The sequence below is a fragment of the Aplidium turbinatum genome, chromosome 15 (assembly GCF_918807975.1).
Source record: "Aplidium turbinatum chromosome 15, kaAplTurb1.1, whole genome shotgun sequence".
In the NCBI taxonomy this organism is placed as follows: domain Eukaryota; kingdom Metazoa; phylum Chordata; class Ascidiacea; order Aplousobranchia; family Polyclinidae; genus Aplidium; species Aplidium turbinatum.
Window position 1 is genome coordinate 3439251 of NC_137486.1, and position 72089 is coordinate 3511339.

General features: G+C 37.8%; 1 protein-coding gene and 2 long non-coding RNA genes across 4 annotated transcripts; all 3 read left to right on the forward strand.

Moving 5' to 3' along the window:
* Positions 1–5937: 5937 nt before the first annotated feature.
* On the forward strand, positions 5938–36556 carry LOC145783877 (histone acetyltransferase KAT5-like). Of its 2 annotated transcripts, none has more exons than XM_082595633.1 (12): positions 5938–6071; positions 19243–19312; positions 20765–20833; positions 21085–21224; positions 21759–21848; positions 23157–23259; positions 23749–23882; positions 24231–24320; positions 25859–25999; positions 26179–26272; positions 31441–31603; positions 35037–36556. In XM_082595633.1, exons 1-12 carry the CDS (start codon positions 6054–6056, stop codon positions 35251–35253), a joined length of 1329 nt encoding a protein of 442 aa, XP_082451759.1. In that variant the 5' UTR covers positions 5938–6053; the 3' UTR covers positions 35254–36556. The 2 variants fall into 2 exon arrangements, with proteins under 2 accessions (XP_082451759.1, XP_082451758.1); XM_082595632.1 differs by lacking the exon at positions 5938–6071 and adding an exon at positions 16897–17040.
* Positions 36557–50085: 13529 nt separating this feature from the next.
* Positions 50086–51722, forward strand: LOC145784897 (uncharacterized). The gene is made up of 4 exons (XR_014291069.1): positions 50086–50358; positions 50608–50669; positions 50814–50980; positions 51426–51722. It is a non-coding gene; the product is annotated as an uncharacterized LOC145784897 (long non-coding RNA).
* Positions 51723–62811: 11089 nt separating this feature from the next.
* Positions 62812–64005, forward strand: LOC145784631 (uncharacterized). The gene is made up of 2 exons (XR_014291024.1): positions 62812–63235; positions 63493–64005. It is a non-coding gene; the product is annotated as an uncharacterized LOC145784631 (long non-coding RNA).
* Positions 64006–72089: the final 8084 nt, after the last annotated feature.

The following is a 72089-nucleotide window of genomic DNA, read 5'->3' on the forward strand; positions in this document are numbered from 1 at the left end:
GCCTACTTTAGATTGGCAATTAATCCATTCGAGTAGATGAAGCATAATGCCATCCAACGATAGTAAAATTGTTAGAATCCGAGCAGAAATGAGAAAGCTACAACATATTTGGTGGAGGCAGTATTCATCGATCACAGCAAACTGTGGGCGGCTTATACTGAACCACGATCGAATCACCTTGAAAAATGCATTGGAAAAAAGCTTCGTCGAGCGGTTACGTTTGAACAACGATTTCTCGTTTTGTAGATAACATATAAACGTGAAAGTTGTTAGGTTAATAAAACAAGACATACTCTTTTAATTTGTGTTGGTTTGGTATTTTTATTGTAAAAATTGAATTGCTGAGAGTTGGTACAAAATAGTAAAGTTTAAGTTAACGCTACATAATTATAGTGCCTACTTTAGATGGGCAATTAATCCATTCGGGTAGATGAAGCATAATGCCATGCAACGATAGTAAAATTGTTAAAATCCGAGCAGAAATGAGAAAGCTACAGGATATTTGGTGGAGGCACTATTCACCGATCGCGTCAAACTGTGGGCGGCTTGTAATGAACACTCGAAACTGATCGCTTTGTGTTTGCATTGTTTTGGTAAAAAGCTTCGTCGAGCGGTTACTTTTATTGTAAAAAATGAATTGCTAAGAATTGGTACAAAATAGTAAAGTTTAAGTTAACGCTACATAAATGTAATGCCTACTTTAGACTGGCAATTAATCCATTCGGGTAGATGAAGCATAATGCCATCCAACGATAGTAAAATTATTAAAATCCGAGCAGAAATAAGAAAGCTACAGCATATTTGGTGGAGGCAGTATTCATCGATCACAGCAAACTGTGGGCGGCTTATATTGAACCACAATCGAATCGCCTTGAAAAATGAATTGGAAAAAAGCTTCGTCGAGCGGTTACGTTTGAACGACGATTGCTCGTTTTGTTGATTAGATATAAATGTGAAAGTTAACATATGAATAAACCAAGACATACTCTTTTAATTTGTGTTGGTTTGGTACTTTTATTGTAAAAAATGAATTGCTAAGAATTGGTACAAAATAGTAAAGTTTAAGTTAACGCTACATAAATGTAATGCCTACTTTAGACTGGCAATTAATCCATTCGGGTAGATGAAGCATAATGCCATCCAACGATAGTAAAATTATTAAAATCCGAGCAGAAATAAGAAAGCTACAGCATATTTGGTGGAGGCAGTATTCATCGATCACAGCAAACTGTGGGCGGCTCATACTGAACCACGATCGAATCGATTTGAAAAATGCATTGGAAAAAAGCTTCGTCGAGCGGTTACGTTTGAAAAACGATTGCTCGTTTTGTGGATTAGGTATAAATGTGAAAGTTAACATATGAATAAACCAAGACATACTCTTTTAATTTGTGTTGGTTTGGTACTTTTATTGTAAAAAATGAATTGCTAAGAATTGGTACAAAATAGTAAAGTTTAAGTTAACGCTACATAAATGTAATGCCTACTTTAGACTGGCAATTAATCCATTCGGGTAGATGAAGCATAATGCCATCCAACGATAGTAAAATTATTAAAATCCGAGCAGAAATAAGAAAGCTACAGCATATTTGGTGGAGGCAGTATTCATCGATCACAGCAAACTGTGGGCGGCTTATATTGAACCACAATCGAATCGCCTTGAAAAATGAATTGGAAAGAAGCTTCGTCGAGCGGTTACGTTTGAACAACGATTGCTCGTTTTGTTGATTAGATATAAATGTGAAAGTTAACATATGAATAAACCAAGACATACTCTTTTAATTTGTGTTGGTTTGGTATTTTTATTGTAAAAAATTGAATTGCTTAGAATTGGTACAAAATAGTAAAGTTTAAGTTAGCGCTAGATCAATATAATGCCTACTTTAAACTTGCAACCAATTAATTCGGATAGATGCAGTATCGTGCTTTCCAACGATGGTAAAATTGTTAGAATCCGAGCAGAAATGAGAAAGCTACAGCATATTTGGTGGAGGCAGTATTCATCGATCACAGCAAACTGTGGGCGGCTCATACTGAACCACGATCGAATCGATTTGAAAAATGCATTGGAAAAAAGCTTCGTCGAGCGGTTACGTTTGAAAAACGATTGCTCGTTTTGTGGATTAGGTATAAATGTGAAAGTTAACATATGAATAAACCAAGACATACTCTTTTAATTTGTGTTGGTTTGGTACTTTTATTGTAAAAAATGAATTGCTAAGAATTGGTACAAAATAGTAAAGTTTAAGTTAACGCTACATAAATGTAATGCCTACTTTAGACTGGCAATTAATCCATTCGGGTAGATGAAGCATAATGCCATCCAACGATAGTAAAATTATTAAAATCCGAGCAGAAATAAGAAAGCTACAGCATATTTGGTGGAGGCAGTATTCATCGATCACAGCAAACTGTGGGCGGCTTATATTGAACCACAATCGAATCGCCTTGAAAAATGAATTGGAAAGAAGCTTCGTCGAGCGGTTACGTTTGAACAACGATTGCTCGTTTTGTTGATTAGATATAAATGTGAAAGTTAACATATGAATAAACCAAGACATACTCTTTTAATTTGTGTTGGTTTGGTATTTTTATTGTAAAAAATTGAATTGCTTAGAATTGGTACAAAATAGTAAAGTTTAAGTTAGCGCTAGATCAATATAATGCCTACTTTAAACTTGCAACCAATTAATTCGGATAGATGCAGTATCGTGCTTTCCAACGATAGTAAAATTGTTAAAATCCGAGAATGAGAAAGCTACAGGATATTTGGTGGAGGCACTATTCACCGATCGCGTCAAACTGTGGGCGGCTTGTAATGAACACTCGAAACTGATCGCTTTGTGTTTGCATTGTTTTGGTAAAAAGCTTCGTCGAGCGGTTACGTTTGAACAACGATTGCTCGTTTTGTGGATTAGATATAAATGTGAAAGTTAACATATGAATAAACCAAGACATACTCTTTTAATTTGTGTTGGTTTGGTATTTTTATTGTAAAAAATGAATTGCTGAGAATTGGTACAAAATAGTAAAGTTTAAGTTAGCGCTACATAAATGTAATGCCTACTTTAGACTGGCAATTAATCCATTCGAGTAGATGAATCATAATGCCATCCAACGATAGTAAAATTGTTAGAATCCAAGCAGAAATGAGAAAGCTACAGCATATTTGGTGGAGGCAGTATTCATCGATCACAGCAAACTGTGGGCGGCTTATACTGAACCACGATGAAAGTTGTTACGTTAATAAAGCAAGTATTTTTATTGTAAAAATTCAATTGCTGAGAATTGGTACAAAATAGTAACAGTTTAAGTTAGCGCTAGATCAATAATAATGCCTACAAATATTTAAAAATCAATAGGCTTTCCGCTTTTACTTCTATTCCGCGTTTTTGCACCCTTCCTACAAGTAGTTGCGTTTTTTTGCATGACGTCACAGATTTTTGTGACGTCACTAACCAAGGCGGCCGATCCTAAACCAGCACCAAAATTTTACGCATTTAAGTTAAAAATTGTTTTGTGCCATGATACGTAGCCTAGATTAAAAATAAATGATGGAATGATGATGGGAAGGAAGACCTTCTTCCATCCCATCATCCAAATCTTCCATTCCATCCTTGGATCTTCCATCCCAAAATATGCCTCCCATCCCATGCCTTGCTCCTATAGCACGTTTGTTTTTGTTTGTTTTATTATCTTTATCCTGCATTGCGGGAAAGCGGACTTGAGCGCTATGCATCGATGTACGCCTTCCGACGTACACCTGACCCACGCTGCAGCCGACGCCAATGTCTGTTTCCGGTTGTCTACTCTCCTTATGACTTAAATTTGGTACTACCCATTACTCGAAATCGATCACTGGGTAGAGGCAATTATCGTAAAGTTTCTTGCCCAGAGAAACAACAGCAAGTGCGGGTGGCTGGAGTCGAACATGCAGGCTCTCGACTGCGAGCCCAACGCGCTAACCACTCGGCCACGTTAAATCAAGTCACAGCTTAAGTTATACTAGTAGTTCTCAAACTGGGGTCCGCGGTCCTTTTGGGGTCCGCGAGACAATTTTCTAGGACCGCGAAGTACCTTCCAAAAAAATAACACAATCCCGAAGAAAAAATTTTTGTGGAAAGTAAAAATTTTCAGGCAACTTGTTTTCCAAACCAAACTTAAAAGATATATTTTAGTAGCCTAAGCTGGCTGGGCATCCCTCACACAGTTTTTTAAGCCTGGCCTTTTGTTTGCTTGTGATAGCCTTTGTTTCGTTTCTATTCATCGCCTTTGTGACATCAAGGAGTGCAAAGTAGTGACGTGCTCCTACAACACTCGTGTTTACCAGATCAAGAACAGAATTACGAAATACGCTTGACTAAAAGGAAGTACGGTAGGCGAAGTTGATTAAGGCTGGTTATTTTTATTGATTTAAGGTTTGAATTGAATGCTTTTCCGAACTTTTAGCTTTATTCAGATATCAAAAAATGTCGTAGTAACCTATGAGAAAACCAAAAAATGCACCTACACAACAAGTTGTCACAGTAGCCTCCGCACAAATCAGTGATGTCACGCATGATAGCACTACCAACATTAGTGATGTCATATGTCACGCATGATTGCGTCGACCAGTGGATTATGTTAAAGCAGGGTTAACCCTTTGAAGGTTGGGGGGGGGCTGTCAATTCAACTTTTTTGTATCAACAGTTGTATCTGTAAAACCACTGAGGCTGCGACTACAAGATTTCTTGACTTTTCCTAACTTTTATTCACCTCTATTGAGCTGAAATTTTGAGCGAATAAAGGTTATAAATTGAGAGATATAAGGCATTTCTCACCACATCCTCTGAAATATTTCGTATTCTATTGTTCAAAATTTTCCCACCAGCTGGATGAAAGCAATTAATTTGGCCCATGTCTCGTTAATCAAATGATTTAAATTGAGATTATATAAAAAAAATTTAATCACAACATTGCAATGCATGTTTTTCATTACTCTATCAAAAAATACCAAATAATCCAAACGTCATAAGTCACATCAACATTTCAACGTATATAAACAGTTCTAAAATTTACATAGTTTTAATTTTCGGATATACTCTGCGTGAATAGTTTTACAAAGTGAATCCCAAATTTTGAAACCGTGCCTTAAAAAATAACAGAGATATCACTCCTAAAGCATAAGAAGAATCGACAGCCCTCCCCCAAACTGAGCAAGACTCCAGGAGCCCAACCGCCTAAGGGTTAAAGTGCCTACCGTGGTCCGTGGGATCATAGATACTGTGGTCAAGATTAGCGCAGTTATTGAGCTGTTATGCTATTTCCAAAAGAAGCTCAGCATTGCAATTGCAAAGTTAAGGTTTCAGTAAGCGTTTTCCTTACGTTTTTATGAATAATTTTTAAACGCGCAATTTCCAGCGTTTGATATTGACAACCGCGCAATTTCCAGCCTTTGATGTTGACAGCCGCGCAAATGCAGCAGCTGAAACTCTTCTCCCCCGCGCAATGTTCAAACTTTCCAATCTGGCTGGTACATTATATTTACCATTTTCGAAAATCAGTAAAAAGTAAAGTTATCAAGAAATGAAATATGATACCGTATCTTCTGACAGGTGTCAAACCGACAATAATGCTTCGATTGTGTCCATCACAATGTCAAATAGGCTACACAAATTGTCAGCAGTCAGCTTATCAATTGCATTTTTTTGCTTCGCACAGGAATCAAACTTTGATGTCTGGACAAACGTTAATCTCTTCTTGATCAGATTCAGAATTGTGACATAACAGACCAGACTGTCCACTCTTCAACCTCATACCCCAGTCAGACATTGTTCTGCAATAAACAGATTGTCTATAATGATGTGATAACAATAAGCAGCAATTTTGTAGGAAGGAAACTTAGGGAAATTCTATCTTGTTTTTTCTTATAACATTCAGGCCAAAGTCTTGTGGGTGATTTATCAAATGGACTGGAAGCCAATCTTTGTGTCCACTTTGGAAGTCTTAAACAAGCATGAAATGTTGCTCTGAAAGTCACAATTGTGAGCTATATAGCCTAGCCATCCATTTGAATGCTACAGGGTTTCCAGGTGAGGTTGGGATTACACAGCTCTTAGAAACACATGTGGCATCATAAAAATGAAAAATTAAGTCTCAAAACATCCAGTAGAGCAAGAACAGCTACCACCGTGTGTCTGTTGTTTTGACCACCGAGTAAACACCTTGTGAGTAATTTTTTGGTTTGCTTCAATATCAGTAGTTATGTGCACTGAAACTGGGCTGCTGGGCTATGCTGACAACGGCTAAATGTTCTCTTAATTTAGTTTCTGTCCAGAATCGTGCTCACAGCATGTAGCACTCCATCTGCTGCACCGGCCTCCAGTTTGCAAACACGACTTTGAAGCGAGACACAATTGAAAGAAACACTGAACCTATCAGGATTATCTACATGACTTAAAAGAAAGCTTTCAATGAACTGTGTATGTTTCTATGCTGTTTTAATCAGAGATGTACGTATACGCCGCAAATTCTATGCCACATACTTGCGGCGTAGACTTTTTGTTTGCGCTAACGCTTACAGCCACATTTTTTTGGATAGTTCAGTTCATTTATTTGTCACAAACACAAACATGAAAAGAATACAAAGTATACAATAATAATCGGTTGTGTGTCATATGACGAGGAGACTGCGAAAAGACCAAACGGTCATCTAGTCAGCAGCCACCTCAAGCTTGGTGATGTAGGCCTAAATAACATATATACAGTAAATACACAAACACACATACAAAAAAAGAAAATCAAGCATTTGGTGATACAGATACACATGTTTTCATTATGCAAAAGAGAAAAAAAAAAAGCAAACAAACTAAGCAGGTTTACCGTGCTACTGAATGAATTAATTGTGAGTGGAGTTTAAGAGATATCTATCGACAATTTTAATCAGTAAAAAAGATAAAAGCAACGTATACCAAAGAGATGAGCAAATAGAATAATGTAATTATATAGACAAAACAGTTATTATTCAACAGTGGCGTTTAAATCAAGAAGGTAGTGTTTAAAGTTTCTTTTAAAAGAAGTTGGAGAAAGACCTTTGAGATCACCTGGGACCTCATGCCACACTTTAGGACCCCTTATTAACATCTGCCTTTTACCTAATTCAGTACGCACCCTTGAAACAAAATAGTTACTGCTGGATGATTGGCGCGTATTGTGTGAGTGGCATTCAGATATTCTGTGGAAGATATTACATTCCGTTTCTGGTAATAGATTTAAATGGACTCTGTGCATGTATTTTGCTATCTCTAGTTTATAAATTTCTTGTATATGTAACAGCTGTAGTTTTTGAAAGAGTTGCAATGTGTGAGCTGTATAGTTGCTGAATGTCATGGTTCTAACAACTCTTTTATGCAGCTTAAATAAATGATCCAGCGCATTGTCACAAGCTCCACCCCAGCTGGATATGCAGTATTGAAGATGAGAATATATAAGACTGTAATACACAGTCTTCAGTGTGTTAGTATCCACATAATTTCTAAGTTGAAGAATGGCCCAGGAGCCTCTAGCAAGTTTTTTACAAACATTTTGAATGTGACATTTCCAGTTGAGAGAGTCATCAATTAATACACCAAGATATTTAATACACGTTTTTTTTTGCAATGTAATTCCGTTTATCGTAACGTGCATCCTTACATCGAGCTTTTGTTTAGTTAGTATCATGTACTCAGTTTTGTTGTAGTTAATGGAGAGCTTGTTCATTTTCATCCAGTTGTCAATTTTGATTAATTCTGTATTGACGTTTTGTTCTAGAGAAGAAAGATTTTTGTTGGACATAGTTAAATTGGTGTCATCAGCAAAAAGGCTCACCTGGAAAGAAGAAATGGAAGGAAGATCGTTTATGTAAATAATGAATAACAACGGTCCAAGAGTGGAACCCTGTGGAACACCACATGTTACACTGCGCAGACCCGATGCCATACCATTAAAAGTAGTTTGCGCTTGAGGCTACGCCGTAAAGTATTTGTGGTTTTTTAGCGCATAGCCTCAACACATACTTTTTAATGTATTTTTTTCTCTACAACACGCCAATACCTTCCAGCGCTGCAGTTGAAAGAATGTTTTCAATGGGCAAAGACATATTGAAACTAAAACACAGCAAAATGTCAGATGAACACTTTCAGATGCTTGTGTTTCTTCGTGGAAATTCAAAATAAAACTTGTTTGTTTCGAGTGGTTTATACCGTATGAATGTTTGGCACCTAGCAAACAAAATTAGTTTACGCTAGTGTATGCGCTGACGTTGACGCCGCCAACTTTTTTTACAAGTTGCGTTGACGCATACGGCGTATGTTTTTTCGAACGTTAGTGTTTACGCTGACGGCGTCAATATTTTTTGTATGCACGTACATCACTGGTTTTAATAATATCCGCCGTACTCTATCGTTTTTGTTAGTCTTGCAAGGTTTCAAATCTTTAGAATTTAAGTTAGCTAAAAGTAATGTCAACCAGGTCTGTGAAGTCGCGCAAAAGATATGCGATTCCAACTTAGTTTATTACTGGCCTATTGTAGCAGGCCTCGAAATTCACGGCGGACACGGCGATCATGTCCGCCGTCACAGCATGTGATGTCCGCGGGAAGTACCATCTAGATCGGCCCTATTTGTCCGACGAGAAATAGCGGTAGAAATCGTCATTGCATAGCACAAACAATTGTTGCAAATATATAATTTCCCGCGCATCTAGAAAATGTTAATAACTGTATCCTTTAGCTTCCATTCAAGCAGGAAAACTTTCAATTTTTACGTTGCTTCAACGATTGGTGACATTGAATCAGCGTAACAAAGGTGAATTATTCGCTAAGAACCGATGGGAGTACCGGTACTTTTACACTAATCACTCGCAACTTAGTTCAAGTCTTACGTCACAATGTCTGGCCTTGATCTCTGAGTAATATTGATAAGGCAAGGTTGGTTACAAAATTAGGTCATACGAGTAGGCTATTACAGCAAGATGCAGCAAAATTTGTTTAGTTTTGGTATTACAGTAAGAAAGAAAAGGCCCAGGGAAAATTCACTTTCGTTCATATGACTCGCAAAAATAAACCTAAAGAAAAAAGCCTAGTGAAACTTTGCACAACAGAAAATAGTAGCGTTAGTGTATATGTTTTTCAACTCGTGTCCAGAGCATTGTGACGCAAGAAGCCACACGACCTCGTTCGGTGGAAGTTAATTAGTTATGCGGCGTATTAAGCAGCTACGCGGCGCTTTGACTCTTCAAGCGCACGTCGTTGGTCTGATGAAAGCCTTTCAGAGTGACTTCGCTGAAATTTTAAAAAGACTTCTCAACCGTAGCTATAGTTCTCAAATGGCGAAGAATTATCAAGATAAAGTGATTAAGCGTGACAATCGACGCTAAAACTGGTGTGTCCGCCGTGTTACTTAATTTGTCTGCCGAGATAGCTGCTCAGACCGGACACGTTTGTCCGCCGTCAACAAAAACGAATTTCGAGGCCTGTGTAGACATGCCAAAATTCCTCCGATTCTATGGCCATTGAAGTTGGAGGGATTCTATTGCAGCCAATCATCTTTATGCTGATTTTCCACTAAGATTTAAAGTGTAGCTGTTGCCATACTAATTACTATGCAACTTGTCGTTGTGAAGAAAGGCGTTCTTCCCGGCTATCAGCACAAGGCTGATTACTAGGGTGGATCAAAAAAAATGAATTTTTGAGTTCAGCTTAGTGCATCTGCTAAAAGTTGCAGTTTGGGCTATCTTTTGCATTGGTACTTGAAAAAACATTTTTTGACCCCGTTTGACCCCTATCCAAGAGCTCTCTAGTGGCCGCCGAACCAAAATTCCTTAAATTGGCTATAATTTTTTTTCTAGTTGGTGCAGGCTAGTGGTTTTGGTGTCTATCCCCACTAAATCAAGTCTTGGGAAGTCATTTCTGCAATCTAAAATCATCTATGGGCTAGCAAAATGACATCAGAGCCCTTTTTCAGCAAAAATGCTTAAAAAAGTTGGAAATTTATTGGGTTTTTTTAGAAAAAGGGCAAAGAAAAACAAATTCATAATGCTGCTAAAGGCATTTCTGTTAGTACACTGAAGCAAACATATAAAAGCAAACAATTACCATGTGAAGTTTTGCAAAAATGCTGCCTTTTTAATTTGTACATCCAATTATCCATAGCATTACAGCAATTATCCATAGCACAAAATGCATGACAACGGGTTCAGGCAAAATCAGTCTGTTGCTATTTTGTTGCTCAGTTCACCAACTTATGGCATGCATAACTTTTTCTGTACATTTATCTTGTGCAGAACTTCCAGCCAGCATGGTTTGTTACTTGTGTAGATCTTGTACAACTCTACATGTGGCCTTTTTTTTCTTCAGACTTGGTTACTTTACCGGAGTGATAATTTGTTATCATTCCCAACGCTCGCTTATCTGCATCGTTTGTGACACGGAAGAAGCTGAGTTTCTGCTTGATAGAAGTAAAATTTTTATTTTGTTCCAATAGCCTTGGAGAAAAGTGCAAAAAGTCTGGAGAGACCTCCATGAGGGAAAATAAAGTAACTGAATCTGGACCAAACAAATCTATTAAACTTTGCGTCTGTGGCTGTATAATAGGCTTAAGTAACTCTTTGGATTGGAAAGTTGTTCGTGTTCATTGATGCTGACTCCACTGATACTTAACCATGATTTGCTCAGCAGATTTCTTTTCAGTTATGGAAACTTCTTGGCTAAACAAGCTAAAGACTCCAAGTCTCTCTGCCAGGTACCAAAGATGGTTGTCAAGCTTAGCCTGGAACAACTGTGCCAATGGTTTAAACAATTTAGGATACTTGCCTGTGTTATGATCCATCATCAACATTAAATCATTGCTGGGTGACTTAACGTCAAAGGAACAGTGAACCATGACTTAAAGTAGAAAATGCAAAGAAATACTGCTAACTCTGTAATTCTTTGCAGCTGCTCATCACTACAGGTTGCAGAAGCTTGGATTGGCACAGTTATTTGCTCTTTTCTTTTTCTGCTTGACTTTAATGCTGATTTCGACTTCGAACCAGTACTAGTTAATACATTTCCAGTTTATTTTTAGTACAGTTATCACTTGTCAGTTGTTAAATAACCTTCATTTAAATAGCCTCTAATATTAATTTCGATACAGCAGTCAGATGCTTCAGATAAAGGGGTTACATGACAAATCTGAGACTTGTTTTTAATTGCAGAGGGGGGTGTTGCTAGTTGGAAAATACTTCAAAATGAAAGCTCCAGGTACCTATCGCTACCATCATGCTCGATGGATGACAAAAATAATATACACACTGAAGATAGCCTTGTTGAGAAATCAAAAGTCGAAGTCAGCACTAAAGTTAAGCAGAAAAAGAAAAGAGCAGAGAAAAAAGCAGATATCTGTGCCAATCCAAGCTTCTGTAATCTGTAGTGATGAGCAGCTGCAAAGAATAACAGAGTTAACAGTCTTTCTTTGCATTTTCTACTTTAAGCCATGGTTCACTGTTCCTTTGACCGTTGAGTCACCCAGCAATGATTTAATGTTGATGATGGATCGTAACACAGGCAAGTATTCTAAATTGTTTAACCCTTTGATTTTCAACGTTTTTTTGGAAGTTAACTGCTCAAGGGGGGGCCGTTTTTGGATCAAATTCAATCAGCTGTTACGTGTGATCCGCTGGTGCTATTTCAACAAAAGTTGCACTGGTGTGAAAAAAAATCATTTGTCTATAAGTTTGAAAAGTCATTATTCTAAAATTTTATATGTTAAACTTGATATTTCAACTTTTGCAAAGGTACCCAAAAACGACAATTTTGATTTAACTTGCCGCCTTTAATTAACCGTGCTAATCCGATTTCATGCAAAATTCTAAAGGACAAAGAGCTCGATCAACCGCACGAAGTGTGTGTGCGGTGTGCCGACTCATTGCGTCGATAAAGATTTACGACATGCGAGCAAATCTTATTGTAGGCTACTCATTAATTATAAAATAGTTACAGAGTAACATTGTTACATGAATTTGAAAAAGCAAAACTGCGTTGTTTTATATTTTTGTCCTGAACTAATGCTTTGCGAAACCCATGGCCAGCTTCTTGTTTTATGGAACCAAACTTCTCATAAGTAACACCTTAGCCTACTTGAATAGCTGTTTACATGTTCGTTTGTGTATTTTAGGTCTACAATTGAGTTTGTAGTATGAATATTTTTAGTAGAGAGAAGACAATTGAACAAGCTGTTGAAATTATCTGAAATTTCTAAGTTCAAATTAGGCGCTTTTGGAATTGTGGATTTGTGTCAAGTCGCATCACAAATATCATGCAGGCTACATCAGAAGTCATTTAGCTCACGGGTGTTTATAAACATAACTCATGAATTACATCCACTAAAAATACAGAATTGACATCTACAAAGCTAAGTTCGAAGTTCACTTTTTATTGAAGATTGTGTCAATCAATTTGAAAATGCATTTTAGTCCGCTACCGTCGAAACAATTCAACAGCGCAGTGAGGAACATGCGTAAACAAAGGAAATGTGAAATAAACCCACAGTCAGCAGATCTACATTAATTTAACGTTTACAAATGTTGAATCAATGTAAATGGACTGAATTGCTGACTTGGTCGTTATTGTTTGGAACACAAAAAATACGCGTAAACGCGACGAAGCGATACAAGAGCAAAGCAGCGATTATGTTTCTGGCCAAAAAAATGGACTTATGACTTGAAAGATAAAAATGATTATAACGAAGCTTCAAAATTTGTCATAAAAAATATTGCAGAGATACAATGAACACAATCATTTTGTGCTAGATTGTGAGAAGACTTCCTAGATTCTTTTCAAACATTTGCAGTATTGCAAATTATTTTGTATAACTTCATATGGCCAAAAAATGGCTTCTTGGTTGATAAAACGTGGCTACAATTCTATAAAAAATTCTTAGGCCTACTACATTGAAGTAATGAAATGTTTTTTTTGTGAGTTTTTCTGATGACGTTTTACAACATCCGAAAAGTAAAAATAATAATGATGAATAATTTCACATAACCAATAACCATGTTTTGTAAACGCTTCACAAAATTTTTGCGGAGACTTTACTGTTAGACGTAAAACGCTTGTAAAAGAAAACTGTCGGGTTACGTATTTATAATGTTTATTACGCTGTTATCTAGTTATAAACTGCCTTTGTTGTCTACTTTTGTGGTTACCGGCCAGCTTAGAGCAGCATGCAAACTACGCGTATATGGTATTTGCATCGTGTTATGATTCCCACAAATTTCCCACAAGGTCTTTGTTTTTATCGTGATATTTTTGTGCCTTTTCTGTCCTAAACTTGAAGTCACTGTGCAGCACAATCCACACCGGTTTTTAGAAATCCACAATCAACATTGAAAATCTTTTGTGTGGTGCACCATTTCAAGTAGTGTCTTCCCCTGAACTGTTACACAAACCGCCCAGAACCAGGTTGATTATGAATATTATAGCCGTTGAGTGGCCGTTATTGTATGTGTGGATTTATTAGGTGTCTGACTAAATTCATGCCAAAGTCGAGCAAATTCTGCTTTCGCGATCCCTGCCGTTTTTTTTCGGTATTTTTGTTGATAAGTTTAGGCAGCATTTTTGCAAAATAAATGAAGACATCGGTATTGTTCGTCACTTAGATTTAGTTTTCTCAGCATTGTGTTTTCATTCTTTGATCCATTAGTTGATCCCACTTTAGGAATAATCAGATCGTTTATAAATGGCGGGTTTTCACAATAGCCGGCCTCTTATACATTGGCGCAACGTATTCAGATGTTGAATCAATGATCAAGAAAGCCGATTTGTTGTTTGTCTGATGTGATGCCGAGCATTATGCCTAGTCTACAATACAAAATATTTTGTAGTGAAGACGAGGCATTATCATCTTTATTTTGCTCTCTTTGGAACAATACACAGTGCACCGTCGAACAAAAATGCAACACATAACAAGTAAGCGTAGGCGACATAAGCAGCGAAGGGACCTGTAGTCATCGAGTAAGCTGCTACGTGATCTCATAATTTTGAGCATACTGTATCTCACAATTACTGTTTGCAAAAACGCCAATTTTTCAGCTTCTTCCAAAAGCATTTGAAGTGATACATTTCCTCAATGAAAAGTTTTGTCAATGAGAGTATTTCCATAGAACGTTTATTTCGAAACCAGGTTTTTCATGTCACTACTCACTACCTAAGGGAAGATTTCTTATTGTAACGCTTTTTATTCGTCAATGGATATTTGCTGGTTGAAACAACTGTTTTGAATAGTTTGTTGCCTACATTGATCATAGATTGCTTTTCTTCGTAAAGCTGATAACGCAAAAAACGTTTGCTATTATTGTTTCTAATTAACAACTTTGTGACCACTGGCTTCTTTTTGTAGCATTAGAAATAACGCGCTTTGTGTTATTGAGGTCAAACCAAACAAAGGAAAACAAGAGGACGTTCCTCTCTGCTCGCGCATATGGATTCACGAAGCAATTATGAGCTTATGGCTTGTTATCGCAATGTAATCCATTTCACGCTTTGCTGGAAGTTAGCTAGAAATAGCAAAAATTCACCAAAATCTTGAATTTACAAGAAAACTACACAACTTTTAGCATCAAATTTAGTATCATCAGATCCGCCTGGCAATTTTAGGAAAAGTCAAGAAAAACCAAGTGCATGGCGTTACTGTGCTTCAAGTAATCAACGGAAATATGAGGGGGGGGCCAAATCTGGCCTCCCTTTGAGGAGCAAAGTGTTAAACCATTGGCACAGTTGTTCCAGGCTAAGCTTGACAACCATCTTTGGTACCTGGCAGAGAGACTTGGAGTCTTTAGCTTGTTTAACCAAGAAGTTTCCATAACTGAAAAAAAATCTGCTGCGCAAATTATGGTTAAGTATCAATGGAGTCAGCATCAATGAACTCGAACAACCTCCCAATCCAAAGAGTTACTTAAGCCTATTATACAGCCACAGACGCAAAGTTTAAAAGATTTGTTTGGTCCAGATTCATTTACTTTATTTTCCCTCATGGAGATCTCTCCAGACTTTTTGCACTTTCCTCCAAGGCTATTGGAACAAAATGAAAATTTTACTTCTATCAAGCAGAAACTCAGCTTCTTCCGTGTCACAAACGATGCAGATAAGCGAGCGTTAGGAATGATAACAAATTATCACTTCGGTAAAGTAACCAAGTCTGAAGAAAAAAAAGGCCACCTGTACAGAGTTGTACAAGATCTACACAAGCAACAAACCATGCTGGCTGGAAGTTCTGCACAAGATAAATGTACGAAAAAAGTTATGCAATGCATGCCATAAGTTGGTGAACTGAGCAACAAAACACTCACAGATTGATCTTGCCTGAACCCGTTGTTATGCATTTTGTGCTGTGGATAATTGCTGTAATGCTATGGATAATTGGATGTACAAATTAAAAAGGCAGCATTTTTGCAAAACTTCATATGGTAATTGTTTGCTTTTATATGTTTGCTTCAGTGTTTTAACAGAAATGCCTTTAGCAGCATTATGAATTTGTTTTTCTTTGCCCTTTTTCTGAAAAAACCCAATAAATTTCCAACTTTTTTAAGCATTTTTGCTGAAAAAGGGCTCTGATGTCATTTTGCTAGCCCATAGATGATTTTAGATTGCAGAAATGACTTCCCAAGACTTGATTTAGTGGGGATAGACACCAAAACCACTAGCCTGCACCCACTAGAAAAAAATTATAGCCAATTTAAGGAATTTTGGTTCGGTGGCCACTAGAGAGCTCTTGGATAGGGGTCAAACTGGGTCAAAAAATGTTTTTTCAAGTACCAATGCAAAAGATAGCCCAAATTGCAACTTTTGGCAGATGCACTAAGCTGAACCCAAAAATTCATTTTTTTTGATCCACCCTACTGATTACTCACTAGCACAGCGAGCAGCAGTAACGCTTCGCTAACCAGAACGGTGTAGCTTCCACGCTAGCCATTGAGACCTCCAATAAACGTTTAAGTTTTTGGCAGCCGATTGTAGCATCGAATAGACAGCAATAGACACGTGTTTCGCCCATTAGGCTGGGCTCATCAGTATCGCACCGTATTCTTGCCACTTGAGTAATCGACCGCCGCTTTACCAGTCAGTTTAACTCTTATCTTTGTGGAAAGAAAGAGCCAACAAAACCTACTACACCGTTCTGGTTAGCGAAGCGTTACTGCTGCTCGCTGTGCTAGTGAGTAATCAGCCTTGTGCTGATAGCTGGGAAGAACGCCTTTCTTCACATTGACCTACCCCTGGCACCTGCTGGTTTTGTTGGCTCTTTCTTTCCACAAAGATAAGAGTTAAACTGACTGGTAAAGCGGTGGTCGATTACTCAAGTGGCAAGAATACGGTGCAATACTGATGAGCCCAGCCTCATGGGCGAAACACGTGTCTATCGCTGTCTATTTGATGCTACAATCGGCTGCCAAAAACTTAAACGTTTATTTGAGGTCTCAATGGCTAGCGTGGAAGCTACACCGTTCTGGTTAGCGAAGCGTTACTGCTGCTCGCTGTGCCAGTGAGTAATCAGCCTTGTGCTGATAGCCGGGAAGAACGCCTTTCTTCACATTGACCTACCCCTGGCACCTGCTGGTTTTGTTGGCTCTTTCTTTCCACAAAGATAAGAGTTAAACTGACTGGTAAAGCGGCGGTCGATTACTCAAGTGGCAAGAATACGGTGCGATACTGATGAGCCCAGCCTCATGGGCGAAACACGTGTCTATCGCTGTCTATTCGATGCTACAATCGGCTGCCAAAAACTTAAATGCAACTTGTCTATTACTAGGCTAAACTCCAAGCAATCAACTTCCGCCATAACACCATATTGTAGTCATTATTATTACAGAACCCTAGTAAAAAATAAATTATTATTTACAGGAAAAGAAGTGCAACTTTTTTAATGTTTTACATTTTATCAGTGTATTTTCTTCATGACATAGCCTAGTTTTATTTTGAAGGCATCTTGTTAAAGGAAATGATTAATTTGAATGCTTTTTCATGGGTTGGCTATGGCTAATGCTTTAAAGGTAAGGAATTTGATTAATTAAAATCAATTTGTTTTTTAAGTATAAATGTTATTAGGAGAGCTTAAAGGGTGTACAACATGTGATGTCATTGTGTACAACATGTGTTTTAGTAAAAAAATCCAAATTTTGTTGCCCTCGTCTCGCTAAGGTCGCTTCTGTTTGATCCCCATTTGTGAGGCTTTGCACGCATCCAGCCGTGACGCCGTATGCTATGACGTCACAAGGTACATACAGTATGGTTCAAATTAATTGGTCAAGGAAACTAGCTGATGATGTTGTCCACTAACCAAAGAAACTGGGAAGCTATTTCAGTTCCAGGGCATTTGTGTTCTGACTTTTCGCGGCCTGATCTTTCAGATGCTGCAATGTCAGGGTTTTCTACCGAAAAAAACTGTTAATTTTTTTTACACTGCTGTTCTGTGTTGCAGGCTTTGACCTTGTAACACCTAAAAATGGTTCCAAACCGTGTTCGTGCAATATTGAAAGAAGGTGGAGGCCACATTAGGTATTGAACTGTACACAACTGTTAAATTATCGCAATAAACCAAATTTACACAAATTCAGCCTGTTTTCTTGACAGTTTCAATTAATTCGAACAATACTGTATGTATCGGGTCTGCTACTATTCGGCGAGAGCCCTTTTCGGCAAGTTCCCTATTTGGCAATTTTTTGAATTTTTTTTTTTAATTATTGGTTACCGTAGCCTAATTACCATTGCCGCTTTTACATCGTTTTAACGTCGCTAAATGTGAAATAAGGCCCTACCTCTAACCCCAACCCCTAAAACGGCAATAATGGTTAGGCTACGGTACCCAATAATTTTTTAAAAAAATTCAAAAAATCGCCGAAATGGACTCTCGCCGAACGGAATGGCCCGTTTCGGTGAGTCCGATTCGGTGAGTCCGATCCCTTAACGGGGGATTTTTTTAATTTTTTTTTTTAATTATCGGGTACCTTAGCTTAATTATCATTGCCGTTTTAGGGTTCGGGGTTAGGGGTTAGAGGTTAAGAACTCACCGAATCAGACTCACCGAATCGGACTCACCGAATAGTAGCAGACCCCTCGCCGAAACGGGCCATTCCGGTATATATCTTGTGACGTCACAGGGTACAACGTCACCGCTGGATGCGCGCCCTGTCTCACAAACGGGGATCAAACAAAAGCGGCCTTAGCGAGACAAGGGTAACAAAATTTGGATTTTTTTTTCTAAAACGCATGTTGTACACAATGAGATCACGCCGAAACAAAAAACTCACAAAAGTTAATTTGGGTTTCCCCGTCCTTTAAACAATGCAATGATTTTGCCATTATGAACTCAAATGAAAATCTCCCCTGAAATATCATATGTTTTGAAGTGGTTATACTTATATACGCTGAGGTTTATTACTGCCAGTGCCACCTTTATATGTTTTTATGCAATGCATGTGCGAGCGTGACTTGATTTTTTGCAAAAACATACAGAGCTAACGCATAGGCCTACAGCATGCCTGAGGGCATAGCCTATTTACTAAACTTGTGCATATAGAGGCTATATTCACAATATAATATATGGTAAGATAACCTCTGCCTATTCCATATGATGGCCATAGTCTTTAAGGTTATAGTGCCTGACTTTGCAAGTACAGCAAAGAACCCGCTTAGCAAGCTCTTTTGTTTGAAAAGGTGCATGAGGTATAAGAATGAAGATTTTTATTAAACAGTTAATAAATATGGAAAATGCCCAATTAAACACTGCAAATAATAAAATAACCTACCTAAAAAAATAATGAACATAGAAAAGCCTACCACCCGCTTGAATATATCAAACAATTGTAGCTATTTTCGTGCATATCAAGCTAAATGCAAAGAAAAGTTTTAAAAAGTGAATAAAAAATTACACTAACCTCTCAAGTTCATGTAGCTCCACACAAAGTGAAATTTGCATGACTTTTGACTCTTTTTTATTTCTTTAAAACAATGTCCAAAAAGACATTACTAAAAGTAACTATAATATGGACTGTGGCCAACTGGTGTTTCGATCTTCTGATCTCTTCAGTGTAGTAAAGTGAAAGTTTTGAAGTTTTGAGATGATGGTTTATAAGAGATTTTAATGAGCCAATAAGACTTGTTTTAATGTTTAAATTTTTATAAGAAAATTTAATTATTATTCAATAACCATTTTAAAATGTTTTGGGTTCTAACATGCAGCAAATTTGTTGCAGATGCAGCTTAAAGTTATAGAAGGCTGCCGCCTTCCAGTTAAACGTGATTTGGAAGGCCAACATGAATGGCGTAAGTAGCCTATGGCTTTAACGTTTTGTAGCCGCTGGTTTATTATTTTACTTCCCCTGATTGAAGATGTTCTTGGTCTACTTGTGCTATTGTTGTGGTGTTTAATTCATACGATACTCAGTTAAAGAGTTTGCGTTTTTTTTAAATTCTGGTTGGTATATTTAGAGCAGTGGTTCTCAACCTGTGGGTCGCGACCCACAGTACGGCCGTCGGCCGTCTTTCAGTGGGTTGTTATGAGTCTCAAACCAGGGTGCATAATTGGACCGAAAACAGTTTTTCAGTTTAATTTGTTATTTTTACGTCACGTACTCACATTTATATCTAAATCTCTTTAATTTGTGCAGGCATTGCAATTTATGACATCACTATAAGCTCTTACCCAGCCAGCAAACTTGTTTATATATACATGTCATGCATTGTGATTCAACGTCTGCAGACGTTGCAGTTGCAGACAAATGTAAAAACGACGGGTTTTGCTAGCTGGGTATAGTTGCGTCATAATTTGGAACAAACATGTTTCTGCACGTTTTCCTTTGCCACTGATTAGAGAACATTTCAGAAGTCTTTATTTTTTGGTGTAATTTGTAGCCTTGGTTTTGAGTTAATCTTTTCTAAGTTTAAAGTGTTGTGTTTCAGATCCTTTTAGCCTGAAGAAGTCTACTTTGGTAGACAAAAGCTTGCTAGTAAACTTGTGGTATTTTACGAGTGGTTTTTTATTCTGCTGATTAGTTGGCTTCCACTAGTGCGCATCCATTATAGATCTACCAAAATACTTTGGATAGTTTTTTATTAAATCTCTTTTGAAATTAATCCGCAAGGTTTTTGTAGATATAGCCGACCGACAATTTTTGGTAATATAAAAATGCCAGGAATTGAATTGGGTGAAATCTTCAATTTATCAAATCTTTTTGCACGCAATGTTGCTGCATGAATCTAACTTAATCATTTGCATCAATCGGTAAAAGTATACATCCTGCTGTTGAATAGTATACCATAAACTTTTTTTTTGCTGCAAGTCTCTTGTTTTTTGTGAGTTATTTTATTGATTGTACCCAGCGACATAGCTAGAAAGAAAGTTTTGAAGAGCAAACGTCACTCACCATCAATTACAATGGTATTAAAGCGTTGCAAATAGTATATATATATTAAAACATTTTTTGGGGGGTGGAGTGCAAGACAATATTTTGTGGGTGATTGCCCCCTCAAGCTTATGACCCCATGGCCACGCCCCTGTTTGTACCTTATGGTTGGCACATAGAGAACTTTCACAGTCACTAAAGGTCGCTATGTATGCTCACTTTGCCATTGTAAACTACTGGCTCATAAGGTGCCTAATCATAACACCAAGGCAAGTGTTGTTTGATTATTTTTGTTTCGATATCTATACATCAGACATCTGAACATTCTTAATACATTAATCAATACTACAGTGTGCGTTTTGTTGCATTTCAGATTTGGCTGAAATTTTGAGCACACGGGAAGGCAACAATGGAACGCAATATTACGTGCATTACGTCGATTGTGAGTGCACACAAAACCATTTTCTTGTTTTAGTTTCTTCAAAATTATCTGCAAAACATTTCTTGACACTTTTACACATTTAGTAGTACAGTGTCCTGTGAAGCGAAATCTAACTTTTGGAAATCACTATATTTGGTTTATCGTTCTGGTACTGATATTGCAAGCTAGTTAAAAACACAAGTTTAACTTCAATAGTACCGTACGTACTGAAATTTAAGTTTTTCAAATATATTACCGTACTTTGTGTTCAGTCAACAAACGTTTGGATGAGTGGGTGTCTGAAGACCGGCTCGACCGCACAAAAGTGAACTTCCCCAAGAAAGACACAAAGGCAGCCCACCGGCGTGGTACCGACTCCAGGCCCACCAGTCCTGACCGGGAGATTGTGGTGGTGAGTGATGTTGGAGCATTTCCGTTTGTTTAGTGGTGATGTAAATTTGCCATTGTGTTAAAAATGTATACTGTACAGTGTACAACTGTACATATAGTGTATATACAAATTTGCTAATTGGTTGCTTAAGAATTCTATTTTAGTGTGTACCTTTGCCTGCAATGTTCATTTTTGAAAGTTTCTGTCGGCCCGTCATCTTGACGATTATGCATGCCGTGCTTGTGGAACACAGGTTCAAACAATTTTTTTGTATTCTTGATCACTGAGGTTGGTATAATGAAGTTTCCGACTTTAATTGAACTGTTCAACCTGATGGTAATAGTACCGTTCAATAGAGGATTGCGGTTATTGAGGTACATTGGGTCAACTGCACCATGCGTGGCAAATTAATTCAATGCTGTTTGACCTTGCCGACTAACATACCCAGTGAGAATGCTGTAGAATTTTGTGGCTTTCCGGTCTTGTGCATTCTTCTAACATCTTAGAAAACCATAGCGAATACTTGCATAACAATTAACAATTGCCATCATATAGAATGGGATCTCATCCAGTGATTACCAGCCGCAGAAGAAGACCCCGTGTAAGGTGTCAAGAAAACGCAAAGCAGACTTTGGTAACGATGAAGTGAGTAGATTGTCGTATGTACACACGTGACAAATATTTGCGATTAATTCCTGTTGCATTTTCATTATTGCAGCCAAACTTATCAGCTCTAAATCACAAACTCAATTCTGCGGCTTTTCTTCCAACTATTAGCAGCCATCTTGTGCACATATTTGAGCTTTCGTAGTCAGTAGTCACTAGAGATGCAGCAAACCCAAAATTTTTATCCGCACACCGCACCGCAACTGACTCATCTATCCGCGCACCGCTTCGCACACTGCAATTTATCTGGAACTTTGACACTGCACTGCACACCGCAAATTACAAAATTTTTAAAAAATATTTTAACGCGTTATTTTTTTAGAAAGTCAATTGTAGCAAAAAGCACTCATGGCATATAACTGGTAACCTACCAGTACAGTTGTGCAATAATTGGCTAGGCTAACCAGATCATATTCTCTTATCAGCAATGCATCTAAGTTCTAAGACATAATACAAACTAAGACAAATAGAATATTCCTATCTATATCCAGTATCAGTACTTTTGAACACTTTTTGTAAGCAATAATGCAATTTTAATGTCAGTGGCTATATGAACTACACATACAAGAGTAAAACTTATAGCCTGAACTCACTGGGCTAACTGTTATAGTAACTAATGCGGTAGTTGCGCTAGGCCTATAGCCTGATAACTGAGCTAATCAGCTAGGCTATTAACCAAAAACATTCGTACAGCTTCCCTGACAAGCCAGCCTCAAAACCCTGTCAACTGCAAGCCATTTGCAATTTGCATTTGCATAGCTTTTCAGCTTAGGGTTTCCAAAGGAAAAAAATGATCCGTGTTTCCAATTTAAATTTGCAGTTTCATAACTGATTTTCTTGAAAAGTTGAAAGTTTACGTTTACGAAAGTTTAATTTTTTGAAAGTTTACGTTTACGAAAGTTTAATTTCTTGAAAGTTTACGCGGCAAGCGGCGCGGCTTTGTCGTGTCAACCTTTCACGCGGCGCGGCACGCGGCGAAAAAGTCAAAAGCGGCCGCGTACGCGGCGCGGCTTGCATCACTAGTAGTCACCACACTTACCTTTTTCATAGTGTGCGGTTTAAAATCAATTAAAGTTTTTCTTTGCTTATGTTACGTTTGATTGGTAGACGAAGAAGATATAAAGTGAACCATTTGTGTAATTGTGTTCTCCTTTTGTAACTCCAAGAAAACTGTTTGAAATCAGCCCCAATCATCGGGCAACATTGAACGAATGCCTGCAAACATTAGAACCCTTGAATATATTTTGTGGTTCAGGTTTTGCAAGTTATATCAATTGTTGTTGCTAGGAGTCACAAGACTTAAAAGATGGCGCCCCGCGACAGACAGGAAGCATGACAGTGCATGCGCCTGAAGACAAAGTGAGTCGGATCAAAAACATCAAGTGCATTGGTGAGTTATCGTTACCAGTCCACAAAATATCCTCTCGCTCTGCTGAAGCTGTATTTGTGTGTTTTTACTTTTCTCCTCAACACTTGCTAAAATAAATGGTATGCTATTCTGGCTAGTTTTAGACCTGATATGCGCATTGCACAAGCACGCAGGTCACAGGCAGATCACTGCTTTGCTGCTTGTATCAATAGTTTGGTATACGATCTTCCTCTGTTGCAGCTAGAACGATGTTTGTCGTAAGAAAACTTTGTGAAAGCACTCGGAAGGCATTGGATGCTTGACGAAGATTAGCTTCCTTGCCGTCTCTTAATCTAATCTTCGACCGCCAGACATAAGCCTGAGTACCACAAAAATCGAAACTGGTTTGCCTTTAGGAAACTGCTCTATCTGGTGCATAGAATTGGAATAGTTATATGACGTTGAAGTAGTAGCTGTAATCTGACCACTACAATAACAACTGTTATCATCAAACTTCATGTTGTTTTTCAGAAGTGGGAAAGTACCGCTTGAAGCCGTGGTATTTCTCGCCTTACCCGATTGAACTGACGAAATATGACGTTGTTTATCTGTGCGAGTTCTGCCTTAAATACGTCAAAAGCGTCTCCTGTCTGCAGCGGCATCTAGTGAGTTGAAAGTGATTACTATGACGAGAATGGTTAAATCCTTCCATAACAAACCACGTACAGTGGCTTCCTGCAGAAAACCTGCATTAACTCTGGAGTTGTCGTGGTGTAGCTGCAGCTAATTTACTGGAAATGTGCTACCAAACTATTGATATGCAAAATGTTAAAACCTCAATTCTTCCTTTAGCGCAGTGGTAAGCAGAACGAGAAAAATTATCCCGGGCAGGATAGGCACGCGAAGCACTTGTAACGTCAATGAAACGTCAAAATGTGAAAAAGTATTACTTTACTTGGTTTGCTGATTTACTGACACGATTCTGCTTCTCACGCCGCGTATTGTTGCCACAGACTAAATGCCAACTCAAGTACCCGCCTGGCAACGAGATCTACCGCCGATCAAATATTTCTTTCTTCGAGATCGATGGCCGCAAAAATAAGGTTGGTTTGAGTAGAGAAGGTTGCACTTACTTGCAGGATACAGTCACTGAATTTTAATCAAAAACGGCTAGTTTGCAGAAATTAAACCGCTTAGCAAATTGTTTACTTTAAAAGTTCAAAATATTGGCATATCTGCACTGCAGTGAACTGTATTACGAATGAAGTATGTCCCTTTGTTTCTTGTTGTCTTCATCAAGGCTGCTTTATTAGCAGCCAGTTTTCCTGCAGTGAAACTGTGCTGATATCTACTGTAATTTTACTAAAGTTCATTATGGTTGTAGAAGTACAGTACTAGACAAAGGGTCCACGTCTTTTAGGCGCAGACAGTTAGGCGCCGGTCAGATAGGCGCGCACACTGTGGCGTCTGGATATTTAAGTGCGGAGCGCTGTGGCGCCCGTTCATTTAGGTGCTATTCCTAGTAAAGTCTGCAGATTGTATCAGCTTGGCAGGTAGGGCAATGCTATTCACACAAAATGTTATATTGAACAGAAAAATATGATGTTTTGTTAATGCGCATGTGGAGATGAGGTGCGAGACAACGCTCTACTACTCTTGATATTAGCACATCTCCACAGGACATTTGCTATGCATCCTGAACACAGGTTGCAGCCAGATGGAACCTTACTTAATCTGTTATCTTTCGCAATTACTTCTACTCGGGATGGATTGGTCGTGTGACGAGTTCGTATGAGACAACGCTCTAGTTAGTGCATGGATACATTTCTATAGGGCATATGAACCCTGGCTACAAGTTGCAAGCATAATGGTGCGACTGTGCTCGTTATTAAACGTAGTCGGGATTTTGACGGAAAACTAAGTTACTCTTCACTCAAGCCTACCACCCGCTTGAATATAGGCTATGGTGTATTTTTTACTGATGTTTAGTGCAGTTATTATTTTACTCACTAAAAGTGAACTCAGCCATGTTCGGAAACTTGAATAATTTATTGACGAATAAATTGTACAACAAATAAATGCCGAACACGCGCATTAAAATACAATATATTTTTGTGTTCAATTCAACATTTTGTGTGAAAAGCGGAAGCCATAACATATTTTCTGTTCAATATAACATTTTGTGTGAAAAGCATTGCCCTACCTGCCAAGCTGATACAATCTGCAGACTTTACTAGGAATAGCACCTAAATGAACGGGCGCCACAGTGCTCCGCACCTAAATATCCAGACGCCACAGTGTGCGCACCTATTTGACCGGCGCCTAACTGTCTGCGCCTAAAAGACTTGCTCCCTAAACAAATTATTAGACATTGAAAAAAATAAAAGAACAATGTTTTGTTTATTTTCTTTAAATTAAAATCTACACAATTCACAAACTAATTGTTATTAAATGCTGATAAAATAGTATTTCAATACTTTGTTTGACCATTTTTAGTGGGTTTTTGAGCAACAATTCTTCCAAGTATACCGCTTTTCAATGTTTCACACGAAACCTTGATTTTGTTTCGGCTGAGCCCAGACAAATTGTAGACTGGTAGAGTATTGCTGGCTCTGTTCAACTTCGATCCTTCTCTGTACAGGCATACGCACAGAACCTCTGCCTGCTCGCCAAGTGCTTCCTGGATCACAAAACACTTTATTACGACACAGACCCTTTTCTGTTTTACGTCATGACCGAATACGACTCCAAAGGTTTCCACTTGGTGGGATACTTTTCTAAGGTAAGTTTCGTTGAAATAATTCCCACCACCTGGGACCTTTCTTGTGTTCTCGTTTTCTTGCTGGAAAGTGAAAATCCATTCTGGCTCAGAGTGGTGGCAGCTCTTCTTGATAAATCTATACCTGGCTTGTGATAGGAGCTTTAGTCTTGCCAACGCATTATCACGTTTTTATCTTCCAGGAGAAAGAATCCACGGAGGACTACAACGTGGCTTGCATTCTTACCTTGCCGCCTCATCAAAGAAAAGGATTTGGAAAACTTCTTATAGAATTCAGTGAGTTGCAATATTGTGATGCACGGTCCACCCATTACATCCATTTTTTTGCTGTAAAATTTGACTTCCAACCATGAAATGATGAAATACACATCATTTATATGCTTTGAATTTAGAGGTTTATTAGTCATTTAATCTCCGTTTGTTCTTGAGGTTGTCTAATTTCAGCCATTGCAATAAACACTAGAAATTCTGTGTTCTTGACAATGTTGTAAACAACTCGGGTTTTGTTGCTCTTGAGCTAGACAATCTCTCTTGTTGATTTGAGTATCTTCCTAAAGAAATACTCTCCAAACCTTTCATCTTCACTGTTGTGAAGTCTGTCTTTTTAGATCATCATTTCATTATCACGACAAAAGACATGATATTTGGACTCGGCCATCGTTTTTTTATTTTCATGCAACAAACTACTTTACCACAACTTTTTTTTACACAGTTCGTTACAAACACTATGAAATGCTGTATTACTCAATAGATTTTCATGTTGAATTTGGCCACAACTCTCGTTAATTTTGTTTGTATTTTGTTTCATCATCATCATAATCCATCGTCGGTTTGTTCCCCACTAGTGGGGGTGGCCAATTGTTTCCGCGCAGCAATTGTTTTTATCCCTTTTCTCCATTTCACCCTGTCCCTTGCATCTTCCTCCTTCAGTCCGACTTTTTTAATATTGCGGAACAAATTGTGTTCAAGTTGAGAGAATTGTTGCCAAGAACTGGTGAGAAATGTACAGAGCGAAAAGTTAATAGCCTACGTCATCGGTATGGCAAGCAAAAGTCATAACTGTTAATGAATTAGTTAGACGCAGTTGTCAAATATTTTTTCTATTTGGATAAAAACACCAATATGGTAACTGCTGATTAAAGTATCATTCCACAATCACCACTAAAACGTACCCACCACACACGTCATCAATTGTAATCTAATTTGTAAAAATTGGGGTAGCTTTTAATTCCAGTCTACTTAGTGAAAACTTAAAAAGCTCTAGTTACGAAAAGTTAAAAGAAAATCTAGTTGTCCAAGACTGTGTCAGTACAAAGACTGAGCACTCAACAGTGCAAGCGAGTATCCGCGTTTGACTGCCCATATTGACGTCACACCTATGTTACCTATATAAACTTTCCGTCATGCCATTCATATGTGAAAAAAATATATAGTTCAGCTGTTTACCCCTCGCAACGTTTGGTTGTCGATATGCATGTGTTTAGTGGTTATGAGGGAGCTGGCTCGGTTAACATTCCAGTTTAAAGCGCAAGAAGTCACTGAAATCCTATTTTTCTTAGTTGTACTCCGTGAAAGATTGATATGCAATGAAATGAAGCATTTATATCCTTCCCAAGATTGTTTTCACAAAGTTATTCCTTTTCACAACGCGTACAATTATTTTTCCTCCCGCCAAAGCCGTGATAACTTTTGACAACACTTGTGTCACAAACTTGGCATCCGTTAGGTGGCGGGTGATGACCACTAAAGTTTTATTAAAAAATGCTATCTTATCCGTACTAGCAAAGCAATAAGGCATTGAGTGACAATGGCTGTTGTGTAGGATCAGGGTGGATCGATGTTGCTTGTGAAATTTTTATCCTCAAACTAACATAGGATACTTGTAGAGGCATTGAATCACTGGCAGGACCGATCACGGAGATTGACAGAGTGAAGTTTGGTGTTAAAGTATTGTCTGTGAAGTACTTCTTCTACTACGACACTGTCTCGGTTCAAAGTGTTTAGGTCGGACTTTCGCTTGATGAAAAAAGTAGAAAAGTTGACCCGACATTTTAGTGGGGACCGCCTTCATTTTCAGAATTGTTAGTAAGAAACCCCTGAAATTATTAATTGTCGTTAAACTACAAAGCCGATCTTGGCACGTTCGGTTCGACATCGACCACGAGATGCTACCTTGGAAACTCCGATGTTATTTTTGTTTTGCTGCATTGGAATAGCTGAATACAAATTTGCTTCATAGTTTAATAGGTTAACGGTTAACCGTTAAAGTGTCACAGTAATTATCGAGTTTTCATGACATCATGTTTACAGTAGTAGTGTGTAGTAGTAGTCCAGTTTTAATGATAAGATTTTATTAAATGCTATATCTATACCATGGCACAATACAGATTTATTTACAGCAATGTAAAAGCACTTGAAAGAACTTTTTTTCGTGGAGTGCAACATTTTTTTTTTTAATTTTATCCAGAATCAAAACCAAACCAGCTCAAATTCGGTTTGTGGTGTTTTTGTTTGAAACCAAACACTTTCAAGCGTCTTAAACTGAAGTCCAAAAGAAAAATGTCTTAACAATGCTACTATAACATAGTACAAGATATACCCTTTGAAGAGCATATGATTAACTGTGTTGTTGGTAGTGTGAGGTTGTACAATGACTGATTTAACCGGTTCCTCATAAAGTTGCTTTGGACGAATTGGTGACTAACATAGCTCCGTTCCAATGGCTTGTGGTAAAGAGAGCAACCGAATGCAGAGTATATTGCTGCCTCTAATCAATGAGGTTTAGTCCTGTAATGTGTGAGTTGGTAGCAGACCTTTTCCCTCAGACAAATGTTTATGCACATTTTAAACCTTGCAAGGTTTTGTCACTTTTTCTGTTTCTATATGCGCTGGGATGTCGTACATTGCAGCTGATGCTTCCTTTCTCGTCTCTAGACACGCCGATGAAATAACAAACGAATGTTATAAGCTCCAGCCCGAGATTTTGACCAAGCGTTTATTTGCTTTGTGTCTCTGTGGCAAGTTGCTATGTTTGCCCAGCCAACTGCGCCTACCGTTACAATAACTTCGCATCTCGCTACTTATTAGTTACTGGAAGAAGTCGAAATGTTGCCCGTTCAATTACAAAGCGATGTTAAGGGAATTGGGAAAATCATCTATTTGCGAAAGCAGAGCGAGCTGCGGTTTAAAATAAAAATTTTATTTGTTCTTCGACAAGTGATTTCACATCGAACTGATGACATTGCAACAGCAATTGTATCTTTGTATTTACGGTTCGTGTGTGATTGTCGATTGGTGGCTGGCCAATCGCTATTTACTTAATTATTGAAACGAAGCACACACTCATATCCTTGGAATTGTGCTTGTTGTTGAAAACTCGTTATTTTTACAAGAAAGTAACATTTCACTGGAAACCATTTCTTGTTGCTACGCAAGACATGTCTTGGCGAGATTGCTGAACTTCCGATGTAGCTGTTGTTTACTCTGTTGCGCATAATAAACATTCAGCTTACGAAAGCTGTTCTTCAGCACCGTTGAAACAATGTAAAACCGATAACTTTTGTTACGTGGTTGGTTAGTGTTGTGACAAACTCGGGCTTAGGCTGCTGTTCCAGAAAGGAAAGGTCCATGTGCAATTCAAGATTACACTGCGCTGCACTAATGCTTTGTTTTAGATTTTATCCTATGATATTTATCTTAAAACTGTACTGCCAATAGTTATCATCACATGAAAAGTGCTGTTTGTACATACATTTGTTGATAAAAGTGGTATAGCTTGGATTTGCTTTTCTGAGCACTCTTATGCTAATGTTATATACTTTATATGCATGGAACTATACAATAACTGCTATTAATACTACAAAAAATGCATTACCACTCAATGCCAAGCAAAAAAGCCAATTAGAGAAAATTTCATCAATTGCAGTTACTACTTTTTAAAAACCTCTACAGTTTGTTTCACCCTAAAAGAGGATCATCAGAAGGTCCTTATTCAAATATAATTTATATTTGCAGCCCTCGAAATTAGCTTCCATCTGCGACGGCAAAAACATTGCCGTCGTCAAATCAACAAACCTTGGATTGCGACGGCCATTGCCGTATACTTTAATCAAACGAAATTTGATGCGCTTCTTCATCGTGTCACATGGCGGTAGCCCAGAGCATTACGCAAGCTATTTTATGCGCTGACAATGCTCTTGTGAACTGTAAAAAGTTTGCAACCTTGTAAATACTGGCTCAATTGTTACGCAAAAGTTATTCTCTCATCCAATGCTTATTGCTTACCGGTGTCGTTACGAATATTTAATCATGGTGAAGGAAGATACAGTTAAAAGTGGAATTTACCTGCTATAGGTTATCAAACAGGGGGAACACAAGGAAAACTTAGGGTGGCATTTTGAAAAATTTGTAAAGAATTTTATGACGGAAACAAATCGGAATTAGAAAAGCTACGGGGTCAAGTTAAAAAAGTAGTACGAAATTGGATAAACGGTTCTTCGGCAGTAAAGAAAAATAATGCTTCCGATCATATGGCATCGCGCGTTCATGAATGGGCAGTTTTGCGTCTTCAAGTATTCCAGCTAGATGTCGAAATAATGTAAAACAAACGTAAATTTCTTATTGGGCATTGTTACGCGTTATAAGCTGCCGGGAAAATTAAATCGATTTGTGCTGACTCGAACGTTGAATCAACCCAAAATTAACTTACTGCTCCCCCGTGAGTTACTTAAGGTAAATTACCGTAACAGCGTGCGTATCGCGTTGCTCGCTTTATCGCTACTTTTGATATTACTACATCACAACCAATTAAACAGTGCGGTCGTGATAGACTAGGCTACTCTAGTATATTTTCGCTTCTCGTTTTGCATGTTTTGGTACAAACTTTTCATAATAAACGATCACAGCAATTGCCGAGGCAATTCAACTTCTGCCGTTTGGCCTCAGCAACGTTTTTGACGAAGTAAAAATATGCTAATTTCGAAGACTGCATGAGTGTTCACAGCAAGTAAAATAGTCCGAGGTAAGGTCTTGGTGCGATGTTTCTGCTGATTAAATTCCCGCTGCGAGTAAATAACACACGAAGAAATTTTGAACAATTTTTGTCCTAATTGAGTGCTCATTTTACGACGGCATTTTTATTGCCGTAGCAGCATGGCCATTATGACGTTTGCGGCAGCAATTGCCGCGTGCCGCCACTAATTTCGAGGACTGTATTTGAATAAGGACCTTCTCATGATTCCCAGGAAGAGTGAAACATGCAATAGTAACTGAATTTGATGTAACTAATTAACTGCATAGTACTAGGGTTTTATTTGTATTTTTTTATTAATTTTATTTACTTTTCCATCCACTCGTCTATATACCTTTTGACTCCATGCCACTGCTGCATTAGTGACCTAACAATGACGAAAAATGTTCCAAACGATCCTTATTTTGTCACCCAGGTTACGCCTTGTCCAAGATGGAGGGGAAGGCAGGGACCCCAGAGAAGCCGCTATCAGACTTGGGGTTACTCTCTTACAGGAGTTACTGGACCTACGCCATCCTGACTATACTGGTCAACCTGAAAGCTGAACCTGGACAAGAAAAGCCACAGACCACCATTAAGTGAGTAATGGCGTTATTGCGATTTCCTGAGCTCCTTTCAAAGATGATGGTCCGCATGTCAACTAACTAATCTGTTTCAATATTTTGTTTTCATGTTTCAATCATGCCACACAATATGCACTCAATACGGCGGCCTCTGCTCTATCAACTGCCATTCTTTCATGCTCACATCACGTATGATTATTGAATATGTTGCGGTAGCATGTAATCACTTCGCTCGAGGTAATGAAGTTTTTATCCTCAAAAATCTTCTGGAAGAATTGTGACGCATAATTCCGCCAGATACAAAGCGCTTGGTCAAGTAACAATGCTTTTAGAGCCGGGTCAAATTCCCACAGATGGCAATAGGCCATAACTTTGTCGGACACAATTCCTCTGCACTTTGAACGGTTTATACCCGTTAAATATCGGATTTTTAAAGTTTTAACCTGTGTCTACACTACGTTGGGAAAGAAGCAAAAACGAAAAAATATGGTGTGGGTTGGGGAAATAAAGAAGCTTGTCCAGTGTCTAGTGACAGCGTAGCTGCAACCACTTGCTGCAATCTGGGCAGTAAGCGTTGTTGTGTTGTTGTCACGAAGGACGTAGTCGAGTTACGGGAAATTCTGCTGTTTATAGTTTAGTATTTACCTTTAACTTTTTGTAGCTAAATTTATCAGCAGCCCGACCATGACAAAGCATAAAATGAGAAAGTAAATAGTTCTCGAAACCCCAGTTTGTGAAACCAACAAGTCAATCGGGCTTCTACTTTCCATTGTGCCATTCTCTCTGTACCGCCCGAGGTCTGATCTGTTTTCAGGTTCAACGCGGCTTAGTGTCCAACTTTCGCTCACAGCATTGAATTTGAACTCGCTTTGACCTATCTTGTTGTTCACCCGCCAGCCGAATGCACGGATTCAATGAACCTGCCAGAAATTTCCCAGGCGACTGTAGCGAAGTTTTCGAAACCAACATTGGTGTAGGGATGTTTCACAAGACATCCATCCATCCTTTCACACTTTCCTTAATATTTGTTTTATATTCAGTGTGGTTAATGTGGACAGCTTTAAATTGTGTTCGTGACTTTGGTGTGGTATTTGAAAAGGCTTCAACAACAGCAACATTTTTATTGCGTAGTTACGAGATGGCGGTTTACCAAACCTTTCATCTTATGTCACCTCACTTTTAATACTCGGCACTGTGAGCCGAAACAAATTGCTTTTACACCTGCTAGTGCTGCCTCAGGTTGAGTTGATGTGCGAAGTCTGGGTGGATGGCAAGCCGTGTTCGGCTGCCTGACAAGTTTTGTTGATGTTTGCTTGGCTTGGGAGTTGGGAAAAGATTTTGTTGTCGAACTCTCAACTTGAACTGCGGAAATTTCACTGAATCTTGTTTTGACAATATTTGATCAACACAAATTCGTATCTGACGTTGGTTTGCATTTCAATTGCGTCATTTCAACATTGTTTTTTTGTGCTAGGAGTTTCCTTACTTCCCAAACACACTTTCATGTCGAACATTGAAGTGGTCATCACAACATCATCACACCTTGGCTATCCCATTCATAACATCGATGCAACGTTTGATTAATGTTTGCAAAGTTGATATCGTTTGCTGCCACAAAAACCCAGCCCACCAATCCCCATGCAAGCGTGAAATCTGAACAGCCTTGGGGTAAATGCACACGGACGTTGTTGTGTTGTGCGCTCGTCATGAATGGAGCGGCTACAAAACACATCCATGGGAAATATCTTTGTTCTGTTTGTTTTGCATTGACTTTCACCTGTTTGCGGTTTCAGCTTCCGAGCCGCGTATTTCTACTTGTCTTGCAACATCCACAGACGTTGATTCGATGCATGTACAATCGCTTTAGCACCCGGATCGAAACCACTTGTTTTCGTCCATCATTTTTGAAATGCCACTGTTTGTGTTTTAATCCAAGTCTTGTTTTCACCAGCCCCATCAAATACTTGTTATTTCTGTCATTTAATAACAAGCTATAAAATAATATGTTGCTTGCTTTTGTGACCTGGTTTAATAGACTGGTTATAAAATCGTCTTTCTTGCATTGTTTTGCATTTTACGTGTTGAAATCCAATGAAACAAGGCGTTGAAATTTATCCTGAACTTAAGACGCATCATTGATTTTCACGTCACTCGTCTACGTTATCGTGCTTGTTTGTGACGTCAAACTCAGGAATTTTTAATTTTTCCAATCTGCGCTCAATAAAAACTCAACAACAACTGTCAAAACCGGAAGTAAATGGCCAGTTTCATAGCGAATTTGCGTTAACAAACGTTACACCAATGCCTGGTTTCCGGCGTTCAAACGCGAAATACCCTTTCATTTACTTCATGAAAATTTGATGAAAATATTGTTGGCCACTTGACCTCGAGTGGCTCGGATGAGAATTTGTGTTCCCCTCTCTTGTTGATGCGAGATCGGGTGAAAAACATCGGCTTTGCAAACAAGAATAGCATAGTTTGCATTTTACAACCATTCCGAAATGCCCTTTCGCCTTGATGTGGCAACCCGCCTGACGTTATTATAACGTTTTAATTACATGAATCATCACGATAGACTTTCTCAGCATGCTGTTCCTCGCCTGTTTATGTCAAACCATGAGAACAGTTGAGTTGGAAGGTAACACAGGGTCAACATCGCTCTCTTGGTAAAACAACAACAACCAACCCAGTACATCTGTCATGTTATAATTATGTAAAAAGATGACTTTTTCTGCTTTTTGCTAATTTACAAGATTTTTCTTTGATCAGCTAATTTCTTCAATTAACTTTTTTGTTGTTGGTATTTGTGGCTTACACGTTTGGCTTATACTTCATATACGTTCAATCGTTCAATGTTTCAAAACAACTTTGGCAAGTTTTAGTTGACTGTATGTTTTTTTTTTAAACTGTCACTTGTAATGGAATTAGATGTATATTTATGCCTTGAGAATATGTTTACCTTTCATAATATATTTGAAAATGAAAGTTAGCTCTGTTTTGTCAACAAATTCACATTGTGATAGTTAATTATTACCAAGGCTTGTAGTTGGTCATTTAGCAACAGATATGATGAAGACATGGTTGGAAATACGTTTGATTGCATGACTTTGGACTGTCAGCTCACTTTTTTGCACTAATAACTTAAATTTGAAAGTTGTTTAGGAAAGATGCATTTCAAGCTTGATAATCGTTTCAAAGTTATCGACTGTGTCCTTATCATCAAAAGTATCGCCTAGACAGCAAAATCCATCATTTTTACATTGATTCAACATCGGAATCAATGTAAAAATGATGGGTTTTGGTGTCTGTGGTCCGACTTCATCACTGTTTGAAAGCTTCACGACTTTCTTATGCCTCAGCAGCATATTGGCCACGACCTCATTTCAACGAGGGCATTAGTCAGAGTGTTGATGGGTCTGATTTATCAACAAAATATTTCTTGTTGCAGCGAGATCTGTGAGAAGACTTGCGTGAAGAAGGAAGATGTCATCAGCACATTGCAACATCTGAACCTCATCAATTATTACAAGGGACAGTACATCATTGTCCTCACTGATGAGGTCATAGAGGGATACAAGAGATCACTGGCTAAGAGGAAGATGAAGATAGAGAGTAAATATCTCCACTGGTCCCCGAAAGACTGGAGCAAGAGAGGGAAGTGGTGACCCACCAGGAAGAGCACAAATCTAGAATCACCTTGACACGTTGCATCCTGTGATGGAGTGATCGAAAAGTTCTTACCATTTGAGTGAAAAAGTCTTTTTGAAGCTCATTCTTGAGAATCGCGTATCCTTTTAGAGGGTTTGAACCACGGTCGTACGCCCAGTCACCGAAGTTGATAAAGTTCCTCTTGTTGTTAATGTATTGTTTTCATGGTGATTATGTTTGAGAACGCGGCTGTCGTCGTACACGCCGACCTTCGATGCGCTCCTGCCAGCAGCGCACTTGTGCACGTGGCACTGACGCGTTCATGCGTAACGATCCGTAGTCGATCACGTGATCTGACATGCAAAAGCGTAAATGAGGAATCACCTTCGTCACAATTCAAGGTTTGCTTTGTTTGGAATTTAACTTGTGTTTTGATTTCTATGCATCATGTATCGTGAATGTAACACAACGCTCAATGTTGTCACCCTTCACATTTTCAATAAAGTCTTTAAATTTTGGTTGGTGTAAGCAATTAACTTCTGGGGTTTGTGTAGTTTATAGTTGTGGTAGATCGTATAACCTTGCTCTGCAGTACTTTACCTATGTCCTACGTCTCTGGCAGAGCAAAGTTAACTTCCTTCCTAAACAACATTTATTCAAATTCATCACTCATTTCAGTGAGCTTGTAATTTTCGAAATTCAAAAGCGCGAAAATTTAAGCTCACCCTAACATTGAAAGCCACAATGAAATGAATATAAAATGATTTCATGTTCCTGCATTTTTGCGTAAAGAAACGTTGTATCTATGTTACTAAACAAACCCTATGACACAAAGAGAGCACCGGGTCTATGTTGAAAAGTTAGGCGACACCTGGTCTAACCAACAGCAGGCAATGCTTGGGGCTGAGCTGCTTTCAATTTGTTGTTGAGTGTTCAGCTAATTGTAGCTAATGTATCGCAAAAATAAATATTTCTAGATAGAAACAAGGCGATGTTGTTCATGAGTGCGGGTATCGCGTCCGAAAATGATTGCCTCAGCAAGAAGTTATGTTTGCCCTGAGAAGGTTCATGTTCTATTAATAAGATTGTTTACTATCACAATTTTCTGTTGTGGAAGTATTTTAAGGCTTTATAAGTTGTTTCCTGTGAGTAGCTTTCTTTCATGAACATCCTGTTTCATTTAGGAATCTATACTTGAGCGAAAGCACTTGCGTAAAAATGTAAATAGGTGATAATTTACTTAATAATTTTAAATTGACTAACACTCTGTCATCGAGAAAGTCGTTATTTTTGTTCTTGTTTGCCGGTCAATAATTACAAACCCACAAATATCTTGACTCTTGATTCTCCGACGAAAATACTTTGACTCACCGGAGCACCTTCTGTTGAAAACCCAGATACCCGGTTGGACGGTTTTGTCTGAGCTCGACATTTATTTTAAAAATATTCATAATAACTATTTGACTAATTTCTCTCGATCCAATCTTGTTAATAGAATTGTAAACAATTTGTTAAAAATATTTATATTTCTAAAACTGCTGAGCGGAAAAGCTACGAAAGTTTCCAATAATATTTAAGTAATGCCGCTTGAAAAACAAATCCGTTTCAATACTTTCAGGTCTTTACATTGATGCAACGTCGGTCTTTAGTTCAATGAGTTTCACGGCAAGGTTTCGATAATGGAAGTGATTTCAAAACATTTCTGTGAAAGTTGATTATTGAAACTTATTCCTGCTTCAAAGCAGCCTTCAAGAATGAAGTACATTCAACGTTGAATCAATGTAATAACTTATACGATGAGGAGGTCTGAAATTAGCTGACAGGAGATTTAACTAGAACGATGAACAAACAATGCCAAAAGTCTCATCATTAATTCGGATAGCTTGTTCATTCAACTCACACGAGGAGCAACCAGTCTGCCAGCACTATCCCATTCCCGGTCTTTTTGTGTCCACAGATCAATGGATTTATTCATTTAACGAAAGATGACAGTTGTTAGCAATTAGCATATCAATGCCGTCGTGCAGCCTTCCGTCTAGTCTAGGCGGACCACATCACTATAGTATAACTTCTATCCCCGCCGTTAGTATGAAACATATGCTTATTTCATGATACCTGTAGAACAGGTTGGAGCCATGAACGTATTCTGATGCGAGCCATAATGTCCTTGTATTTTGGAGGCGTAATCAAAATTAATAGGAATTGCAGTGTGGATTTCACCTCGTTATGACGGACAATTCTAGAGTAGTCTGATAGTCTTGATCATTAAGTAAAATTCATTCCATTAAACTTAGCAACTTTTTTATCAGCTGAAAGTGAAGTTGGATCAGATTCAGGTCTCCGCCTCGGAAGAAGGCTCGCGATGACGTCATATCGATTGAAAAAATAAACGAAATTGAAACCTTTTCTTAGTGATAGTTAATTAGCAGACACGCGAAGACGCTTTCCAATCGCTGTTAATTCTTCAGTTACCGTATGACTCGGCTATTTAATCAAAGGTTTCAATTGGCTGTACTAGTCAGGTTTGAAAATAAATTGCTCAGCGTTTCACGAAGTTATTTTGACAGTAAGGTAAGCCATGGGTATTGCCTAATCATGGAGTAATTTACCGTTTGAGATAAAAATAATCTTCTTCATCTTGTGGGCCTCTGAGACCGAGTGTCTATTTTACCATCCCAGATTCACGATGTTCCCACACTACACTGGAAGGCTACTAGAGAGCAGCCAGTCCTTGGTTTCATCATCCAAGACGCGCAGACCTTCCACCCGTTAGGTGGCTTGAAGATGGTACAACCGTTGATGAAAATAATAAAAAGATGTTACCTCAGCTTCTTGACTACTGTGAACTTAAATTCTTGATGTTCTGAGAACCTAGAAAATAAAATTTTCTTAACAATTCCGGCGCGTTTTATTAATTTGGAATAACAAACATTGTAAACTTTTAAGCCCATCTAACATTGTCTACAACTAAAATATCCAGTTTGGAGTTTATTGCCGAAGTTAGTTAGGCTATATACTAAAAACACGACATGATTGCTACAAAGTCGTCAGGCCAGACTTCTCTCTATAACTTGGTGCTTTTTGTCGCACGTTTGTGACCGCAGCTATTTTGCAACGGAACGCCGTCACAAGAAATAACAAACCACAGTCGGGCATTCTTCCTATGGTCAGGGCCGTCTTGCTGCCTTTGACGTCATCCTGACGACAGCGTTCAAAGAATTTGAAAAGAATTCCCCGAAACTCGGAAGTTTGGCCTACATACAGCCGGAGGCTAACCATAGGTCTCCCAAATGCTTTCTACAACAGAAGTTCTATGTCTCTTCGATCGAAAGTTTTCAAAATTTATAACCACGCCGACGTCCATGTGGGCCTACTTCCCTGGTTAGGCTACAAGCACCTGTTACCGGGAACATCGTGAATCTGGGGTGGTAAAAGGATAGACCCTCGGCCCCAGACGCTCACATGACGACGAAGCACCTGTTACAAGCACGGTTGAGTATGGACAGAGAGCCAAACGATGCCGGGCAAAATGAGGCTCAAACGGGGTTTGGCGGTTTTCATGCTAAATTTGAAAAAATTGGCGCTTTTTAATGGGTTTTGGCAGGCTGTTTTGGGTTAACGAAGTACAACAAAGAGACACGAGTTCTTTTCTCTCTCCATTCTGAAGAAACTAACAGATGGCCTTATATTGCCGAAATATCGATAAAAATGCACAACTTTTGACATGCTCACTTAGGTGCAGGTTGATTTCTAAGTTATAGGCCTAGTCTTCGTGATTTTTTGAAACTGTTATGATTAAAGTCTCGCTTAACTTTTTCTGACTGACTATCAGATTATATGTCACAGTGAGACATAATAAATTATACATTGTCGCCAAGAGTGATTCTAAAACATTCTTATCTATGTGACGTAAAGCGATAAAGGGCTGTTGAAAGATATCACGTGACCGTTATGCATGAGTTGTGGCGTCAAATGATAAGCCCACAAACGTGCATCTACAATGCTATCTGTTAAGTGTTTAATTTTACAATTGTGGCACGACCGCTGCGTCATCGATAACCTCCTTACGTCACGATTGACTATTAGCGACGAATGAACAATGGAAATCTTTTAATACATAAATTTATGGTTCTTCGCAAACACTGCTTCCTATATTTCGACCTATAATAGCCTAAAAGATGTTAAGGAGGTGAAATTGTTTTACTATTTCTATGGGACTTAAAATTAGTAGTTGCTTGTTTAGACAATTAAAAGAGTCGCCCCCGCTAATGAGAGACAATTTGGAAAACACCTAAAAGAACTCGTCAAAATTAATTCTGCAAAGTGTGGTCTCCCGTATAACCATTTTTAAGTGTTCTATTATAATCTATCTTGGATTATTTTTCTCCAACGTGAAAATCAACGAAAAGAAAAACATTTCCACCTGTGATCGTTTTCATGACCGGTGTTCTCGTACAAGCGCTGTGAGTGACCCAGGATGTAATTATTTTTGTTTTAGGAAATCTGGAAATATGCGGTTGTAATTCAATTATGATGTTGACAAAAATTACCACAAACTTATGCTAATTGCAGTACAGTACTTGGCGAAATCATGATTTAAATTCATGAATAAACCTAATCACTCTGGAATTTAGAATAGCGTTTAATTGCTACCTTCGGGTAATCAACTCTAACGCCAACACAATAGTTTTAAATGAACAAGTTACAGCTTATCACGTTTAATAAAAATCAAGAACTTTTTCTTACGATCTTATAAGTGGCAAATCTTGATCGTTCAACCCAGCACCCAGGGGTCACCAAACTACGTCTCGCGAGTCAGATCCGGTCCGCGAGTTTCACTCTCCCTTTCGCAAAAATTGTGCAAAAATGTGATATGTAAACTGAATACCAATCCTATCAAAAGTGAAGCGTTTAAGCAGTGGCTGACCTAAAAGGGGCGATCACTCCCCACCCTCTAAAATACAAAAAATATGTATATGCAGTGGGTATCTCCATGCTCGGATTAATGTTCACCTACACATGATTGTGTGACGTTGAAATCGCCCACTTTAAGACTACTTGCTCGATCCACCCCTGCTTTTTAGTATTTCCGTTTCCCGTCCATATTTTCAATGAAAATCTTTTTGAAAATATCTATTTTTGAAATGTTAAGCGTGTGTGACATTGGGAGTTTGTAATAAATTTTTTTCTGCCGCTGATTCTCCAAATAGTTATCCGGCCAGCGAGCATCTTCTCTCACAGTCACCTGACTCTTTTTTAAAACAAAATTGGTGGCATCTGGTTTAAATCAACCTTACTTTGTCTTCTATTTAACAAATCCCCGTAAGGAATTGAAATTCTTTTTTATGAATGACAATCTGCTTCAGAGCTGCATCCTTACTCCTTACCTGACACTAAAGCATCCTGAAAGAAGATCTCGTATTTTTTTTATGCTTCTTAGTTGAGACGTGAAGTAAGTGGTTGCGCTTTTCTTGAATAGCAAAATCGTTAGACCAAATTTATCATGAAAGTATACTAAAATAAACCTTCTTCACTGATGTTTAAAATAATTATAAAGTTGTACGGAAACTACATTTATGCACATTCTTTTACTTTGTTAAAAACTTTCAAATACTTTTCATGCGCAAATGTTTCCTCATTGCCAAAATGTAAACTGCAAACCAAATTATACAAAAATATTCAGTTCCAACTTTAAGTGCATTGCCTTTTGTTAAAATTATTATTTGTTCTTCACTTTTTGTAAGTCTTGGAAAAATGCAGACCACAGACAAAATATTGTAGGCATGTTTAAATTCTTAGGATATTTCTTACTAAAATTCCCCCTTCTTAAAGTGCATCGAAAATAGCTTAATTATGACGTCCACGAGTCGTTGAGTCACTCATGCGTAAATTTTTTTCCTGAGAAGTCTGTTACTGGAACGAGTCACCTGAGAAGTCTGTTGCCAGGTCGCTAAGTTTTCAAATAGAAATTTCAATGGAACGTATCATTTGTCGCATTAATCAACAAACTGTCTAAAGTCTCTAAACTGCGCATACATTTACAAAGTGTTCCCGCGTACTGTAACTGCCCAGAAAATGGTCGCTCCTCAGAAAGCAAAATCCTTACATTGAATCAACGTCTTTTGCTGTCTGTGTTTGCATATGGCGGATCATTGCGGTATCTCAAAAGTTCGATTAGCAAAAGTTGCTTTGTTTGGGTTGCAATGGATTCCAAACCCACTTACCGTAGTATCATCATCGTTTTCAGGACTACCGTTGAGCAAAGGTTTTCTTCTTTTTTGCAAGTCCAGTCGATCGTGTGTTGTTATATGCCAGTTTGATGTTCCGCATTTTTTGTCAATGTCGTCTGTTTATCGCATTTTTAATTTTTTGATAGTTATCCCAATATTGTGTAATTTTGTTTGATTTCAAGTCTATTTAGAAGTTTTTTTGTCTCGCCATGTTGAACCCGTCATAGTTCGTTCATGTGCTCTTTGCATTGATTTTAGTTTAAGGGTTAACTGTTTTGTAAAAATCCAAGTTACCACAGTAGCCGATGCATTCTGTTGCGTGTGACAAAAAGTGAGAGTTGCCATACTCGACAAGATGTGGTTGATTGTGCAGCATATTGTGGCCACTGATAACACTTTTAGATCGGCAATCATGTGAAAGAACAAACAGTATCTCCTTAATAACTATCTTCTTATCTTTACATAGCCCGAGTAAAAATACGATTTCGTGAAACGCGAATGCAGAAATCAATAATTTTGCAAAATAAAAGTAAGAAATCTTTATTTCATTGATAATAATTATTGTTTATCAAGCAATGTTAAATTTCTATCAAATTTATGCAATTCAACGTTAGTCTTAATGTTAAAGTGAAAAGATGTTTAACTTTGCAATTCGACGTTACCGTGACTACCCGTCATTATTGTCACACACTATTTGTGACGTCACGATTGTCACCGTTTGCTAACGAAATGACGCGTTTGACGTCATTGATAACAGTCGAGCGTTAATACTCAAGTTTGCTTTCACGAATATACGCACTTGGGCCAAACTATTCTTTTCAAGTTTATCACTTTGCTACTCATGATATGCGATGGTAGTTGGAAACCATGGCAAGGTGGTCGACTTTGTTTATCTTTCTATGTTACTATCCCTCAGCATTTGCAGACAATTGATCATTATGATGCAAACATTGTTAAACAAACAAACTTTTACTTTGACGAGTTTGCTATCGGCAGCAAACAAAAACCTTTAACTGAAATTGACAAAGGATCACAGCGGAGAGGAAGACTAAATGCGTCACTTGGTATTTCATGCTAAGCCGAATTTTAAAACTCTATTTGAATAAGCTACTCATTAAAAATTACAAAAAAAGTAATTGAAATGATATGCAATGGAAATTTTGTTTTCAAATTTATCCGCTTTCAGCACTTAGCGTCTCAAAACTCACTACTCGCTCACAATCAATACATTGAATAGTTGGGTCACAATAATAGCTATACTACACTACTACAGCCATCACGGCACAGATTCTATCGGTAATTAGGCTTGGTTAATTACTCGATTCATCTAAATAGCTTTTGTATTTAGCCCACTCAGTTTCATTGGAGATTTAGCATAGATTTTTACCAGGGATACCCTTCCTGCCGCCAACCCTCCACATTTACCCGGGCTTGGGACCGGACGCCAGCTGGTCGGTCAGGGTCCACGTCCCAGTTTGGTTAGTTGGGTAAAAACCCACCCAGTATGATCTCAAAAATGAAAAATGCTGTTTAAGAGCTAGAGAATATTTTCATGAAATGGCCCAAACAGGCCCGGATTTAGGGGGGGCAGAGAGTGCAAGTGCCCGGGCCCCCCGACTTTTGAAGGGCCTTCCTACGTGGAAAAAGTGTGATTTTGTGTTATTTTTTTCCTTTCAGCCTTTAAAGTTTCTGCAAATTGCTGTGCAGTGGTGGATTAATGCTATTGTAGACGTAGAGGTGATTTTCGCACCGTAGGCGCGAAAAAATTTTTTGCACGGAGGGCCCCGATCTAAAAGTGCCCCGGCCCCCCCCCCATTAGCTAAATCCGGCCCTGGGCCCAAACATGTCATATGATACAACTGTGATTAACCACAGGGTTTATTTTGCAGTAGACTACCAGACATGGGCAATCCTGGGTAGCATTACCCGATTATATCAGCATTGTTTGTATCATATCTTCGAAACTATCACTGGCAGTGCATCAGTTTACATCGCGGTAAACACGCAAACACAATGCGGCGTTTGGTTTCAAGCTCATGATTGGATTGTTTCTAGGTCTAGGGCTGGACAGTCGAACCAAAAATCATTTACAAAGTTCCAAGAACTTGTGTTTGCACACCCCAATAAATTCGCTTTACTGTCAACAGCGTCGCGCTTCAGTATTGTTACCGGTCACAAAGAAAATATGCTAAAACAATCCAAACACAATCAATAGAAATGTGAAATTCTCCTGCTCTTTCTAGGGAATGCTCTTACAGCACAATCAAGAGGAGGCAAAATGTTTTTGCAAATGCGCCTGTTACAAGACTAAGTTGCCACTCATGTACTCTTTTTGTTTATCTTATTTTATTCGTATCTTACGGCTTATAGAATCTAATTGAAGTGAAAATCAGAAGGTTACATGGTCCACTGGTTAGAATCCCTGCCTCGACGCTCTGCAATGTCATGAACTCGATACTTTATCCGAGCAAGCGGCTGCTTCTTTAACCAGTCTCTTAAGTTTACAAAAAATACAAATCATTTGTTTAAAATTTCTTGATGGATTGCGGGATTTTTTATCGTAGAATTGGATGGAGGCAGCCTCTTCGGAAGCTTAATGCTGGCAGTTCCGTAGACCTATGCCAGTAGAGGCAGGGGAGGTTACGAGTCCCTAAAATTATCACGGGTTCTAAAGTGTTCTCCTTAACACCTTTTAACGCTATTATGTTTTGAACCCGATAATCAGGACGAAAATAGCTGCCAAAACAAGTGTCTGAAAGACATTAAACATACGTAGTAGTGCAAGCTTGTTGCAGAGATTGCTCCTTAACTTGGTGGTTCCCTGGGAGGTTTGAATTACGGGATCCATGGTAACGGGAATTACCCTGTTTAAGAGACTTTGAATTTCCCCTTTCTCGGTTTTAGGAAAAAAATCGCGGGATTTTTCTAAAGCTGAAGTTTAGCTACTCACTCAAAATGTTTTGGTAAAAGTTATTAATTTCAATTTTGAAGCAAAGTTTGCACAAACAAAACGAAAGCACGAAGTGCAAGATTGGTCCAATCTTAATTCGGAGCTTGGTAATTGCAGTAGGATTTTTTAAGATATTAACTCAAGATGAACGAAGCAATTTCATTAGAAACGTTACGGTAACGTAGTACTTTGCATGATCTTTCTTTGGAATATTGTGTTGATGTGTTTTTTGGTTTATGAAAAGTCCGAGAAATCAAAAACCCTGTTTCCAGCCGTGGCTTGATAAGATCAATTTTGTGTTTTAACTCATTCAACAAGAGTCCTACAAAAGCTTTCTACTTGTATTCAAAATCGCAAGAATGCTTTGAAAAGGCGTGCACCCTATATGTATTGTGAAACAAAACGAGAAGCGCTAATTAACAAAAACGCAATTAAGGGGAATGAAAGCAAGATAAATTGTTTCAACAAAAACAAGCCAAAATACACAACAAATTTAAGATCACTTTTAATAACTGCTTAATCGTGACTTTGCCCTTAAATGGGTCACGTTAATGTTGTTCAAGTTCGTGGTGTTTGTATCAGTCTGGCCGAGGTACAGCATCCGGGTCGTTTTCTGGGGGTTTTTTAGTGATTGACTTTGTCGCAGTTTCAGCCTTTTTAAGTTTACGTTAAATTTGCTTATAGCAACCTCATTACAACGGAGCTTTGAACTAAAAATATGCGAAAAACATTTGTCATTGCAAGAGAATGGAACCAAGTGGAGTAAAACCTAAAATTCAAGATCGTGGTATTTGTAAATTGTATCAGTCTGGCCCGAGGTACAGCATCCGGGTCGTTTTCTGGGGGTTTTTTAGTGATTGACTTTGTCGAAGTTTCAGCCTTTTTAAGTTTACGTTAAATTTGCTTATAGCAACCTCATTACAACGGAGCTTTGAACTAAAAATATGCGAAAAACATTTGTCAATGCAAGAGAATGGAACCAAGTGGAGTAAAACCTAAAATTCAAGATCGTGGTATTTGTAAATTGTATCAGTCTGGCCCGAGGTACAGCATCCGGGTCGTTTTCTGGGGGTTTTTAGTGATCGACTTTGTCGCAGTTTCAGCCTTTTTAAGTTTACGTTAAATTTGCTTATAGCAACCTCATTACAACGGAGCTTTGAACTAAAAATATGCGAAAAACATTTGTCAATGCAAGAGAATGGAACCAAGTGGAGTAAAACCTAAAATTCAAGATCGTGGTATTTGTAAATTGTATCAGTCTGGCCCGAGGTACAGCATCCGGGTCGTTTTCTGGGGGTTTTTAGTGATCGACTTTGTCGCAGTTTCAGCCTTTTTAAGTTTACGTTAAATTTGCTTATAGCAACCTCATTACAACGGAGCTTTGAACTAAAAAAATGCGAAAAACATTTGTCAATGCAAGAGAATGGAACCAAGTGGAGTAAAACCTAAAATCGAAAAAACGTCGAGTCAGCGCGACTTTTTCTTGTCCTTAACTGACGGACTTCAAGTTCAATTCAAATCACCGAAGAAATGTTCCTTGTTCAGTAGAATGTAAGGCCAACTACATGCTTCGTGAATGTTTTCTACGCCTACACTGTTAAAAATTTTCGTAATTTTACTGTCAAAAGAGCAGTAGAATATTACTATCTTGTTACAGTACTTGAAATTACTGGCCATTTTGTGGTATATTTACTAGACAAAGACGTTTTTTTACTCCAAATATAGTAGAATCACTGATTGAGCAGTTTTAAATTTTACTTCTTTCGTAGTAGATGATTTCACTTCTTTTTTGGAAGTGAATTTACTGGTCTGTGAAAGTGTTTTGCAATTTTACTGACAAAAACAGTAAAATTTTACTGACTTTTTATAGTTTTTTTTTTTTAACTTGCATTGGCAGTAATTGTACTATAGGTACGGTAGGCTACATGGGCAGTAACATTTTATTAACACCGTTATTTTAGTCCGGTTAGGCTACTATACTCCTGTGCAGCAATATATTTAGCACTTCTACGAAACGTCAACCTTTTTTCCGGTCAACATATTTACGGTCACACCAGCACATTCTCGAAACAGTGGGATGCTACGTTATGTCATGCCTTTCTGTTTTGATATCTGATATAGGCTACCTTGGCCAGCAATATAGAGTTCGTGGGTTAATTGAAACAATCATGACTGGAAGAAAAGTTTGCTAGAGATCCGAGCTCACGGGCTTCCAACAAAAATGTTTTAATTGTTTGTAATATTGGTTCCTTAAAAATGCACTGAAAGTACTAGAGAGTCGAACCGACCCCGAACCCGAGTTTTATAGTCAAACGGTTCGACTCTCTGACTAAAACCCGAGAATTATTATCACTTATCAGTCGTCAGCCAATGGGCTGGCGAATGTTATCCTGGTCCGCGCTCAATTTCCCGCCTTCCCGCTCAGAATTTGCAGAGTCTGATTAGCGTTGCCAGATAGGGAAATAGGATAACAAATTTAAAAAAATTCTGGTGAAATTCAATTTTAGAGGCCTTTGATGCCAAATTTTTGACTTTGGGACCAGAAAACTTTTTGGTGAAATCTAGTGAAATTTTCCCCCAATCTTTTTTTTTCAAGAAAGTTTTTTTAAACTTTTAAGCGAAAAATCCCCGCTCGTATAGAAAACGTTTTGCAAGAGGTTTGCGCATGCGTGACGGCAGTGTCTTATGTCTTAAAAAGTATTTGTATTTTTAGGCGAAATTGTTTTATTTAGGGTGTTTTACATATCTGGTGAAGTTGTATGCAATCTGGTGAAATTTTATTTACTTTTTGGTGCTAAGCATCTGGCAACACTGAGTCTGACAACTGAGCATGTGCAAGGATGCAAGCATCAAGCATGGTTGCAGGAATAGTGCAGTAACTTAGTTACAGCTGGTTTTGTTGCAGTCATAAGTTTCAGATAGACAGAGGAAGCGTGTCAATAGCAAAAGTAGCATCGTTAAACCTGTATCACTGAACAGGTAACAAGTTTAATCCTACAAATGGTATCTTTGCTGATTTTTTTTATGTTTACCATGGACAAATGAGAACAGTAGCGTACCATTGAAATTAATTTATTTCGATGCTTTTAGTAAGTTAACTGCATTAAACTGCTACGAAATTACATAGTTAAGCAATATGCACTGAACAACAATGACTTAGATCAGGCAGGTCGGTCTGTCAGTCAATGCAGTGAGGCTCTGCCCCCTCCCTACAATTTTCTAACCACTGCACCCCTGAGTCAATGTGAAGAACTACCTAACACATCTTCCCAGTATACCTGTATTGTAGCCTACTGAACACACAATGTTGAAGTAGTCGAGCTCTGTTGTAGTAGCAGCTTCTAGCATTCGGACTCTGGATTGGAAGATCCAGTGTTGGAATCGTACTATAAAAAGATTAGGCAGTGGCTATTTGACCGGCGCCGGTCTTTGAATCTGAAACACTATTTGACCGGTCATGACATCACTATACAGGCTAGAGATGCAGCGAACCCAAAATTTTTATCCGCACACCGCACCGCAACTGACTCATCTATCCGCGCACCGCACACCGCAATTTATCTGGAACTTTGACACTGCACCGCACCGCACACCGCAAATTACAAAATTAAAAAAAAATATTTTAACGAGTTATTGTTTAGAAAGTCAATTGTAGGAAAAAGCATCCATGGCATATAACTGGTAACCTAGTACCAATACAGTTGTGCACTAATTGGCCAGGCTAACCAGATCATATTCTCTTATCAGCAATGCATCTAAGTTCTAAGACATAATACAAACTAAGACAAATAGAATGTTCCTGGATCCAGTATCAGGACTTTTGAACACTTTTTGTAAGCAATAATGCAATTATAATGCCAGTGGCTATATGAACTACACACACAAGAGTAAAACTTATAGCCTGAACTCACTGGGCTAACTGATATAGTAAATAATGCGGTAGTTGCGCTAGGCCTATAGCCTGGTAACTGAGCTTATCAGCTAGGCTACTAACCAAAAACATTCGTACAGCTTCCCTGACAAGCAAGCCCTAAAACCCTGTCAACTGCAAGCCATTTGCAATTTGCATTTGCATAGCTTTCCATCTTAGGGTTTCCGAAGGGAAAAATAACTGATCCGTGTTTCCAATTTAAATTTGAAGTTTCATAGCTGATTCTTGAAAAGTTGAAAGTTTACGTTTACGAAAGTTTAATTTCTTGAAAGTTTACGTTTACGAAAAATTAATTTCTTGAAAGTTTACGCGGCGCGCGGCGCGGCTTTGTCATTTCAACCTTCCACGCGGCGCGGCACGCGGCGAAAAAGTCAAAAGCGGCCGCGTTCGCGGTGCGGCGCGGCTTGCATCACTAATACAGGCACCTTTTTCTCTTTCAAAGCAAAAGACGAGAAGCGCGTGTATAAGTTCTAAATTCGACAAGTTTATTCAACTCGATACGTGGTGCGTGCGATACTTCGCCGGCTTCTATTCTAGAGGGAATGAGTTTGATACTACCCGGAAGCGTTCTTTTTTCTTTAACTAAATTTTGACCCAAAGTGCATTTTTGTAGTCAATTTTTAATTTCAGTTGCCTACAGCCCAATTTCTTACCGTATGTCTTCTCAAATGTGAGTAATAAAGTTAGAGTTTTTTTAATTTGCTGGAATTTGAGAATTTCTCTGGGTAATTTTCCGTTTGTGGCCGTGCTAACTACTGATATATAGCCTACTACATAATTTTTCATTCAGGCACGTTTTAAACCTTTCAAGGTTTTACCACTTTTTCCCGTTCATTAATGTGCTGGTAGGTCTATATCGATTTTTGTAGTTAGTATCTTTTTCGTCCCGGACGCGTTAATGACAAAAATAAAATGATTGATTGATGTGACCGTGTGTGCCGAACGAAGCATTACACTTTTGCTCTCAACAAGTTAGTTATATACAATGCTTCTTTTAAAAAAATGGTAATGGTATGTAAATGTAATGCAACTCAAATTAAAAGTTGACTACAAAATGCACTTTGGGTCAAAATTTAGTTAAAAAAAAAAGAATGCTTCCGGGTAGTATCGAACTCATTCCCTCTAGAATAGGAGTCGGCGAAGTATCGCACGCGCCACGGATCAAGTTGAATAAAATTGTCGAATTTAGAACTTATATACGCGCTTTTCGTCTTTTACTTTGTAAGAGAAAAAGAAAAAGGTGCCTGTATAGTGATGTCATGACCGGTCAAATAGTGTTTCAGATTCAAAGACCGGCGCCGGTCAAATAGCCACTGCCAAAAGATTACTAGGCATGGCTGCTGCAACTGTCTTCAAAATGAGAAAATATTTGGTAGCCTACACAGTTTTAAAAAAACAAGCTGTGACCCTAGCTAAAGAGTATATCTGCCATATCTGGTGCTACGCCTTGCCCATGAGTAGCCAGGGAGTAACGACATTAGAGATGCAACTCCATTTTACCTCAGAGTGAAACATCTGCCGTCAGTTGCAGTTTATAGGCCTAGTCAATGCCCAGGACTGTTAAAAAGTGAGAACTAAATAATTGAGTGGTTTATCCAGCTGTGGTGATAAAACTTGTGGTAGGCTGATCTTTCGTGTGTGACCAGCATGAATAATTTGAGCAGAAGGTCCAGGGTGGTAAACGATAGACCCTCAGCCCTGGCCAAAGATCAAGAAGGAAAAATCCCCATTAGGCTACAGGAAGAGGACCAGTACTTATTACCGGTATTATTCGTGACAACGTCTCATAATACATGTTTTAAACCAATTTAGGTTTTTTCATGCTTTCCTGAGCATGTGTTGTATTTCATTTCATTGAATAACTTGATACTTGGATATTATCCTTGTGCATTTATGATGTGCCGGGAGACAACTGGCGGCTGGGAGACAACTTGCCATCTCAGTGGGATTAGTGGAACTGATTACAACATATTTTAAAGAAGATTGCTCAGCGATTTATCAATGCTTTGAGGTAACGTACATCTATTATTATTTACTTGCAAACACAGATTTTTTAATACCCAACCTTCCCATTCCCGGAAGAACATCTGACACATACTTTGCAAATTTATGTATAGCTTATATATAACTTGTGTGATATGAACACCATGCTAATAAATTCTATTTCATTGCCTTCTTAGCGATAAGAGTGCGGCTATATGAGTGTTTGACAATGTTTGTATTATTTCAATATCTTAAAAATGTTAAATTCAATTTGTAGGATTCAGCTATCTCCCAGTTTGAAGAAACTCGTTTACCAGCATCCAATAATTGTGTGTTTTGGTAAGTTGTGAATGAGCGTTTGTACAATTTTGACTGATGTACAAGTGAACTTTTGAATTGCTCACCTAAATATGAAGTTGGTAAATGTAAATATGCACTAATTTCAGTCTTCGTAGTTTCATTTGTGCCTCATTGCATCTGCAGGGCCCACTCTTGCCAGTGCAGTGAAGTTTCTCGTATTCATCGAAGGCAACCTTGCAATGGAAACCAAGTCGTTTTTTTGTAGCGCTGGCTTACTTCTTCTGCTCATATTACGTCTTTGCAATGTCATATCCAGATAGTGCAGCTGCAAGTCTGGAGTTTATACAGAGGTATGTAAACCTGTAATGTGTTTAATTGTTTATGTATGAGCTAAGGAATAACAATAATGGAACTCCCTCCTTCACAAAGTCATTCATACCAGTGACAAGCTGGTCTGGCTGGAGTGGGATTCAAATCCACGAAGTTCTTGACAGTGTCTCTCTACTGCAGCTAGTAAGAACTGCACCCATTACCGGAGGGATTGCGTCTTAGACCACTCGGCCATCAAGACTGATTATTAGAGGTGTTAAACTGTTAATACTAGTTATGTACGCAAGTTCCAAGCCACAACTCCAGAGGATGACGATTATTCTAAGGTTTGTGGAAGTGACAACGCATTCTGATCAATTTGAAGGTTTCACTACACGATGGTATTGTGGTGTAGTTACAAACATTGCTAAATATCACGGTCAAATTTGAAAAGATCCACTGATATAACTTGTGTTGTTTCCTCAGATACTTTGCTCGCATTGGGGTCATCCGTCATGACAAGAAAAAGTGAGATGTGCACCCTTAACTACTCCGACTGTGCAACGAGGTCATGCTTCGGCAGGGATGTTTGTTATGAAGATTGAAGCAAGTCAAGAAATTCACTGTTCAGTCGCTGCTGCTTCATGCTTCGCCGAAATATAGCCTCGGCTGAACTCTGCAGTTAAAAAAGCGAATTCACGTGTTCGTGAAACATCAAACAAATAGCTATACTTGTAACATCTTGAGAGATATATTGTGAAACATTGTCGCCAGTGAGGTCTGCTGTACACAATAAATTTATATCTGCAAATGCACGTGTGTAATATTTACTTGTAGAGAAAGTCATTTTACTCTCATAATGCCGTTTGTCACAAAAACTATTCGGAAAGTTATTTTGCTGCCTGTCCAGAGCAGTAATTTTACTGATCAGAAACATTTAAAAAATGACTATCCGGAACAGTAATTCTACTGATCAGAAACATTTAAAAAATGACTATCCAGACCAGTAATTTTACTGATCAGAAACATTTAAAAAATGACTATCCAGAGCAGTAATTTTACTGATCAGAAACATTTAAAAAATGACTATCCAGAGCAGTATTTTTACTGATCAGAAACATTAAAAATATGACTGTCAACGGAAGTAAAAATACTTCCATTACAGTAAATAAAATTACTACTTAGGAAGTTATTTTGCTGCCTGTCCAAAGGACAGTAAAATTTTTTAACAGTGTACTTTCCACCCAACACAGACAGCAAATCAACCGGTTTTGCAGTGATTCAACGTTTGCAGACGTTGAGTCAATATAAAAACCGGTTGATTTGTTATCTAGGATTAGTGGTAGTATTTTCATGCTTCTCAAACATTGTGAGAAGTTTTTAACAAACATTTTCGGGCGTACCACAAACTCTCCTCCACACCTAGTACCATCAGTAGCCTAGGCTACATTTAGGCTATAGCAAAAACTAACAAGGAAAGGATTTGCACTACCTACGCAAAAATAAAAAATACAAGCTACCTGAAGTTTCGTGTTAGACAATATTCAGATGTAAGATTGCTCCAGAAACAACCACACCCAACCCTCTCCAAACATCTGACAACCCCCTTGCAAAGTCAAGTGGCACTACATTTTATTGTTGTTACTGCCGACTTCAGGTGAGAAGCCACGACCAAAAGGTCTTTGAGTCATAGACAGTTTGCATAAATAATGTGGCACGTGTAAATTCACGTCGCAAACTCAAATGACTCGGATTCGTTCAAAATGTTTCAAACGTGATTGGAAACTGCATTCCAACATAACACATCAGTATTTAGTGTGTTTATTTGAGCATGACGCGTGGAAACTTTTTCTTGTTTTTCCATCGTTTACTTTTCAATGCAAAACATCACATGGTTTGTTTGAAGAAATGTATTTTTGTCACCTTTCAAAAAAAAAATATTTTTCTATCTTCTTCCATTGTTATCCATATTCTATTCCGGACCGCAATATCTTAAACATGCTTTTTGGAACAACACAGATGCATTGTCGCCTAGATGTACAAAACAAAGTTTCCAAAGAAAATTACATAAGTTTAGATGAGTTCACCACTTCAAATATTAAAATGAACTGGGCTTAGTTGTGCTACGGAATTGCTGGAATTTCCCAATTGATCGCAAAGGAGAAAGGGAAGGTTTGTCTGGCTTGATGAACACTACTCAATGATGGGAAGATTCCTAACCACCATGTAGCGGCTGAACAGGGACAAAGCGGGCGGTAAAAGAGGACCGCATCCCTACGACCCATTGAGAGTGATTGATGATCGAATAATTGAAAGGAATTGATGAAGAAAAGAACCACACTATCACTTTCCCACCGATTTCTTCGCGATAAAGCTGTCTGACTTGACGCGTGGTGTGCTTTCTCAGTTGCTTGATCCTTCAAAGTGATATGTTGGTTAGTCACTCGATGGCCACCCAGCTTTGGTTGATGTGTATAGTAGGCTAGACCTACATCAAGAATCAAACGGTTACGTTGACAAAATACCTACAGACGCAAAAACAATATTTTCATTAAATTACGTTCTTTGAGAAAAAATTGTTACAATTAGAAATTGGGTTGAATGTAAAAATGATTCCTCCTTTTTATAAGACGCTGCGTCGTGTGCAGTTGTCAAGTAGTTCACCTCAGTGGTCGAATATTTGTTTCTTGTGTAAAAATACCACAAAAAGACAACAACCACAGTTGAGCATCCGTGATAACATTTCGGTTTCTGTCAAAGAAATGTTCAACACTGCGGCAAACTTCTAAAGAATCCCTGCGATCAAGTTGGTATTGGTAATGCTTATCACGTTCGCATCAATGATTCAAAATATTTATAGAACGCATCCTGATATGGGTTTGTGACTATAATTAGCGTGGTGGAAGTATGTAGTGACATTGTGGGTGGTTGGTCCACGTGAGGTAGAAAGTTTTACAAGAGAATCAATGAAAAGCTACGACACTGTTCAAACAATTTACCACGTAGCCTGTTGTGTTGCTTGAAAGCGAAACAAGTTCAATACTTCGTCGTTGCGGACTCTACTCGCTACTGTAACAAATTAACAATACGTAGAAAACCACTGCATGATGTTGGACATGTATCAAAACCAACTTACAGTTAGTTAACAAGTCAACATTTGGCAATAAATTGACACTTTTGTTGATATTAATTTAAGCCACGTACCCCCAATCAAAGTGCCAAAACATTGACAAACATATCAAATGTGTTTTTATCTTTAAGCTTTTATTTCACGTTTTGATATGTTTACACTTTCCTTTTTCTTCCACGTCATATTATTCATAGGCATGGATCGAAATCTGGAAAAGTTTGGGAAACATTTACATTGTTCTGTCCAACTTAAACAAATTAAGGATTCCCAAAATAGAAAGCACAATATTTCCATAACTTACATGAAAATAGAGATAACAAGAATTCCAACTTTTGAAACAATAAACACAAACAGCCTCATCACATAATGTACGTCTGGACAACTGCAAAGAAATGAAACTGTTCAAAACTATGTTGGTTTCTCTTTATGTTTCAATACTAGTGCTCGACCATGGCGTGTGCTCGACCTGTTCGCAAACAAAACGGTAGAAAAAGTTTGAGTCATTGTGCAGACATTGCTGTTTCGCGGATTGTATTTCTGCGTTGTATTTAGAATGCTGTTTACAAGCAAGGCAAGACATGAAATGGAAAAAAAGTTTTCCATATTCCATATTCTGCAATACTTTTCATTCCATTTAACAAAATCTTTCATTCCGTTTTCTGAAAATTTTCCCATTCCATTCAAATCTATACTTCCTTCATCTTTCATAGTTTCACCTTTAGCATGAAACTACAAAAATGGGTTTCTTGAAAGCTTGCATGCTTTTACTGTTGTCTTGATCTGCTACTAAGTTGGTCTTCAAATCAGTTATTCTGTTTAATGAATGACAAAAGTTTTACTTTTACTGTAGAATATTTCACAAAATATTTCCAGTGTCTAAGTATCAGAAATCGCCTCTAACTTTTGCATGACACTGCAGTAGAAAACGACATGAAAATGAACAAATATGGAAAATTCCTGTCATTCCATGTTATAGGAATGTCTTGTTGATAAAATACTTTTCTTTGCTTACATTATATTCTCACCAAGTCTATTTAAATAAGCAAAGAAGATATTTACCTATACATGGTATGGACTCTTTATGACAAATTTCAAGTGAAGGGATATACAGAACGTGGGATAAGTAAATATTGTACAAACCATTTTGCAACATTCCATGTCAGCTACGTGGAAGCTACATGTCATGATCACAAAGAAGCTATCGTTCATTTTCCACATCAGATTGTCATACTGTGAGACCAGCAGTTGCCACTTTAAGATCAAGTCTGGTGGTCTAGTGATTTAATTTTCGTTGCAACATTTTCTCACAACTTTGTTGAATTTAGACATACATCAAACTTTCCCTGGCTCGTTGGAGATAAAGCTTCGTTCCTAAATTTTAAGATTATTCCAAGTGAGGTTAAAGTAGGTTAAAGTAAACTTGTTTTCTAACCCTACTTGGAATGATGTCAAAATTTGGAACGCAGCTTTATCTCCAGCGAGCCAGGGCAAATTTGATATGTGAGAAGCAGGGCCGGATTTAGACCATGAGAGGCCCTAGGTTATTCCATTTGTGAGGCCCTCCCTAATTTTGAGCTCAGAATTTCTCTCTAAACAACATTACATGTCATTGCTTAATGTTAAAAATATGAGTGCATTAACTCTTCGTTCTTTTCATTTTCCACATTCATGGGTGCAAATTTTTAATTAAAAGAATAAAAATTTAGTCAAGGCAGTTTTGCTTTTAATTTTAATTTCTTTGATCAAACAACCGTTACAATAATTGTAAAGTTTATTTACGAGGACATAAGAAATAGTTGCAGCCATAAAATAGAGTAAGACTAGGCTACCAAATTTTTTTTCTAGCTTTTGTCAAAGCAAAATCATGCAAACGTTCATCTTAAGTTATCTGTTTAAGTTTGTCACTCTCAATGTACAGAATGCTCAGTGCGGACAACCTTTCTTGAGACATTATCGATCTCAGTTTATTTTTGATGCTTTTGAGCCTTGAGAAAGATCTCTCTCCTGAGCAGTTAGTGACCATTAAGCTTGGAAACAGTCTTAATATTGCTTTCACATTAGGAACGGCTGTGTTAATTTTTTCCTCGCACATAATTTCATAAAGGTCTCCATGAGACAAGAAAATAGATTGCTCTTCTGTACCGGTAAGCCCTTGGTTTTGTGTTTGTCTCACGTACAAATGAAAATGTAGAAGTTCATCCGTAAGTTTCGGGTCAACATCTTTCGGATACGCTTCCTTTAAAAGTTCTACGCCTCTTAGCCTACAATTTCTACCTTAGTTGCATTCAGATTAGCAAGAAAGGGGAACATTTCTGCAATATTACTGTACACATTAGCTTTTCTTCTTAAATTGGCTTCAAGTGCGTCGAGCATAGGGATAAAGGAATTTATTTTAAACCTTTCCCTTGAAGAGAGTTCACTTAAAGCGTTAGGTGCATTTTTTTGTCTCCTAGTGACAGCTCTGTAGTTAATATTCGGAAAGGTTGCTTTTGCTTGCTGATCATGCGCATCTCTAATTTCGCTTAGAAAGTCTACAAATGAACTGTAGCCTACAATTCGGCACAAGTAGGCCTACTCAAGTAGCCTGCTTAATAACAATTCAGATTTCTGAAGGGCTTTGCTAACCCTGTGAAAACGACCTAGCACTCTGGACCAAAAATGCAACATAAACACAAATTCAAATTTTTCCATTTTTTGCAAAAGGTTGTTAGCATGAAATCTGGTATCACCCTTCTCACTTACATTGGAGTGCAAATGACTGAGAGCATTGGTGATGGCACTGTAACTTTCCAAAATCACCAATTTGTGTATAGAATTTTCTACTCTGAAAAGCTTGATATACCGTACTGTATAATAATAGTTTAGGTAGGGTTTAAACTTGTAAAGTTTTTAAAAGAATTACATACTTCGAAACCGAATTTCGAGGCCCCTGGACGTTGAGGCCCTAGGCTTCAGCCTGCCTAGCCTATTGGTAAATCCGGCCCTGGTGAGAAGTCAACTTGTTTCCCTCCCTTGTTAATTTGGCCTATATGCCTTCTGAAAACTAATATGCTTCAACAAAACAAACGTAATCTGTTAATGAATCAAAAGGAAATTGTGGTAATATAGTGACGAAAAGTTCTTTAACGGTCATCAGTGCCCTGCTAATGACTTTCATAAATCGTTGTTCGTAAATCTGTTTAAAATTAATCTTTTCATTCCTGCAGTACATCCTTTGCTTTGTCATCATTGTGACAAGAATAGAACTCCAGTAGGACGTCCATACAGGCACCGGTTCGACACCGCTCAAGAACATGTGGCTGTGTCTTTGGCAAGACACTAAATGATATGTCTGAAGGTGGACAAGAAGATTGGCCTCCTTGCCAAGCCACTTAATCTAAATTTTCTATTGCCGGCCATAAGCCTAGATACGAAAAAAAAACAATTTTGACAATAACTGGGGTGCCTGCGTTATCTAAGGTTGGCAATATTGGATCTTTCTCAAAAAATTTTCTATCCCAGTCGGTCATTCCTTTATGAACTCTTCTCAGGTGGAAATATAGCTAAAAATACTAAGCGGTGCAATGCTAAGTGGTCCAATCCAGCCAGGAAGTTACTCTTTTTTACAAAACGGAGTGATTTTCAAGTTGAGAAATGGCAACACAATGAAAGCAAACAGATTCGAAACAAAGCGTATTTGGGAGAAAAATTTTCTCGAGGAAATTAAATCAAAAGCAAACCATGACTAAGAAATTATCTTTCGAAACTAAATTTTTATTTTGTTTTCAAACACTGCATTTTCAAAAGATTTTGTTTACGCTGTCAGTGAAAGGTCTAACCAATTATAATGATAAAGTTTCGGACGACACTTGTTAAAACTGTTTCCTGTTTTTGCCGGAACTTGCATAAATAAAGCACAATAATTGAGATTAAAACTTAAGAGCTATATGACGTCACAAGGAAACGTTTTTGGAAAAAAATAACTGCAGCAAAGTTTCGCTGACCTGTTGCAAACTTCACATGAGACGATACGCATGCTAGATACAGGCTGTTATGAAAACAATCCATTTACGAAATAAATTTTTACAAGGAAATTCGCTGTGACCATTATTCTCCACAATTGTTGGGTTAACTTAAAATTTCAAAAATGCCTCTTGGTCGTCACTCATGCCCTCAATTATACGAAACTTTAGTGGAGATGAAATGTTTCATCAAGAGAACAATGTAAGTTAGCATAGACAAGGAAACATAAACTTTAAACAAAATTGTTTCAGCCCTTACTTTAAACGACCCAACTTCGATCAAACACCTCCGCGTGGGATATTATCACCGCGCCGTATTTGGGCTTTATCTAAACCAGTGGTTCTTAACCTATGGGTAATTACCCACATGTGGGTAATTTCAGGATAGCAGGTGGGTAATCAGCTGAACCAGAATATTTAGAATTATAGATGTAACAAACAAATCACAACTCATCACAAATATCAAAGCTTCTCCTGTGTTTGGAATACAGCTTGATGAGTCTGTTGATGTTGCAAATCTTTCTCAACTGATGGTGTTTGTTCGGTATCTTCGCAACAACACTATTGATTGATTGAATCTTTATCCTCTGACTGGGAAAGCTTCTTGCAGAGCTCCTTGCAGTTTCGCATACTAGTCGAGGCTTTGAACCACTGACGCAGGCTCGGTCACCGAGATTGACAGAGTGAAGTTTCCGATTGTTCAAGAACTATGTCACAGCCACGCAAGCACTTGATTGTGTTATTAAAGTTATGAACTATATAAAAGCGAGTGGCCTTAATACACGACTCTTGTGAAAATTATGTCAAGATAAGCAAATGGAGTATGATTTTCTGTTGTTTCATACTTCTGCACGCTGGCTCTCAAATAGAAACATGTTGATTCGGCTTGTGTGTTTCTTACCAGAGGTTACTGAATTTCTTGAGATGCAACATAAACAAGGATTGAAGACGGATATTTCAAATACAATGTTTCAGAACAGGGTGGCATGTCTAGCAGACAAGCTGTTAGATCTGGAGTCAGATTTGCGTTGTGCAATAATTATTCAAAATCGCACCAAATATTGCACCGATTGTAGGCTACACATAAAACAAGAGCAAATGTCTCACTGACACTATTGATGTCCTTGTTTGCATTAAACGTTGTTTTTGTTGAATAACGCTGTTTTATATTTTTAATATGTCAAAATAGATAAAATTAAATTTTGGGTAATGGGACTTTGATCTGGACAGAAATGGGTAATAAGGGAAAAAAGGTTAAGAACCCCTGATCTAAACAATCATATATGTGAACGCAAGTTGAGTATCATAATGTATCTTTAGTGATATCACAATGCAAAGGCTGATAGACAATGTTACTTTCACATTACTATGAGGTAAAGAAACGTTTTATCAATAGCAACCAAGATTTGATTTGAAGTGATTTCTTCTCTGTCGCTTTGAATCGTGTGACACATAACATCAAATGAACTGTTTGCCAATCGCTTCCTTTGTTCTTCGCCGCCCAACAGTTTTCCGCTTTGTCTGGCGCGCTCGTCACCTGTCAACAGTCTGAATTCCTTTCTGTGGCTTCAATAATTCTTTCCGTCGCCACGCGTTAATTTGTTGCCAAAATGCTATCGCAGTTGCAAAAGTGACAACTCAGACTTGATGTTCGCATCGTTTGACCTTCTGACCTTTAATTTTACAGATTTCTATGCATTATGTCTGAGCTGTACCTACCTCAGTAACAGTCAAAAGTATAAACATGACGAGGGAAAATTTCCCCTTCTCTTTTCATACTTTTGCAGTTTCTTATTGTAGCAAAGAAAGTTTTCCTTCAAGAACGAACGATGCATCCAGGATTTTCAATCCGAATACAGTATACATTTATTCTATTGAAGGTAACAGTCATTGTGATGCTATATACAGGTTCGAACAAATATGTTCCAAAATAAATCGAAATATGTGATGGCAGAAACTTTGTGTTTACAAAGTCGGCAAGGGCTAAACCGAGTGGAGTAGATGAAAACCTTCTATTGAAGAATCACGCTTATTGAGCATTGCATCGTACAGTTATTTTTCTTTCAGGAAAGATTGTATGCAAGAAACACTAAATTAAAAGTTTCAACTTCAAGTGTACAAATTGAATCTGCAAAGAATTGCTTTACACCCGACCCTACAAATTACATGATTTCAACCTCTCCCAAAATGTTAAGATTTCTCACAGTTAACATCTGTAATTCAGAAATGTCACTTCCTGTTGCACCTGGTGCTGAAGAGAGAAGTTCACTCTTGAGCGAAGCAAGTCTGTGAGAGCAAGGTGGCCAATCAGGTCACGTGACTTTGCAGCAGCCAAATTGCAACGAAATACGTCACAACTGAAAATGCCAATTGATTCACATTTGCAAAGGAACAAAATCCCATGCCACACTTTAATAAGAACCAATATTGAGAATTAGCTGATTGAGAGATAGCCGACGCACTGCTTAAAAATTCATAATCAAACGTTGTTCTGAAGGATGATTATGTAAACTCGATGTAGTAGCTGCAAAATTTTTGAGAATAAGTTTTGCTTGACGACTACTGAGAACGTGTTACAGATTGCCAACGCATTGTGTATTTTTGTGAACACTTGTAGAGGAATTGATTAATTGCTAATTTATTTGTCAAAACCATTGCTCTCCCACGGTAAAACAGACACCGTCACGCGCCAGTAGCAACGAACGCTCTGGCAGCGTGCGAACTTCTTTTGAGCTGTCACTTTTCTTTCGAAGCCTTTTTATGCTAAAACTCTTCAAAGCAAACAAAAGCTGACTGAAACTTGCCAATTGTTATTGCAACTGTGCTATACAGACTCTTTTGGCTGTTATTTGTGGGAGGATCAATGTGCATTTGACAAGTACTTTGCTTTATTCTCTAACAGTGGCAATTGATACATTTTGTTGCTCAACAAAAGGACAATAAAAAGCGTTTTTTACAGGTAAAAACTTGAGTAACAATGCTTTGATGTAATTGCCAGACTAATAGAGTTCGATAAAGAGCGTTAGTAGGCTATTATGTTGAAGTCGATGTTGTGCTTTCAACTCGTCTTCGATGCCATCTAATAGGACACACTCTTGAACTGGTGTTTTCAACACAGCGTAGATTTTTTTCGATTTTTTTTTAATTTGATTAAAGCCAGCAAAACTTCCTGATCTTAAAATTAAATTGATGATGTTTCGTATCACTCTATAAGTCTAAGCGGTTTTCATTTAGCCAATCCATGAGGACATAGTTGCATTGGTGGGCTTTGAAGTATCCTCCTTGAAGATTGGTTACTGGGCACTCCAATAGGAGATGATCTGTGGACTGATTTGGGGCGTTGCATTTTGGGAAGTTTGGTTCAGTTGTTATCTCACAACGGCAAAGGTTGTCATTTGTTTTAGTTTTGTTCTTACGCGGTAAATAAATTAATATATTATGGGGCTCTTCCGAACTAAACTATTTCGAAAGAAACATAATTTTGTTTCGCTGTAAATTCGAAACGAAATGGTTTGCCAATTACTCGGCAAAGTGCCAAGTTTCGTTTTGACACAAAACTATTTGTCACGACTTCACTTCATTCTATTTCAAATCAAACGATTCTTAACGAATTTGTTTCGATCAAATAGTTCGTTTTAAATACCTTCAATAGAATTATATTTAATCAAATAGCTTTAGTTGGAATCGAAAAGTGGCTTCTTAAGTTTATGAGCATGGAGGTTGAAGATGTATAGGGTCCAGATGTACACATTCAACCTACAAGCCTACTTCGTGGCTGAAAAAAAAACATTTGACGAAGAAAATGTTGCTTACTTCAAAGGTTTGAAGGATACGCTTCAAGCAAGATGGCCAGTTTGTGTTTCAAAATACACGCGGTTTATTTTTAAAGTTTCTTTAAATCAATCTTGACTCGTAAGGTCGTTAGTTGTTGTCGGTCAGATCTTGTTTATTGCATCGCCTATCCTTGGCACGACACCGTACCAGACAGCAAAATTCGTCATTTCTACATTGAAACAACGTCTGCAAACGTTGAATAAATGTTATAATGACAGATTTTGCTGTCTGGGGAGAGCGTAAACGGTTGTAAAAGTGCATTTTGAACGAAAAAGAAAACACAAACAAAAAGAGGCAAAACGAAACTGCTGCAGAAGGCTGGATTTCCTTTCTTCGCCACGAAAGAAAAATAATTTGGTCTGTTTGTGACACCACAAGCAAGACAAATATAGAAAAACACTAAGAAGGCTTTTATTTTATCGCTGCAGAATAACAAATTCAAATTTTACGTTTATTTTTAGACTATAGTTATCTAAATTGAAAACAATAATTTATTTTTGTCTCAAAAACCCCATGGTATCCACTACTTCAATGTTGTGAAACTTGAGCAGCATTTTCTGTTTCACCCAAAACGCAAACTAAGGTCATACGAGTAGCTTTGAGAATGTGATATGAGTTTGAAACAAGCGTCTTGTTCACTGTTCAGCAAAGATCCAAGATATTAAAAAATCATTCAAAGTAGAATCATTTCAGGCCAAAGTGTATTTACTTTGATTTGCTTAACGAAGTAACTGATAGGAGCATAAACATCTCCAGTCAACTTTCCTGAACCGCGTGGGGTTATTTACGTTGAAAGTTGTTATTTCGTTCCGAGTGTAAGAGCAGTCGGTTGCGAGTCGAGATCACGTGACTTTTCAGCCAGTATAAAAGCAACGACTGTCGCTTTTCCAGTCACTCGCAGACTTGAGCTCATCAAAAGCGGAAGCAGAAAAGAAAGAAAAACGTTGAATGATATGGATTTATTCACTCGATTGAAAAGCCGTTGAAGGCAAATGGATTATTATGTCAGCTTCAAGCAAGAAGTGAGAACATTGAAATGACAAAACGATGTCTTATCGTTTTTTGAATGTTGAACTGTAGCAGCCACTTTCTGTGCCGATTTCTAGCGAGGATTGCAACGTAGCATGAGTTAGATTCGGCGCAGAATTGTCTCTGAAGAAAGCTCGGACAAATGCGGCTGCAGAAAACTGACTGTGCCAAGCCAGCAAGCGATACCTCGAGGATTCTAACGCCAGATGAGAGGAAATACACTCATACTATCAATTGCTGGTAGAAGCACACTTAAATGTCAACCAGAAGTCCAAACGACAACAAAAACTATAAATTTTAAGGTATGTTAAGTTTTCATTCAAGTTCAATAGCTGTTCAAAGTAAATGTAATTGCTGAAATATCAGCTGCTACTTTCTTAATTTTAACAACTGTTATTTGTGTTAGCTTGTGGAATTTAATGTTTTTTTTTTTGAATCAAAACATAAATATATAAATTTATTGTAAAAACATTTCTCAAGGTTTTGTTCTAATGGTTTAATGTTCATTTTGCTTGCAAGTATGGCACAAAGTCTAAATTGATTTAATTTTCTCTTTCAGAAGCCGCCAACCACTTCATGAGGTCATATGACCCAGAGCTGTGCGTTCGGTGTGAAGCGTACAAAGCGACCTACGCTGCAACGACAAACAAACATCGTGTTTCAACAGAGACAAAATGCACTCGACCTGTCTCGCTGCCATGGTCGATGGAAGTCCCACTGTTTCACTAAGTGGGGATCGAAGACATTTTCTTGAACCATCCAACATTTGTGTTTGTACCATATTGCACTGAGATTAGTCGCTTATCGTATTGTGTGTAAGAATTTTTTTATAACTTAAAGACAATGTACTCACAGTATTATCTGTTTGTATTGCCTATCTCGCCAGTTGTGTTGTAAATTTAACGAACCCCTACAACAAGCTACACAAGTTGCTACGTGTAAATTAATTTAACTGTTTCAATGTACACTAAAAACCTCCAGTGTAATTGTATTTTAGTGCCATTGTTCTTATCACGACTTGTTTTGTGTTTTTCGCACTTAAATTATTTTTATTAAAAACAAGTAAAGAGTATATTTTTGTTTATTTGGTAAGGATTTTAAAAGATTCTTTAAGATTGAAAAACATAGTCAGCTTCTAATAGGGACAGGCAGCTTCCGGTAACTTGAGTCATGTTCAAGATCACGTTTGCGAGAGAAGCTTAATTTTTATGTTGAGCGGAACTTCTAAGCCTTGAAAGGTGCGACCCACCTTAGCACGTTTTGATGTTAATCAGAGAAGTCAAAAAATAAACTTTGGACTTGTTGTCTTCGCGCAATGTTGCCAGACGAGAAAATAACGTTTACATAAACAACCTGTGTGCGGTTGAAGACAGGATGTAGAATTGAAGACAATTTCCTGCAGTCTGCCGGCGCAACAATCGCCCGTTATTTCTCATTACTTCAAATCCGATCTGGGAAAGAAAAGTTGTGATTTATGTTACGAGCTTTTTCAAAGGTCGATCAACAGCTTCAAAGTTGCCTCAATTCCACGCCGAGTTGAATCAATGGCGGATTTGTTTGTTGAATTCCCCAATTTATGAATCACCCCAAATATATTGCCAATGGGTCAAGCTAGTTCTTACCCGCGTAAATAAAACGTCAACAAATGTCTCGTTTTTGTACGGACGGCGGCAAATTGTTCTATTGTGATCGAAAACGGGCCATTGTTTGTATAAGAAAGAGATAAAACAAAACACTGTCATTATCAAACTCTCAAAATTGAACTCTTGCTAACATCTGTACCTGTTATGCAAGTTAATTGCCTTCAACCTTTCGCAAGAGACAATGTCTGCTGGCATACAGCGATGGCAGCTTAGCAAGCGATCAGTTGTGGCCATATAAGTACAATCAGTCACACTTTTCGTCGATCTAGTACTTCTTTTGATTCTTTGAACCTGAAGGAGATTTCATTAACATGAGTCACACAAAGAAAGCCGCCGTTCAAGTGTTCGGATGACAAACAATCGAAATGCATAGATGGCAATTTAATTTTGAAAAAAACAATATTTTATTAATCTCATTTTGATGCGTAAAAAGAACAAAGCAAAACTCTATCTGCGTAAATGTGCCAAAATCAAAAAATAATGACTGTCATGAAGTTCATTGCAATAAGCAGTTACTTAAAGACAGTTTACCAGACAACAACACTTCAAGTGCAAACAGAACTACAACACTGTCAGGCTCTGTAACCGAGATAAGGCTAGCTCCAAATATCCAAACATAAACAAGCAATAAAAGTCCATATCCAAAGCTCAATAAAAACGAGAGTTTTTCCTTGCGACTTTTTGAAGTCACCATCAATAACAGTCGTTTCACCACTCACCAGACAGTTTGTTTCCGCTCGGAGCTTTCATCGAAAGCCTCGTTTGGCAGCCGTTCGCAACCCATGTGCTTCAAAGAATGTTATGATAGATAGTCAACTCAAAGCCGGTTATCAATTCTGCATCTGTTCCCCATAACAGACCGTATGCGAGGCCACTAATTGTGCTCACTGAACCATGACAACAGCTGTTTTATTCTTGTTCTCTACGTTGGTGGCGATGTCTGGTGTGGCCAACAACACTTACTTCAAGAAATCTTTTGTTCCATTGACAAAAGTTCAAAATGTTTGCGTCTATTCAACCCAATACTGTGGCGTAAAATCAATGAACAACGAATAATTACATTCGCACAAAACTAGCATGTGGTTACTGACCAGTCGCAAATGTGATGGTGGCCAGACGCAGAGTTGCCAGATACTCAAGCTATAGTAAGGCCAAATCCATTATAAAATAAGGCCAAAAAAAGGCCAAATTTTTTATTTACTTCTAAGGCTAAATAAACGCTAACAACTTAATTGAAATAATTTTTTGAAAATGCCATTTTACGATCAAATATGACAGATAATAATTTAGCACTGTCAGAGCATAACAACCGGTTCGTTTGCATAATTTGATTAATGAAAAATTACTGTAGTAGCAGATAAACTAGAAACCATTATTACTTCAATTCATGAACAGTGCTATTCGGAACATCTAGCTAAGCAATAAGCATGAATTTGTCTTATTGAGTATATTTACCAGGGATGTCTACAACTACAGGATTGGAAACTCTTTTCAGTGCTATACATGACTACAGAAGAATTATTAAAATAAAACACTGTTTGTATCAACTAAAGAATGTATAAAATTCAATTTTGCAATAACAATATAAAATATAGCCTACACTCACATCAAAACTTATTTGATGTATAGAAGTTTAAAACCACGAATCTCAAAAATCAAAAATAAACGAATGCAAAGATTCCCTGTCGTTCTGTAGCATTTTGCGTATTGCAAACCGGATCAGAAGTAAACGTGGAGTGTTCAACAATCAGTGAAATGTGTTGTCGTAGGCTTTTATAATAAACTTATTCACAGACCAACCCAGTACGAAATCAATATGTTTAAGATGTCATAAGAACTAAAACTAATACTCGGTTTTGAAATTATTTAGCAGCAAACAAAATACGACAAGATTGCACATTATGGAATGCAAACACATCACATTAACAAACAAGGCAAGTGTATACTTTACGGTTTACGGCAAGTGCAACTTAATAGAACCACCTTGTCCACCGCTAACATATTCTCTACTCTCTACCTATGTCTCTACTCACTAATTAAAATTAAAACGAATATAGGTCAGGCTCTAAAGTCTAAGTGATGGTAAGTGACACTTTTATATTACAATAGAAATTGAATTTCCTTAAAATAATACTTTCTAAACCGGTCAAAATTTGCAGCCATAAAAAGGGCCAAATAAGGCCAGATTTTCTGGCCTTATTTGCATCAATTTTTTTAGGCCAACTGCAATTTAAAAAGGCCAGTTTTCTGGAATTTGGCCTAAGAAAAGGCCATCTGGCAACCCTGGCCAGACGGCCAGTGTACTAGGTCTGTTCAAGTTGTCAAGCTGATTTTTGCTTTGCGATTGTTATGTTAAATTGCTTACCTGGTACACCCCAGTGGACATGAGAGAATATTGAACATGTCATTCAATGGTTACCGTTGAGAAGATATGTCTGTGTCTCTCATCTAACGCAACTTTAAAAATCAGACATTATCTCAAAGAAGGTGGTTGTTTCTAAGTTGCCCTAGAAAAGGGCTAGGAAAATGAATAAATAGTCTGTAAAAAAACTAGAATTTGGTCGGGGTATAAAACTATGAAATAGCAATAAAATAAAACTGCAAAGAAGGTGCAGGCAGTGCTCATTACCTGTTCTCTTCCCATAGAAACTTTCGGAGCCCTTAAATCATCGTGAATCAGATTAAGAATTACCTCTTGGACTCCCTTATTAACGCTGCTGTGTATAGCGATAAACACCATGTAAAAGATGCAGAAGCTCAACAATGACTTAGCATTGTGGAAGCTAAAACTGAGGCTACAGAGGTAGGCATCGATGTTTGCAGAAGAAGCTTTTGCATTTATGAACATTCTTAGTCCCACGAATCTAATCTGCTACTATGCCATCAAAGGGTCGTCAGGTAAATTAAAGCTACCGGTATCTGAAATATGACGGAAAATATAAACAAAACACTTTGACCTTCTTTACAACAAATTTTTGAAGGTAAACCAGGAGTTGACGGTGAATAAATCGATTTACGACGGACAGCTGTTTTGATTAAACAATGTTCTTTGCTTAAATATCTCAAAAAGATAACAAAAATGATATGGAAACGCATGAACGTACTTGACTGGGCGACATAAAGCAAACGCCCCTTTTTCTGACAAATTAGATTCTGAAAGTGCCTGGCTTTGCTATTTTTGTTTGCAGCCAATCCAAGCCAGCCAATTAGTTTTTTCACATTCATTCAAAATCTGCAAACGTTGAGTCAATTTGTGACTAAGGTGGCTTGCAACATCATGCGGTTGTAAAAGGTAATCTCAATCAATTTAATCAGGTAAAAATTCCATAGAAGGTGTAAAGTAGAAATTAAGGCACAGAGGTTGACTTTTCTAGAAAGCAAGTGATGCACTCTGGAAACTAGAAAGCCTTTGGTTTGTACGAGTACACAACTTCGACGCACTCTTGAATGCAACACGTTTGCCAAATTTTGTACGAAGCACTCGACTTTACTAGTTGTGACGAACAAAGATCTTCGTGCTCACTGCCGAAGTGCAGCAAGCGCTGCAGGCGATTTATTTGCGTCAGTACGGACTACGGTACGTCAATGCGTCACTTTGAAAACGAGTCAGTCAGCCTTGAAAGCAGGCTTGCTGCTTTGTAGGCTGTTTGTGCGAGATTTTTTCAGAAAATATTGATACAGAACAGAAAAAACATTTGAATCATTAAAAAAAAAGATAAGATCTAGGCTACCAAAAGGGTTTCTTTTTTACAATCTCCATTTTTACACTTACAGTAATTGTTGATAAAATTTATTGCTTCATATTCTTGGTTACCTACTTACTGTAGATTTAAACTAGAATAGTTTGTGCCGGTTTGGTATTAGCAACCAAAGTTTGAACGTGTTAGGTTTATTGATGAAACGTTTACAAAACTGAAGAAAAAAAATTTTTGTTTTCTATAAACTTGCAGTTAAAGGTGGAGGTGGAGATTTCGCACATGTGAAACATCAGATCATAGAACTACTTTTGCTCGGTGTCAAATGCATACCAAAGAGAGCAGCTATTATTTACAAAAAGCAACCTTGCGTGATAAGAGCATCAGGCTACGCCCTTTCAAGCTTGTTTTTGTATAAAGTTTAAATAAAATCAGACCATTTTTTATTTGTTCAATTATTTATGTGATAAACATTCCCTAGAATCAAAAATGTGGATTGTAATCTTCATTGCAGCCGCATCTCCAAGCTGAGTTGCTAAATATGTTGTTTGCTTTCTGCCGACTGAAACCGGTCGATACATTAGTCAACAAGCGAATGTGTTTTTGCACGATTTCAAATGCCACATCTCAAGTTGGTGTTGTTCACGTGCAGAAACACGAAAGCACAGAGGATGCACAAGACAACGATTGAGACCTACGCACGCCTTCGCCGCAGGCGGTTTGCGTACAAACGTAATGCGTGCTGCGTGACCATGCAGCAAGTAAATACGTCCAAAGTATGATGGATCTTTTCAAATGACTTTGGTCATTGAAAGTGACAAAACATGTTTTGTCATGGCAAAAACTTTAAAAAAATTGGTATCAATCAGAAAACATCAAACAAAAGTCAACAGAATAAACATAAACAACAAATAAATAATTTATCAATAAGTTGTTTTGGAGTTTGTTTGTTAAAAACAGGTTAGGTCTGCACCATATTCTATCGGCCTTGTGCATCATGAAGTTTTGACAAGATTTCATAGTCAGTTTGAAATGCAAAAACATGAGTTGTGTTTCGTAATTGAGGCCGTGCAAAACATATGTGTCGAATTAAAGCAATCGAACTTCACTCTATGAATGTTGTTTGAAATGAAACAAAATTCTTTACAAAGGTAATAAAATTGTTACATTGGAATTTACTTGGAAAATTTGGAAACATTTTATTTTGAACAAGTCTGGCTAATTGGTATTTCTTTCAAGAACATGGCTCAATACCGTACACCTCATAACGTGCTTTCTTGCCTTGAAAGCTTGCGTATGTTTTGTTTTAGTTTTGAGTTGATGATGAAATCGTTTATCAATTGGTGGCCTAATTTGCAAATACTACGTCATAGGCTACTTGCTCCCTCCCAATGATGTTTATAAACTTTCGTTCAGATGCCACTTGCTCGCTGTGTTGTGCCGGCTGGTTGTTATTAACTTCTTTCGTGAACAACCATTCCTTCACGGCTTGAGGAGCAATAGTAATCGTTACTAGTTAATTAACTTTTTAATTGTTTCTCATTTGTTGTTTAATGGTTTATATTATTAGTTATGCAAACTTCACTGGTTGGTTAGCCATAGTGGTTTTAGAAACGCAATTAAAGACAACTTGATGTCCTGCAATCATCTTGTTTTAGTTTTAATTGACGACCTGTAATAATCAATTAATTAAAACTCATTCAGGGTTTAAAAAAGTTTAAAGACGACGTAATGAAAACCTGATTAGATGTGAAGGTATTGCAATTATTAAATCCAACTAGGCCACAATACTTGTGTAAACAATTGACTTTTTCCTCAAGTTTAAACACTGCAAGACAAACTGACATAAAACTCTATGAAATGTGCACCCAAAATTATCAGCAGTGACTTCTTAATTCTCGGGTTGTGATGTGCTAATCCACAATTATGGCAATTAGGACGGTAAAAAGCTTGACTTCATCAGTGTTAATCATAATCATCATGTGCTTGGTTTATTTAGTATTTTTTCGTTTATTAACAGCAGCATAGCCTGATAACAAACTGATATTTATTCTTGAATACAATTTAATCAATGTTATTTAGTCTCAGTAAATTACAATACCGGTGATCATGTTTATATCAAAAGTAATGTTACTTCATTACATAATCTATGAGGTTATGAATTCATTGTTATTCTACCAACCTAATCATGGCTTCATTATCTTGTGGGGTGATCCTTTTTTTCCTAATTATTACGGTGTGGTTAAATTAAACAAACACTGACACCAACATGTATTTAAATGACCCATTTAAAAGTGATAATTTGGATAATCTACTAGTGCCAGTAATTATCATGTCGAGATAAACAAATTACATTTTTGTTTACTGATACATCTTCAGTTAGCATAACACAGGGACAAAGCTAGAAAGAAAAAGTTTGGAGGCAAAAGCAATTGGTTTTGAATGTTCTGATTTTGAATCTTTATCCTCGCCCCTCGGACGACAAAACCTTGATGTAATTCTTGGTAGTTTCGCATTCTTGTAAAGGCTTTTGACGCACACTTATAGAGGCTCAAGCAAAACTGATCAAGGCAACTCTAGTTGCTGTCAATAGTTGTGGGCTACGCAATTGTTGAAGGGGGAAATGTCATTCAACATGAATTGTAAAGGTTTTAAATTTAAACGTTGTAATTGTATTGAAACATGATTTTTTGGGGGAGAAAAATAAAATTGAAGGAGGGCTACTACCCCCCAGGTCCACAGTAGCTACGTTCCTGCATAGCTTTAAAATTGGATGATAATCATGATGATGATGGTGAACTCACTAGAATTGTCACATGTCGTTTAGAAAATAAAGGAACAAAATACATTTGTTTGGTTTTTATGACTTTCCAACCACCATCATATTCATTCGTTAGTTGGTTCTTCAAAATGTAAAAATCATTAAAGAAAACTTACTAATTATCACAATGACCTTATTTACTGATTTACATCGATTTGCAAGTAAATGTGCTCTGCATATCCTATTCCTTCTTTGAATATATAAATATATAATGCAAAGGTTTTAGTTGTAATATTGTAGCTGCAGTGTTTTAAATTAGTAAGTGGACGTACAATGTCGAGCCCAAGTCGAGAAAATTTCTTTGCATTGTTTTGTTTTGAGGCAAGTTACTTGGTAAAGAATTTCTTTTAATTTTGTTTCGATGTCCAAATGGTTTGTTATGCGAGGCAGTAATTAAACACAAGAGGTGTGTGGCCCTGCTGTATGCTCTTCGAAGATTTGTCATTAACGCTGCTCTTAGATTTACAAGAATTTCAAGTAGAAATATTTAAGATTTCTCGAAACAAAGTTAAACTTTGACTCAAGGCTTCCCTATCGTGATTTTGCCGTGTTTCAAACTCTCATTTCGTTTCGACAAAAACTGTTTCGAAATTATTTAGAATTATGCAAAACATTAACAGTCTCACCGTAGGAGTAAGACGAGTGTAGGAAATGGACATGTCAAGGAAAAGGTCAACGGTAAACTATTCTCGATTTGTTTACATAAAAACATTGTTTTTATATGGCGTTGCATAATAAATATTAATCAGTAATTTTGCATTTTTTTTATATTTCCTAAACAAAAGACTCACGTTTTCATGAGTGGAAATGTGTTACAACTGCAGCAGGTCTGTCACTGCGCAGTGCGCATGTGATGTCAACAATGCTGCAGAAAGAAGATAAACAAAAAATAATAAACAAATGATTTTCAAAAACACACGAAAACAAACAGTTCGAAAAACTTGTCCTTTTTTTCTTAAACACAACAAGATGAGGAATTTTATCTACAATCAGCATA

What these genes read in the sequence shown, in the direction of transcription:
- LOC145783877 (XM_082595632.1), top strand. Translation starts at nt 17,002, where the DNA reads ATGCTTTTTCATGGGTTGGCTATGGCTAATGCTTTAAAG. An exon ending in CCTGTCTGCAGCGGCATCTA is followed by an intron (nt 23,883 to 24,230) that starts GTGAGTTGAAAG and finishes TTGTTGCCACAG; the next exon opens with ACTAAATGCCAACTCAAGTA. An exon ending in AAAACTTCTTATAGAATTCA is followed by an intron (nt 26,273 to 31,440) that starts GTGAGTTGCAAT and finishes TTTGTCACCCAG; the next exon opens with GTTACGCCTTGTCCAAGATG.